Here is a 72,089-nt window from a genome sequence, read left to right as displayed (position 1 = left end):
TGGTGCAGAAACAACTCAGAATAATGAAATAGCATAAACAAAAGCATTTCTGGACATCTGCAAATATTACAATTTTAATTTGGAACAATACACTAAGGAAGGTGTAAGTTTCTTAAAGAGAATCATTACTGGTGACCACACATGGATTCATTACTATGAGCCTGAGAGTAAACAGCAGAGTATGGAACAGAAACATCCTCAATGTTTCTGTCCTCAAAATTTGTGAGTGGCACTGAAAAGGCGAGTGCGAGCAAGAAGGCTTACAAACCTGACCCAGTTACACCTTAACAATACACATTTTAATATACCGTAGTCTCAGTATATTTTCAGTGAATTTTAATTGTACTTATTCATGCATATGTTTCAGGGCACTATTGTGCATGTCAAGTGCAAAAAATATCCTGCAATAATGCAGTGAAAGCTGGTTTGTAACAAATATTTTTAATAAGGCATACATATGTGTGCACATGGCTACTCTTGTTGTTGTCATACTCTTTAATCAGTTCATAATACTCATTGTAACTGGCAGATAATCATGTTACAAAATCTTAAACCCAAGCTAAGTCAACACGTAAATCACACTTTGGTGCAAGTATAATCAGTTAAGTCAGCAGCCATCTCCTGACAAGTATATTGGTTGTTACATTCTGATTCTGAAATACAGTTCATGAAAACAAACATCCAAATATACTGTGGCAGCATACTGTACAAATAATTTTAGGATTGACTACTGAATTATGACATCACAACTGTAATCATTGTTTAAACATTGGAAAATAAAATGTTGTTTTACATTACTTGTTTTAGATACCTTATTTATAAATGTATAGGGTATAGATAATTGGATATCTCTACAAAGCTTTCCTCCGCTCTTTGTAAGCTCTTTCACAGAAGTCATTTGTGGTGGATCCAGAAGAGGTCCCATCCTCTGATGTAAAAAACATCAAGTTTAATTCAATTTTATTTATATAGCGCTTTTACAAACCGGATTCCAAAAAAGTTGGGACACTATACAAATCGTGAATAAAAACTGAATGCAATGATGTGGAGGTGCCAACTTCTAATATTTTATTCAGAATAGATCATAAATCACGGAACAATAGTTTAAACTGAGAAAATGTATAATTTTAAGGGAAAAATATGTTGATTCAAAATTTCGTGGTGTCAACAAATCCCCAAAAAGTTGGGACAAGTAGCAATAAGAGGCTGGAAAAAGTAAATTTGAGCATAACAAGGAGCTGGAAGACCAATTAACGCTAATTAGGTCAACTGGCAACATGATTGGGTATAAAAAGAGCAGTGTCTCTCAGAAGCAAGATGGGTAAAGGATCACCAATTCCCACAATGTTGCGCAGAAAGGTGTTACCCAGCGAAAAATTGCAAAGACTTTGCAGTTATCATCATCAACTGTGCATAACATCATCCAAAGATTCAGAGAATCTGGAACAATCTTAAGGGTAAGGGTCAAGGGCGTAAATCCATACTGGATGCCCGTGATCTCCAGGCCCTTAAACGACACTGCACCATTAACAGGAATGCTACTGTAAAGGAAATCACAGAATGGGCCCAGTAACCCACATCCACATTTTTCCTGAGAGCCTTTGTTTTTGTTTACAACTAAAATTTATAAACAACTTTCATAAATAAACTTCCCAATATCCTGTAATCAGAATTGCTTAACCCCCCCCCACCCCCACTCCACTGCCTACCACCATCACCAACACACCCTCCCCAAAAGGAGCTGAAATTAAGTGATTTACCTTCATATATAAAATATTTTGTGAATTCAGATTCCCAAATATCAGATTGTATATTTGTTTGTTTGTTTGTTTGTTTTATTTAACTTCTTTGGATTTTTTAACTGTTGGTTGGTGGTTTGGACAAAGCAAATCTTGCAATTAAACAAGGATTCTTTTTAACAAGGATATGTTTTCTTTTTTTCCAGACTAAACAATGTTAAATCATGACAATTATCAGAAAATTTCTCCTGTATAAAAATAATCTGTAATTTTTAGTCCTATTCAAATCAGTCATATAATATTTGACATTCACAGGATACCAGCCATCTTACCTGTTTTTGCTGGAGTCTTTTGTATTTTGTTGTTCTAGGAGTTGGTTGTGGCCATCATCATTTAAATGAATCTTATTTTTTTGTTTCGATGTCAAGGGACTGCCCCTAAAGGGCACTGTGGCTGTGATTATTTTTTGTTTGTAGTTTTGTTGGAAGACTCAGTTTCCCAAAAGGCACCTCGGTCAGGTTAGGTAGAAGCTCATTACAGACATTATAGCTAATTAGGTAGCTAATTACAGACATTATAAAAAGCTGTTAGTTCTGGGAAACTGGATCGAGCATTACCTATGTTTATTGGGCATTCCTTTGTTTGGTTTGGTTTTGTTCGGTTTTGTTGGATCATGGGCTCTAATGTTATGTTTAAGCTGTTTTGTGTATATAAGGGTAATTCTTAGAGTGCAATTATGTAGTGTATGCCCAAGTCCACTGGGTTTTATTTGGATTTCCTGATCTCAAGTGTCTCCCCGGTCATTAGTGTGTTTGTTAGCTTATAGCTTGTGTTAGCTCTTAGCCCTTGTAAGCTCCGAGTGTGTGAGGGTCGCTCGTAAGACCGCGTGTGTATGGTATGCCGCTCGTAAGAGCGCAACTGGGTGAATGGCGTCAGGCGCTCGACCCGAGAACGAGCTACTGCCTTCTTTGTCGCCCAGCTTTGAGGACAATCCAGTGCTGCATTGGCCTACACCAGCGATCCAGTGCTGCCTCAACCGCCCAGTCTGAGTAAAGGATCCAGCAAGTGTGTATTTGATTTGTAAGAGCCTGTGTTACTTGTTTACAGTATGTTCTGTTTTATTTCTGATTAAAAGACTTTATTTGGTTCAATCTGCCCTCTGCGTCTATGCCTGCCCATTTCTCAGCCCACGGCGGTAAACAACAGTCTGTACCGTCCCCATACATCACAGCGACATTTGACTTGAAAATTCCTGCTGCTAAGACCAATTGAGTATGTTCTTATTTCCTCATCAGTCAATCAGAGCTGGGGACAAAATTTATACCGTGCGCTTGCTTGTTCACTTGAGTGCAGGCATGTGGTTCTAGCAGTCGAAATGTCATTCCAGTTCACTATTTATTATATCTTTAATAAAACAGTAAAGGTGGAAAGTCTTGCTATTTGGACTATTTAAAAACTAGTGTTTTTTTATCAATTTATTAGCAATTTGTATAAAGTTTATTTGTATAAAAAGTTTGTATAAAGGTTATTTTGCTTTTTTTTCAGATTCATTCAAAGAACTCGTCACAAAGAGGAATTTGTATATTCTGGGGAAAGATATTTGGGCTGAGGAAGAAAGCAGAGGTCAACGCATGAGAAAACTAAAAAATAGACCAAGAGAAAAACAACATGGTGGAGCCTAAAAAAGCCAGACTGGTGGGTGGATATTAAAAATTTTGACAAACGCCATGTTTTCAACTTCGACAGTACAGTTTTAGACATATTTTATGTACCACATGTGTGGTACATGCTTGCATGCTAGGAAATGCAGGTAATGATAGATAGAAAAAAGTTTATGCTTTCTTGTACTCTAGACCTCTGAAGTTGGAGTTCACTATGAGTAAGGGGTTTTTCTCTATGGGACAATGACATAAGCATTTTGAATGATCACCCTATAAGGATTTCTTTTACATTGTGAATATATTCTTGTCCATGTTTTCTCTCTTTTAAATCTATAGACATTTTTCTAGCAGACAATGCAAGCCGGAATGAAAGAGGCAGCCAAGGACCAGGCGATACAAAATCTAAAAACTTCTCTTTCAAAGGAGAGGGCCATATTCACACAAGATCACCGCACCAGTTCTTATGATTTAACGGCCACAACATGATGATGGTGTAAGAATGCTTTCCTGAGTGATTGGCTAAATTTTATGTTGTATGGTGCAAAGTACTTTATAATAATGCAAATTTCAACAGTATGAGACAAGCAAACAAGGATACAAGAAAAACAGTTTTCAAATAAATTTTATTTAATTTAATTATTTTTGAATATTGCCAACAATTTCCCTCTTTTAATGTTATGAGTTTTTTTTTTCCATACAACAGCAGCTAGAAAAGTTGTGCCCATTGCATCGTCTTCTGACCACGACAGTTCTGATGATGCCACAAACATCCTGACATTGTAAGTTATATTTTTACAGAATCATAGCCATTAAATGTTTTCTTTTTGTTTTATTGTTATTTACTTTTATGTTCATTTTTTCAAGATTTCAGGGAGATAACTAGGATGAAGACCTACGTTTACCAAAACCCAGAGAATGGCAAGTACTTTTATATTGGTGACAGGCTGATAGGTCCGATAGATACAGTTCTCACATCACTATTTTGCATCCAACTCTGTGAAGGTTGTCATACAATTTCATAAAGTGTTTCCCTCAAGTCATAATACAGTACGTCCCCTACACACGAACATTCGAATTAAAAACTTTCGAAGATGCAAACATGCACTTGCACATGTTCAATTGCTGAAGTTAGATCACATGTTTGGAGTAAATTGTCAGGTGCAAGCAGCAAGTCCAAGGATGTTCGGAGGCAAGCATAAACAAATCGGCGATGAGGCTGGTAATGCTAAGAAGCAAGGTGAAAAGATGGCAAATAATGCTGATTCTTTTGTTTTTTGCTTATTCTTTTTTGTAATATACTGTGTATAGCCAGTTGTGTTAGTTTCCTAGTACAATGTTTTTTGCACTTATAAAAGAGCTCTCGGAACAGAACTCGTTCATATGTGGGGGACGTACTGTAAAATCTTATGTTGTCCATCAGTTTTTATTGTAATGCTTGTTACATTAACTTAGAACTGATGAAATTGGGTAATAAAATTAAGCCCCTCAACCCGACCTCACTATTATCTTTCTTAGTGGATTATGAAACTGAAATGGTAGGATACAATTAACTGATGTAAGAATATATTTATGCTCATTCATAGAATGCTGACTTTGCAGCACTTTGGCATCATAGCTGGGTGCTTTGCATGGTAATATAGGTCAGTAGTAAGGTTTAATGGTTTAACAGGTGATGTGTATCACATCTTGCATTCATCTTATACCTACTGTATATTCCACCATTGTGACAGTACATTGTGTTTATACACTCACCTAAAGGAATATAAGGAACACCTGTTCAATTTCTCATTAATGCAATTATCTAATCAACCAATCACATGACAGTTGCTTCAATGCATCTAGGGGTGTGGTCCTGGTCAAGACAATTTCCTGAACTCCAAACCGAATGTCGGAATGGAAAAGAAAGGTGATTTAAGCAATTTTGAGCGTGGCATGGTTGTTGGTGCCAGACGGGCCGGTCTGAGTATTTCACAATCTGCTCAGTTACTGGGATTTTCTATTGTTTACAAAGAATGGCGTAAAAAGGGAAAAACATCCAGTATGCGGCAGTCCTGTGGGCGAAAATGCCTTGTTGATTCTAGAGGTCAGAGGAGAATGGGCCGACTGATTCAAGCTGATAGAAGAGCAACTTTGACTGAAATAATTACTTGTTACTGTTCAACTGAGGTATGCAGCAAAGCATTTGTAAAGCCACAACACGCACAACCTTAAGGCGGATGGGCTACAACAACAGAAGACCCGACCGGGTACCACTCATCTCCACTACAAATAGGAAAAAGATGCTTCAATTTGCACAAGCTCACTAAAATTGGACAGTTGAAGACTGGAAAAATGTTGCCTGGTCTGATGAGTCTCAATTTCTGTTGAGACATTCAAATGGCAGAGTCAGAATTTGGCGTAAACAGAATGAGAGCATGGATCCATCATGCCTTGTTACCACTGTGCAGGCTGCTGGTGGTGGTGTAATCGTGTGGGGGATGTTTTCTTGGCACACTTTAGGCCCCTTAGTGCCAATTGGGCATCATTTAAATGCCACGGGCTACCTGAGCATTGTTTCTGACCATGTCCATCCCTTTATGATCACCTTGTACCCATCATCTGATGGCTACTTCCAGCAGGATAATGCACCCTGTCACAAAGCTCGAATAATTTCAAATTGGTTTCTTGAACATGACAATGAGTTCACTGTACTAGAATGGCCCCCACAGTCACCAGATCTCAACCCAATAGAGCATCTTTGGGATGTGGTGGAACAGGAGCTTCATGCCCTGGATGTGCATCCCACAAATCTCCATCAACTGCAAGATGCTATCCTATCAAAATGGGCCAACATTTCTAAAGAATGGTTTCAGCACCTTGTTGAATCAATGCCATGTAGAATTAAGACAGTTCTGAAGGCAAAAGGGGGTCAAACACCGTATTAGTATGGTGTTCCTAATAATCCTTTAGGTGAGTATATTTGGATAATGTCCATTTCTCATAGGTAGGTGGAAAAAAAACCCTGTCAATATAAATTTAATTGTCTCTCTCTCTCTCCTCTCTCTCTTTCATAATCAGCACCCCTTGGCTGGCAGCACAGTTACAGTTCCACAAAGTGTAGTTTTCAGCATTGTCAAGGCACACATTCAGTGAAGTAGACGGGTGCCCCTGGATCCAGCTGCTGCAGCCTTGTTCAGACAGCTGCAAAGCTCACGTAGCACTCCTTATACACCATCAGCAACACAAAAAGCATCAGTGCCAGCATCCTCTTCGGCCAACACTGCCTCAAAATCAACCTACACAGCCACAGCCACAACCCCACTGAGGCCAGCTAATTCTGAAAGAAAAAGGTGTCAAGTCTGCCCTAGCAATAAAGACAGAAAGACAAACAAACTCTGCTTATAATACACAACATATATTTGCAAAGGACACACTAAAAGTGTCACTTTTTGCCACACATGCATCTAAATGCACATGAATGTTCTTGCACACAGACATTTTTTTTTAAACTAGTGCCTCATTTTTATTGGTTTGATTAGCTTGATTGTTCGTTGTTTGTTTGACCTTGCAAATTCACATTTTTAAATTTACTTGTTTAGCTTTCCATTTATATTAAGGTTATTTTTAAAAATACTTTTTTGCCTTTTTCTTTGAAATAAATATATATGGGTCAAATTTGACCTGTAAGACCATGGATGTTACTATAGTAGTTAATAATAAAAAAAATATATATATAACAAATTTTTTTAAGGGATGTGTTCTAATACCCCTCAGTAATAGTCAGGTAACATAACCTTTTATTTATTTAAATAATCGAGGTTCTTTTTTTTTTTTTTTATTAAAAACGAGAGGTATGCTGTTAAATTAAAAGCTCATGAGGTCACAGCAAAAATATAAAAAAACATTAGTTTAATGGACAAGGAACCGTAACAAAGTAACCAAGAGATAAGGGGAAAAAAATTGGATAATAAATAAGGGTTTTGAGGGTAATATGGCTGATTCAAGATACAGGTCAATACCGACCCGTAAACATAAAGCTAACATAAAAGGAAGGTTAAAGACTCAATAAACGTAGTGTACATATTCTAACTTTGATAAAAGTGATATCCATAAAAAACCCACCAAGCACAGGGAGAATGTGCAAACTCCACGCACACAGACCTAAGGTGAGAAACAAACCCTTGACCCAATGATAACCACTATGCCACCATGCTGCCCTGAACATCCTCAATTGTTAAATGTCTCCATTCTGACATTTAACAAATGCAAAAAACATGTTAATATTTATTGATTGAAAACAGAAAAAGTTTACTCTGATTTAATGTTTGACAGTGAAGAAAAAAAAGGTTTCGTGTTTTTTCCTGAAGTGTTTGTAAATATAGGATATTGTCTAAAATTAAAGTTAGCAGTGGTAGCATAGTGGCGTTAGTGGTTAGCACTGTGGCCTCGCACCTTTAGGATAGAGGGTTTGATTTTTGTCTCGGGTCTTTGTGTATGTGTGGAGTTTGGATGTTGCATGAAGGAATAAATGCAGCAAATAAAGGAATAAAATCTATATTTATTCTTTGCATGCAAGGAATAAATATAGATGAGTTATGAAAATATATGGGAGATAATTTAAATAAAGTAGCAAGAATTATATAGTTGATTTTTATTATTATTTCTCATGTTTTGGAAGCCTTGATAATGTCTTGTTTTAATATTTCCAAATTTGGGTATATATATTTTTTCTTTATTTTTATACTAAAAATAAGTTTAACGGAACCAATTATGTGATTTACACTCCAGACCATCGAAGGAAAACGTGGGTCCGTCATGTGAATATGTTAAAGACATATTTAGAAAGATCAGTGAAAACTGAAGTTGAGGATGTGACTAAAAGTGCTACAGGTAGGGAGAAAATAGCTCTTGCGTCTACTGTGCTTACTGTCCAAGAGAATCAGGAGGATGGGTTATGGAGGCATCATGAAATGTTCTATGGAGGCTGCTTACATAACAGGATTGAGGGTTAAATTTTTGTCTCGGGTTTTTGTGTGTGTGTGGAGTTTGCATGTTGCATGAAAGAATAAATATATATATAGTTAGCAGATGTGCTATGAAAATATATGGGAGGTGATATAAATAAAGTAGAATGATGAAGTTGATTTTTTATTATTATTTCTTATGTTTGGAAGCCTTGATAATGTCTTGTTACTGTAAAATATTTTCACACTTGGGTGTACATTTTTTGCTTTATTTCTATACTATCTTTATCATATTAACATAAGCAATTGCATTAAAAGAAACTGCAGTAATGTTCCTGTTCATTATTAGTTGTTTAACTACTTGTCTTTACTTAAAATATGCTTTTTTTCCACCTAAAATTATCAGGTTTACAAGTGAAAAATGTAAGATTTTGCAAGTTCCAACACAGTTGGGGAGATAGCCGGCAAATAAATACCTGTAACTGTTTAAACATGTTTAGAGACATGCCGATGAAGATAGTTACAAAGAAGATGGAGGTACAAATATTTCAGGAAACTCTAGTTGATCTTATTCAGAATAATTAAAAAATGCTTTAGTTTTGCAGGAACTAGTGGAATGTTGGTGTAACTGTGCATGTGTGAAAGAATTCCATAAAAAGAGAAAAAAACTCTTATGTATTTAAAGATTTCCTGCAGAATTCAATGTTTCACCGGCATGCGGCTGGTAGGGAGAGAGACGTCCTTGGTGAAGCACAACCACTTGCGCCCGCCCACAAAAATAATCCAACCCAGGCTTTGTGGGTAAATCTGGTTGGGGAGGTGGTCTAAACACAAGGTCGAACATTAGGGCAGCTGGCGTTAGCTGTGATGACTCCTGCACTGCTGTGCGGTATGCCCAGAGCACGAGAGGCAAATGTTCGTCCCAGTCCTTCTGCCGATTGCTGGTAAGAACTGCGAGTTGTGTGGTGAGAGTCCGGTTAAAGCGTTCCACTAGGCCATCACTTTGAGGATGAAGGGGTGTGGTGCAGGTCTTTTTCACCCCAAGGCGCTCGCACACTGCCGCAAACACCTCCGCCCTTGAAATTTTGTCCCTAATCACTGTGTAACTGCTCCGGGGTGCCGGTAAAAACCTCATCTACCAGCACTCTGGTCAGGTACAGCAAAAGCCTCTTGCCATTTTGTGAAATAGTCCATGACTATGTGCAACGCTAAGTTAGTAAACTAAGAGTGGAGATCTTTGACTTTTAGATCCCTAGATGAGCAAATGTGGTATAATCTGGTCTCAGGCCCGCTTTAACCCAACCTAGTACCTTCTGCAGGACCAGATCTTTCTCCTGCTCGGCAATAAGCTGATCAGGGTCCAGCTGTGGCACAGGTGAAGCGACTACGGGTGATGCCCTAGACAACGCAGTAACTTGGCTGCACGCTGGCTCAGATGGCTGATCACCACCGGAGAGTCAGGGGACTGCGCGGGGAGAATGTTCTCAGTCGAGGGTTTTGGAAAGTGTTCTACATCGCCACCTTCAACCCGCTCGTGGTACCGACAACGCGCTTTGCTGCACGGCCGGCGGGATAAAGCGTCGGCGTTAGCGTGTAGTTTTCTCGCTCTGTGTTGAATGGTGAAGCTTTATTCTTGTAACTGCTCGAGCCAACACGCTAAATGCCCCTTGGGCTCTTTAAAATTGAGCAGCAAAACTAGCGAAGCGTGGTCTGCAGCAAGAAGGATTGCCCGTATAAGTACTCCCGGAAATGTTTTAAAGCCGCGACGACTGCTAACAGCTCATGCCTCGTGATGCAGTAATTCCTCTCGGGTCCAGACAACTCGTGGCTGAAGTAGGCGATAGCATGCTCTTTGCCTTCGGAAAGCCCTACATCTCTTGCGTCCGTGTCGAGGATTAATGTGCGAGATGCATCCGGATACTCGAGAACAGGAGACGTGACCAAAGCTTCATGCAACTGAGCAAAGCAGTACTGTTGTTTAGGTATTAGCAACCTGACTAACCCGAAGTTACCATGCAGAGTTCCGTCATTTATGTCTTGCACCGCACCCTATTTTTCTAAAATGTCCAACCCCAAAATGCAATCATCCTCAATAGTTTCCACAAAGAATTCATGAGAATGAGTCCGCTCACCCACTTTTACTCGAACCGTGAAACAAGCCCGTATCTTCACGTAGCTCCCAGAAAAGGTGCGAATTCTGAAGGCTGGATCAGGCAGTCTGCAAACGCGCTCACTTTGTCCCAGTAATCCACAGCGCAACAGCGAAACAGTAGAATTGTTGTCCCTGATCGCCTGTAGTAAGACGTTGTCCAGGACACAGTTCACATAAATTCCAGCGCGATTGCCTAAACGTCCTGACCGGAAGTTGAATCCACTAGTTGGAGGTATAAAGACGGTTGCGGGAGGCGGCTTCCCCTCGGAAAAATGCTTGAATTGTCTACTTTTACATTTACTAATTCAACTCGAAAACAAATAATCTGTTTTTATGTAATCTGTATGAAAGTAAGGAGTGGTACAGATTCTCCTGTATCGGCTCATTACAGTTAATGTGATTCAGTTCATTTTAATGACGTGTTTCTCCCTGCAGTTCACGCAGACCAAAGCGACAGACAGTGCACCCTGTTTGTTTTCTTTATTTTATTAATGTGCAAAGTTTAATTTTTAACATGTGTGCATACAAATAAAAGTAGACACTGTACAGATTCGATTAACATATAGATCTTGTCTGTACGATCAGAACTAAAAGTGTAATTTAAGTTCTTATTGGCGTCATCAGTGTTTTTTTTTTTGCATTCTTTATGTATTTGCATTTTATATTTTAACATGTAATTTATGTGTAATTTGTGATAAAAGCTATATTTTCTCTTATAGTGACTGCAGTAATGCTGCTAAAAAGTCAACTTTAATAGCCTAATAAACTGTTTAAAGGGGTCATACAGGCCTACATGGACTTTTTTAAGCTGTTTGGACTGAACCGTGTGTTAGGAGAGTGCATACACAACCACTCTACGATGATAAAGAGCCGCCCAGTGGTTTTCTTTTCATTTATTACAATAGCATGCCCCTTCTGAAATCAGTCCAATCGCAAATGCCTTTCGATGTGACGCCACACCAGAAGAGGCCGCTCCTACACTAGTTGATTGACACTGGTGTTTTAGCAAAGACCCGCCCCGTGTGAGAAGAAGCTGTCGGCCATTGTTTTTCGCCGCTGGAGCAAAATGGCGCCTAAGCGAGTGTGGTGTACAGTTGTTGGGTGTAATAGCGAACACAGCAGTCGTCATTCACTATCTAGGGTTAGTGACCTAGAGTACCTACCTAGGGTTAGGTATCTGAGCCACTGAGGACGCAGTGGCTGAATTTAGTTTTTAAAGCCAACGTCCCCGCCGATTTACCTAAATGCGTTCATGTTTGCGATAATCATTTTTCACCAGACTGCTTTATAAACGCGGGTCAATATAAAGCAGGTTTACTAGGAAGCTGCTTCTAAAAAATGGATCTGTACTATCTGTACTTCACAAGGCTCAGTGAGTAATTTATTTTTCTATGAATCTTTGCAGATCGCCTTTTCTAATAATCACAATGAATGCGGAGTGTAAGTTAACTTATACTCTCATAGAACATGGTTATGGCTTCTTCTCTATGTACATCCGCCTCTATATAATCCCTAATCGCCGTTTATAATAAACAATGCATTAAGGTGATTGTCTAGTTGCAAACTGTGTACGTAGTCAGAAAACTATATTCTGCTTACCTTTGTTACGTTAGATGGTTTATAACGATGTCTGTCGAAGATTAAGAAGTCATGTAAACACATCAGTAAACACATCGCGTCTGTATCTCTCTCAGTAAGCTTCTCCGCTTTTGTTGTTGTTGCTCGCGGCAGCGTAACAGCCCGTTAATTCATGCCCATGCAGTGATGAGAAAGACAAATCGAGTCGATGCATGTCCATTCTTTTAATTTCTGCATTGTCAGGCGATATTACAAACTTCCGCGTAGGTTCCGTACTTAAATCAAACCAAAAACGACTGAAGAAAACAGGCTCAGGCTCCATATTCCAGCGTTTTCCAGTTTGGACTGCATTACCCACAAAGCACTGCGTTGTGGGCAATGCTTTGTGGGTAATGCAGTCCAAAGCATTGCCCGCACTGGACTACACTTCCGTGGCTATACCCCACGTGTGTTGTGAAGACACGCCCCACAGAACTGGGGGGGGCTGGCTCAGCAGAGGTCATGAGCATTTAAATTAGCATGTACTGAAACAGGTTGCTAAGAACAGAGCTAGTTTTTACCAGGTAAAAGTAGTGTTTTTTTTACACAATCCTTTTGAATTTTTAATTAACGTATAATACAAACTTTTCATTAGGACCCTAAAGATCATATTAACATTTAATGAAAAATAGGATGTGTAGGACCTTTAACTGAACTCGCAAGTGAATCCCAAGTTTTTTTGTGTGTCAAATACATTCTCAAATAACCTAAACACTGAAAATATATACCTTATTTTGTCCTCAGATACTTTCTTGTAACTCCTCTCTCAGTCACATACCTGTCTGATGGCTCATTATGCAGATCAGTATGCAGGCCTTTGTCTTCTCAGGTGTGAATCACTGCATTAGTAATGATAGTTCACGCCTTCTCGCATAGACCCTTTACACTCAAAAAGTGACTTAAAAAATGTTAATCACTATATTGTTTTCTGTGAGCAAGTAAACAAGATCATTTTTACATCATTTTGAAGCAAAAACACTAGTTCACCAGCCCAGTTCTCAAAAAGTCTTTTGAACAAATTTTCTGTATGAGTTTCATGGCCTTATTTCAGCTACTTTTATTTTTACAAAACTTACTAACCATGCATAATATTTTTTTCCTAAAAAATGCAAACACATACATTCATTTGGTCACATATTATTGTAGAACAGTTTATGATGATTACAAGAAAAATACAGGTTGGTCAATAATATATTATAAGTAGCTTAAAAAAAGCACAAATATCAGAGCATGTCCAAACATCTTAAGGGCCCCAAAATCACCTCGGACCTCGGAGGGTTAAGACCATGGACCAGCCCGCGAAGTCGCCGGCTAGCTAAACTTGTGCAAAGAATGCATAGGGTTCGACGGCACCATTGTAGGCGGGAAGGCACAGCTGCAGCTCGCTTCATGGCGCTGAAACTCTTGATGAGCCCATTCCAGAATTTGCTCCCGTCCCGAGATTCAGTGGCGGGATCCTCATCTCACCACTCCGCTTTGCTCGCTCTGCTTTGCTCGCTCCGCTTTGCACGCGCTGGCTTCATCAAGAGATGTTCTTTCTTCCTCCTAAGTTGCTCTGCTACTTGCCGGCCTACTTGAATCTTCCATACTGTAGGTCCTCGATACTGGCTCGAACTCTTTAATCTCTATCCCAATCTTTCACCCCACCGGAAGGATCTTGGAGACACAAGTGAGCTTGATTGCTTCCCAATGCAAATGGCTGTGAGGCTGTGAGATAAAGTTTATTTATCACACAGCATACAGCATGAAAAGCACATTCACCTTGAGAACCCACACAATTCAGCCTAAGCATGAGCCAGAGCACAGTTAGCATGGAGGTAACACACACACACATGGCCGAAGCCACCAACCCAAACAACCTTCCCCAACAGGGTGAACACATAGGAAACTGAGATCACAAACAACAAAATAGTGCAATGCACATGGTCTGTGAATGGCTAAAATGTTGTGAATCAGCCTTTTAGTGAATGCAAAATGTCTATGTGATCAAAAGGCAGATGTAATATGAAAAGGCATGGCATATGAATGATCCACAAGAGATTTCTTTTGAAAAAAATACAGTTTCTATTCACATAATTCCCAGTATAATACAACAAACTGCTTACAACCGCACTCACTTTCATCTTGCAAGAGGCTGACAGGTTTATACTCGCTAAATAAATGCTGCCTTTGCGGCGCCGCCAAAGTGAGCCGCTTTGTTTCAGTCATAATATACTGTATGAAGATATTCCACAGTTTTAACAGTTTACCTGACAGTTTAACCCTGTGGGAACATTTGATTGGTCATCACAAAGGAAACTTAAAAGAATAAAAAACTAAAAAAGCTGAAAGGTGGCCTTGTAGATGGAGCATAACAAATTTTTAAAGGGGTGTGTATACATTTTATATTCTCCATATATCAACTTAAGATGGTAGTCTGTGTGAAGGTGCTTGTTTTTTCTTAAATTACCATTTTATAAGTGGTAGAAATAAAATTCTGTGAGCTCTATTCTCGAGACACTGGAGTGACACTGCTGATTCAAACACCTGTGGTAAGTTCCTCAATGTTTTTTTTTTTTGAGAATCATAATCACCTGGCAACTATGTTTCAGTAGAGATGGCAGCTTCCAGTTCTCTCTGCAGCAGGTCATCGCTTATTTTATTAAATTTTTTTATATAGTTATGTTTTTGCCATGACACACTTAAACTTTCCGTTACCAACAATGTACTTTGCAATACCTTTATTTACTTTGTCAATCTTGTCAACAAAGAACAATTTAGCATTGTACAAGCTTAATACTTAATGCTGCTGTGACCAACAACTTCTACAACCGCCAATACAATGTCTTCTAAAAACACACGGAAAACCAGGCAAGATTTTAATGCCATTTCCGTGTTACTTTGGTACAGTACATTACGTGTTAAAAAACATTGTGCCCTAAGCAGCAAATGCAGGCCGACTGCCATCCTTTGAACCTGTCCTATTTACACCCACAATCTGATGCACTCACCGCACTCCCAGCAAGCTTGCAGAAAGAGAGAGAGAGAGAGAGATGCTCACAGTCACACGATGGATAAGATTAACCTGATTTACCTGCCATGGGGAAGGCCGAAAGCCAATTCCCAAACCCCAGCCCCTGGATGCAGTGCCAGTCCCAGGCCTAGATAAAAATGGAAAGATTGCATCAGGAAGGGCATCTGGTGTAAAACCTGTGCCAAGTTCTTTGTGCAGACCGGATGGTCTTCTGTGGTGACCCTGTAACGGGAGCAGCCAAAAGACTAACAGCACAATTATTTGATTAGCCCAATTGTAAAAACAATAATTCAACCTAATCATACAACCATCCATCATTAGAGTTAAGGCCTTGTAGGACAATAGCTCACGGAAGAAATTAACAGGGCTGAAAGCATGAAAAAAAAAAAATTGTGCCTAAAAAGTTTTTGGTCGCTAAAGAAAGAAAAAATGGATGGACAGTGGGTTAATTAAATAAAAAAAATTAATTGTTGAAATTGAGAATGTTCACTTCACATCATGCTTTCTTGCTGTTTGTGTCCAGCATTGAATAATTATTTGAACAGAAATGGCTGGAATGTCATTGGCTTATGACTGAAATAAACCTGCTCACATTGCGTGTGCTTTCACTTTGAAAAGGGCAGATTTTATTCAGCGAAAATATATGTTGTTTTTTCTGGGGTACTGATTTGACATTTTGTCTGCTTTGCAAAAGTCACCCCTCTTTGTGATCTGAGTATAGTATGACTGAAATAAAGCTGCTCATATCGCCAGGGTTTTGAGCAAAGGGGAGATGAAAAGTGCAAAGTGTGCACCAAAGAGAGGAGTTTTATTTCATTTATAAAATACTCAGACCACAAACAACATAGTGCAATGCACATTGTTCAAAACAAATCAAATTCAAATTTTATTTGTCACGTACACAGTCATACACAGTATGATATGCAGTGAAATGCTTTTTTGACTACCAGTAACCTTAAAATAAAAGCTTAAACATAAGAAATAAATATGAATGAAAGGAATACTGTAGAAAATAAAGTTAACTGGTAAAATATACTGTACAAGTAAAAATAAAGATGTATTGCAGTAAAAGAAATGTGGTAGAAAAATGAAATTAACTAGTAAAATATACTGTGCACGAAGACTCTCTACTGGTGTCCCGCAGGGCTCAGTACTTGGTCCTCTTCTGTTCTCCCTCTATACCCGGTCTCTTGGTAAGGTCATATCATCGCATGAATTCTCATACCACTGTTATGCAGACGACACCCAACTTGTTCTCTCCTTTCCTCCCTTTGACACTCAGGTTTCCACCCGGATCTCAGCATGTCTGGCAGACATCTCATTTTGGATGGCTGCTCATCAGCTGAAGCTCAATCTCAGTAAAACCGAACTGTTGTTTATCCCTTGTGACACATCTCCAGGTCAAGGCCTTGTGATATCCATGGACAACAACCAATTCACTCCTTCAGCCACCGCCCGCAATCTTGGGGTAACCGTGGACAATCATTTGTCATTTTCCCCACACATCGCTAACCTTACTCGCTCTTGTCGATTTCTTCTTTACAATATCAGAAGAATTCGCCCATTTCTTTCTTCACAGGCTACTCAGGTGCTTGTTCAGTACCTTGTTATTTCAAGACTGGTCTACTGCAACTCACTTCTGGCAGGCCTGCCTCTGTCCACGATTCGTCCTCTGCAACTGATCCAGAATGCAGCAGCACGTCTCGTTTTTAACCTCCCCAAGTTCTCCCACACACCTTCCTGTAGCTGCCCGCATCAAATTCAAAACACTGATGCTTGCCTACAAAGCTAAAAATGGCCCAGCACCCACTTACCTTTCTGCGCTAATTACACCACGCACTGCACCACGTTCCCTCCGATCCTCCAGCACTGCTCGCCTCATCCCACCATCTCTCAGGGATCGAGGGCGGCATTCATCCAGGCTCTTTTCTGTTCTGGCACCTAGGTGGTGGAATGAACTTCCTCTACTCCGTACATCAGAGACTTTGACTTTCTTTAAACGACGACTTAAGACGCATCTGTTTCTCCAGTACTTGGACTAACCCCCTGCTCTGGATAAGAGCGTCTGCCAAATGCCTAAATGTAAATGTAAATGTAAAATAAAATAAAAATATACTGTACAAATAAGAAAAAAATATCAATAGACATAATATAGAAATATATATATATATATATATATATATATATATATATATATATATATATATATATATATATAAATAGAAATTTGTCCAAATAAGAAATGTAAAAATGACTGAGGTGTGCAAATATGCATAAAGTGACTTCTTAAAGTGACTTATTATTAAAGTGATTTGTGCAGTGGTCCATAAATGAAAGTATAAGTATATAGTGCAAAAAGTGTGCATGAATGTGTCCATAGTGGCCATAAATGCCCAGTCAGTAAAAGACTGGATGTAAAAGAGATAATATTAGTCCTGTATTGTGTTGTGGTTGAGAGACCTTATGGCCTGCGGGAAGAAGCTCCTCCTCAATCTCTCTGTATTGGTCTTCAGGGAGCAGAATCGCTTCCCAGACGCAACAGAGAGAACAGTCCATTGTTGGGATGGCTGAGGTCCTTCACCATCTTGCTGGCCTTAGTCCAGCACCGTTTGCTGTAGATCGAGTGCAGGTCAGGGAGCTCGGTGCGGATGATTCGTTCAGCTAAACGCACCACCCTCTGAACCAGAACTTCCTGTTTCAGCCTTTGTTTGTATTTTGGCATGAGGAAGATGGCGGCGTGGTCGGATTTACCAAACGGTGGATGAGATTGTGTCTTGTAGCCATCCTTGACTGTAGTGTAGCAGTGGTCCAGTGTCTTTTCGCCCCTTGGTGAGACAGGTGATGTGCTGATAAAAGTTCGGCGCTGCGCGTTTGAGGTTGGCACTGTTAAAGTCCCCCGCCACAAAGAGCGCAGCATCCCGGTGCTGTGTTTGGTGCTGTGTGAGTACCTCATGCAGCTCGCAAAAGGCAGTGTCCGTGTCCGCTTGTGGTGGAATATAAATGGCGCTGATTATGACCGATGTAAACTCCTGAGGTAGATAAAAAGGACGACACATGATGGACAGTAGTTCCAGATTTGGTGTGCAGGAGCGTGTAAGTGGAACAACGCTCGCGCTGTTGCACCAGCTGTTGTTCACCATTAAGCACACGCCGCCTTCCCTTGACTATCCTGGCAGGATGCTAGGCAGAGGTGTGCGGTGTGCACAAGCTCTCAGCCTGTTCCTGATGCCGGCTCGTTTCCCTCGGGGCCGCCGCTTCGCGTCGCAGCCTTTGTTCTCTCTCAGGATTTCAATCGGCCAGCTCGGATCCGAGGTTAAAAACGTTGAATTGTGAGATGCATTGTATACCAATAGAAACAAGAGTGTATCTATCATACCTAATGCACTCAATGGGGATGAATTAGCCGGTTTAAAGTTACTGAATGATAAAGTAAAATAGGTCGGAGCAGTCGTCCTCACCGGCGCCATCTTGGAGAGTTGTTTGTGAATTGCTAAAATGTTGTGAATCAGCCTTTTAGTGAATGTAAAATGTCTGTGTGATCAAGAAGCAGATGAACGTTTTCGCACTGATATGTGATAAAAAAGCAGATGTACGTTTTTGCGCTGATATGAAAAATTCACAAGAGATTTATTTAAAATAAATACAGTTTCTTTTCACATAATCCCCCAGTACAATACAAAAACTGCTTACAACAGCACTCACGTTCATCTTGCAAAAGGGTGACAAGTTTATACTCGCTGTAGCGACAACCTTTAGCCGCTGAGAGGCTAAGTAGAAGGAATTCCTCTGTGACGCGTTCCCGTTCATTTGTATTCACCTTTTTATTAACAACACAGTGTAACATATACAAGAACAATACAGCATACGGCTTACGATGGTCAACAGAAAGTGAGCGCTCCCACTACTCACCCCCTCTCTCACCTTTAGACAACAAACACAATTAGATAAATATCCACCTGCGCCACCCATGTGACCGAACATCCCGGAAATACAAATCACAATTCAAAATAAAAGACAAACATTTTTAGCACTTACATTCCAGCCCCTGATTATTACACACTAACCTGTAATAATCAACACAAGCAATTGCAAGCAATGACATTCACATAATAATTCACTCATAATACATTTAAAAAAATTAAACATATGTGTGCATGTATAAATGTCCTGAAAGTTCAAATTTTCGTATGTTCCATCCTCGTAGCTGTGTAAAGGTAATGTCTAAGTCTAGTCTAAGTCAGTTAAGTTGATCGATCATTAGTGTACAATAAAGTCCAAGTCTAAGTCAAACGGTCAAAATCAAAAAAAGTCGGTTGAGAGCTCTCAAAGGTAACTGTCAAAATTAGTCTGTAGATTCTTCAGCTTCAAGAAGACGACAAATTTTTGTAATTGGTCTGGTAAGGCAAGTACTTCTAGTTTTGATTTTAACCTGTCGTACAAGACCTTTCTTGTCTTGTGTCGTCTCAATGATCTTGCCCATGATCCAAGAATTTCTAGGTGCATTATCATCCACCACCAGTACAACATCTCCCAACTGAAAATTACGTGTCTTAACCTTCCACTTTTGCCGTTCCTGTAGTAGAGGTAAATATTCACCTATCCATCTTTTCCAAAATATATTAGACAAGTATTGAATTTGTCGCCATCTTCGACGGGTATACAAATCTTCTTTCATGAACAACCCAGGTGGCAATGCAAGTTCCGTCTTAAGTAGGAGGAGATGATTAGGTGTTAAGGCCTCCAAATCATTGGGATTCAAAGAAGTTCTGGTTATGGGTCGATTATTAAGTATAGATTCTACTTCACACAAGAATGTACAAAGGCCCTTTTCATCCAAGTTTTGTCCTCGCAAAATAGAATTCAGAATTTTCTTTATTGACCTGATGAGCCTTTCCCAGATCCCTCCATGATGAGAACCGGTTGGAGGATTGAAGATCCATTTTATCTTCTTTTGAAGAAGAACATCATTGATCTGCCTATGATTCCAATTTTGTATTGCTTCCTGTAGAACACGTTCACCTCCAACAAAATTTGTGCCATTATCTGAACGTATTTCAGTTACTTGTCCTCGTCGAGCAATGAAACGCCTTAATGCATGAATGAATGAGTCCGTGTCTAATGATGCAGTTGTTTTAATATGAACGGCTCTAATGGCCAGACATGTAAAGATGACTCCATAGCGCTTTATGATTGTTCTCCCTCGTTTGATCTCAAAGGGGCCAAAACAATCAACACCAACGCATGTAAAGGGTGGTTTGTCTGGTGAAACTCGATCTTGAGGTAAATCAGCCATTTGTTGATGGCCAGGAATTCCATGGAATCTTCTGCACACTACACATTTTGCAAGAATTCTCCTTATGGCTCCACTAGCTCCAGGGATCCAATATCGTTGTCGAAGGGCAGCCAGCATGTAATTCCGTCCATTATGTCCCACCTCTTCATGAATTTGACGCAAAATCAAATTAGAAATATGCCACTCTTTAGCCAATATAATCGGGTGTTTTGATTCTTCAGATATCAATGCTTTAGCAAGACGTCCACCAACCTTGACAATATCGGATTGTAATATAGGATTGAGGCTATAGAGCGGACTGTTTCGCTTAACTACTCCCTCCCTTCCAAGACTTGTTAGCTCCTCAGCGAATTCCTTCTTATGACAGAATCGAATGATTTCTATTTCAGCCTTTTCCAGTTCTTCCACTGAAAGCAAGTCTTTACACACAGAAGATTTAAACATCTGCATTTCCTTATCAATAGTCATCTTCTGTAGATATGGATCTATGCAATAAGCAAAAGCAGCCTGCAGCCTCTTCCTTTCCTTGCTAAGGTCCATCAAAATTTTTCTCAAACAAAGTATCCATGCTACAGCTTTCGTTAATCGGATCCAAGTGGAGAAATAATTGATAAATTGTGATATCAGATCAAGTTTTTCCTTAAGATGAACTCTATTTACCAGAGCGATCCTTTTGATCTCGGGATCGTGAGACACCGTTAAGTCTCTGTCTGTTGGATCCTTTGGCCATTCTTCTGCTGGTTGAACAAGGAACTTAGGACCAGAAATCCACAACTCGTTCTTCAAGAATGTATCCACATTTATTCCTCTAGAAGCCAAATCTGCAGGATTTTCTGAAGATATTACATATCTCCACTGTTTTTCATCTGAAACACCTAAAATTTCGGACACTCTGTTAGCCACATAGCACTTAAATCTTGAGGTCTTATTTCGAATATATTTAAGTACTGAAGTACTGTCCGTCCAAAAAACTGAATCCTGAAAAGGCATCTTAAGTTCTTTTATCCAGATTTTGTCAATGCGGCTAGCCAGTGTAGCGGCTGTAAGTTCCAGACGAGGGATTGTGATGGGCTTTAAAGGTGTAACTCTTGCCTTGCTTACCAGAAGAGTAGAGTGTGCTAGTAATTGCTCATTATAAAGCAACAAATAGGATACCACACCATATCCTTGCTCGCTAGCATCTGAGAAATGATGCATTTGAGCAGACATTACTTCTCCAAACCCATCAGGCTTCACACATCTTTTGACCTCAAAACTCTCCAAATGATGAAGATTATCCAGCCAGTTCATCCAACGTTGAACATATACAGGAGGAATAACATTGTCCCATCCTATTCCTTCTCTACAGAGATCTTGTAATATCCTTTTGGCAGACAATATCACAGGTGACAGAAATCCTAGAGGATCATAAATGGAACTAACCACTGAGAGAATCCCTCTTCTAGTAAGAGGTCTGTCTTTAACTATAACTTTAAACTGAAAGGCGTCGGATTCAGCACACCATTGCACTCCCAAAGCTCTTTCCAGAGGTAGAGCATCATAATCAAAATCCAAATCCCTTACCTTTGTCTCTCTGTCCTTTTCGGGTATAGCAGTCAAAACAACGCTTTTGTTACTCATCTATTTGGTCAATTTAAACCCTCCATTGGCACACATACTAGTTAAATCTTTGTACAACTGCACAGCATCTGATTCTGAAGGAACTGAAACAAGACAATCATCCACATAGAAATTATCAAAGACAACATCCAGTGTCTTGGAGTCAAATAGATTCCTTTGATCCGTCGCACATTTCCTCAAGGCAAAACTTGAACAACTTGGTGAGGATGTCGCACCAAACAGATGGACCAGCATTCTGTATTCTTCCAGACTGTGATTCATGTTACCTTCTGGCCACCACAAAAATCTCAAGACATCAGAGTCTTCTGGATGAACTCTGACTTGATAGAACATGGCTTCGATGTCAGCCATCATGGCAACAGGCTCAAGTCTAAATCGTACAAGGACACTTGAGAGTGAGTTGGTTAAGTCGGGACCTGGTAGGAGCATACTATTCAAGGTTACACCCTGAAAAGAAGCTCCACAATCAAACACAACTCGAATTTTCTGTTTTTTGGGATGATATACCCCATGATGGGGTATATACCACAGACGTCCATCACATCTCTCCAATTCTGCCATGGGTACCCTTTCTGCATAACCCTTTTGAATAACATCCTCCATGAAGGCTGTATAATTTGCATGAAAGGAACTATTCAACTTAAACCTCCTTTGAAGACTTAAGGCACGTTGTTCCGCAACTCTCCTATTCATTTGCATGACCACTTCAGCATTTCTAAATGGTAGACCAATGCTATAATGACCATTGATCAGTTTTGCTAAATGAGACATGAAGTCCATAAATTGATGGTCTTCCTTTGACATTGCTATCTGTTCCTCATGTACAGTCTCGGGAAAATCAGCCTTAAACTGCTGTTTCCATAATTCCTCCAACTTTAGTACAGCAGTCCTATTCACAGTCACAGAAAGCCTTTCAGCATTATCATCAGTATCTTCATTTATACTCACTCCCTTGAGAGGTCCGTTAACTGTCCAGCCGAGCATTGTCCGTATGGCGTATGGGCCATTATCTTGACTACGTATGACTTGCCAAGGCTCCAATGCTTTTGGAACATTAGTTCCAATTAAAAGCTCAATGTTGGCATTTATTGTTGGCAAGCATATGTGACTCAAATGTGGCCAACGTTCAAGATCTTTCTGGGAAGCAATGTTTGCTGTGGTCACTGGCATGTTCCTTTGAGTGTACACCTCTGGCAAGGCACAGTAATAATCTTGCTTCAGCCCAGAAACTTCCAGATCCTTCAGAACATAGCTACCAACCGATTTATCCTGACTCATAGTCCTGAGCAGAATATTCACTTTCTTTCCAGTTAGATTAAGCTTGTTCATCAAGCTCTCCGTACAAAATGAAGCAGAACTCCCAGAGTCAAGAAATTCATACGTCTTTACAACATTGGTACCCCTTTTTGATTTAACACAAACTGGAACAATAGACAATGCACAGACATCTTTACCAGCCCCAGTAACACCACTAGATTGAAGAGAGACTGCTGGTTTTAATTCATACCTTTTCTTGTCCAAAGAGTCTTCCTTCACATAAGGATGAATGTGCAAAAGACTTGGGTGTTTAAAATTACATACATTACAAATACTTCTCCTCTTGCAGTCCCTACTAATATGTTCTGTGTTCAAACAGCTAAAGCAAATTCCTTTTGTTTTCAAGAATTTCATCTTTTCTCTATGATTCCTCTTGACGAGTTTATGACATTCGTCCAACAAGTGTTCTCCATCACAAAAGAGACAAATTCTATTTGTAGATCTCCTACCATGATCCTTTACCTCTGGTGTAGCAGTAATAGTGGTTGCAAAACTGCTTCTGGGTTTTGACAAGATCGTTCTAGTATTCGCCTTTCTACCTCCAGCAGGTGAAGTTTCCTGAATGTTGCCAAACACCGGATCTGTGAGAATTTTTACTTGTCTCTCGACGAAATCCACAATATCAGAGAAGGTGATTTGATTGTGGCCTTGCTCCTTAAGATCATATGCAACAGCTTTACATTTATCCTTCAATTTATAAGGAAGCTTTGAAAGGATAACTTGCATATTAGAAGTGAGATTCAACTCATTCATATAGTGAACATCAACCATAGCATTACAACAACTCCTTAAGAAAAGACCATAATCTTGTAGAGCCCTAGCGTCTTCAGATTTTATAACCTTCCAAGAAAGAGCCTTTTCCATATATGATGAAGCTATTTTCACCTCATTGCCGAAGTTTTCCTTAAGCAAGGTCTTAGCCCTTAGACAACCTTGCGAAGGGATCATGTGCTGGCAACTTATAACAAGTTCCTTTGGTTGTCCACGTGTATATTGCTCCAAGAAGTGGAGACAATCTCTTGGACTACCTGCTCTCCTTTTTACAACTTCTTCCAATGAGCGCATGAACTCATGAAAACGCAATGGGTCTCCTTCGAAATAGGGGATTTCTCTGGGTGGAAGCGAAGACAGATTATGTTGTTTTACCAGCAAGGTAGCTATTTCATTTTGCTTATCAATAAGCTTAAGTATGTTCTGGCTACTCACATCATTTTGAACACTGGGTCCAACGCTCTGGTTAACCAATGATGGTACGTTAAGTGTTGCAGACTGTGAAACCTTTGTTTTAGATTCTGTTGACTGTTGCTGTTGTACTGACTGGGATTGAGAATGATTTGGAATCCTTAGTGTAGGCAAGGACGGTGTTGCTGCTTGCATACTAGTTGAAAGGGCACATGGTTCCACATCAGAATGGCGAGGGTTTGAAACAATATTGTTAACAGAAGCATGCGATTCTGTATCCACATCTTGATAAACCTTTACCCTGGCCATTGACTCTGCCAATTTCATTTCCAACTCCAATCTTTCCTTCCTTCTCCTCAACTGTTCCTCTTGCTCTTCCAAGGCGTGTTTCATCTGCAGCATTTGGTGAGAGGCCCTTAAGGCAGCCAGGTCTGCCTCAGCCTTAAGACGAGTAGACAAAATGGAAGATCGACTGAATCGAGATCCATGAGATGACAACAACGTTTTGGTAGATCCTTTGCTACTTATATTTGAAACACTGTCCGTTGGTTGAACCTCATCTCCAAGTTCCATTTCATTCTGTAGAATTACATCAGCAGGCTGAGAACCTTGTGTTGTGGACACAGCTTCAACAAAGGGTGCAATATCAGCGTCATAAATAACGGCACAATCAGCGCACACAGCGCCAACAATGAATGAATGAACTTAGTAGGGCAGCACACGTGAGCTCGTAACACGCAAGAGCAAGTCAAACTGCATTTCAATCTAATGCCTATTAAATATAGCGGCTATCACCGCATCTTCCTTAACAGCAATGCAGCTAGAATCCATTTAAACCGCGGACATACCTCATTCTGCCGCTATGCGTGTCGTCGTGTGTCGGCTGCTCCACTTTACTGCTCACTGCGATGAACATATGTTGTGCCAGTAAAAGCCGTTCCAAGTTGCGTCCATAATCCAAATATCCGAAGCAAAGATTTCTGTTGACTAATATGTAGCGACAACCTATAGCCGCTAAGAGGCTAAGTAGAAGGAATTCCTCTGTGACGCGTTCCCGTTCATTTGTATTCACCTTTTTGTTAACAACACAGTGTAACATATACAAGCGACATGGGTATTCCCTCTATACCCGGTCTCTTGGTAAGGTCATATTATCGCATGGATTCTCATACCACTGTTATGCAGACGACACCCAACTTGTTCTCTCCTTTCCTCCCTCTGACACTCAGGTTTCCACCCGGATCTCAGCATGTCTGGCAGACATCTCTTTTTGGATGGCTGCTCATCAGCTGAAGCTTAATCTCAGTAAAACCGAACTGTTGTTTATCCCTTGTGACTCATCTCCAGGTCAAGACCTTGTGATATCCATGGACAACAACCAAATCACTCCCTCAACCACTGCCCGCAATCTTGGGGTAACCGTGGACAATCATCTGTCATTTTCCCCACACATCACTAACCTTACTCGCTCTTGTCGATTTCTTCTTTACAATATCAGAAGAATTCGCCCATTTCTTTCTTCACAGGCTACTCAGGTGCTTGTTCAGTCCCTCGTTATTTCAAGACTGGACTACTGCAACTCGCTCCTGGCAGGCCTGCCTTTGTCCACGATTCGTCCTCTGCAACTGATCCAGAATGCAGCAGCACGACTCGTTTTTAACCTTCCCAAGTTTTCCCACACCACCCCACTCCTCCGCTCCCTGCACTGGCTTCCTGTAGCTGCCCGCATCAAATTCAAAACACTGATGCTTGCCTACAAAGCTAAAAATGGCCCAGCACCCACTTACCTCTCTGCGCTAATTACACCACGAACTGCACCACGTTCCCTCTGATCCTCCAGCACTGCTCGCCTCATCCCACCATCTCTCAGGGATCGAGGGCGGCATTCATCCAGGCTCTTTTCTGTTCTGGCACCTAGGTGGTGGAATGAACTTCCTCTAGATGTCCGTACATCAGAGACTTTGACTATCTTTAAACGACGACTCAAGACGCATCTGTTTCTCCAGTACTTGGACTAAACCCCGCCCCCCCTCCCAAAAAAAAAAAAAAAAAAAAAACTCAGTTGTGTTGGACTAATGGTACTTAGTTATTAACCTAGTTAACCCAGTGTAAGTATGTATCCAATGTTGTAAACATTAAAGCACTTTTTGTAAGTCGCTCTGGATAAGAGCGTCTGCCAAATGCCTAAATGTAAATGTAAATGATGTACAAGAACAATACAGCATACGGCTTACGACGGTCAACAGAAAGTGAGCGCTCCCACTACTCACCCCCTCTCTCACCTTTAGACAACAAACACAATTAGATAAATATCCACCTGCGCCACCCATGTGACCGAACATCCCGGAAATACAAATCACAATTCAAAATAAAAGACAAACATTTTCAGCACTTACACTCGCTAAATAAAATGCTGCCTTTGCAGCGCTGCTAACATGCGTGCCAACGTGAGCCGCTTTATTTGAGTCATAATATACTGTAACATGTATGTGTGCATTAGAATTGTATTTCAATGAATGTTTCAAAACCATTCTTTATTCTTCTCAAAAGAAGCCCTGTTTGTGTGAGAAATCTGAGTGTAAAGGTAGTAAATAGGAGTCCGGGTGAAACCTGGTGTCACCTGATCCAGGTGTGAATGGGTCTTATTTATTTATGAAAAGTTATACAGTAGATTATTCAAAGAAACAAAGGATCTGCTCAAAAAAAGTTAGGCACATCAGTCACTTTACCCCAAGTTAATGTTTTTTTTTGGTGTTATAATTTTGTTCTTTTGCTATGGACACACAACCAACACTTTCATGAACTCAGTTCTGTGTTAAAAACAATCTGCCAGGTTTGTTTATTCTCCTTTTTATCTGCTTTTTTTGCAAGAGTTTGAATTTTTTTTGTGTGTATAATTTGACAAAAGTTTAAAAGTTGCACATGAATCAAACATATTTACATTAGCCACATTATGAAAGCCCAGTTTGTTCTATGACAAGAGCATAAAAAAACACATAAAAAATGTCCCTTGTAATCCACTAAATAAAGGCTTTGTTATATGTAAAAATACTATTAAAATCAGATTTTTTAACATGTTCATGTCAGATCTTTGGCCTGATCTCTAAGGTTTTTTAGTTTTTTCTCTTGTGTTCCATGTTGTTTACATGTCTAAACTGTCTGTTCGGGCACATGGTGTTTGTTTTAATTGTTTGCCTGTTGTCCTGTGTCAGATCATTGTTCTTTGTCGGCAGCTGCTTGCTTCCTGTCCAGTCTAGTCCAGTGTATGTTATTTTTTTGTTTTGGCTCCTGATCAGTATTTCCCCTTTTTCTCGTTGTTTTTGTCTCTTTTTGCATCCAGGCCTGGTCTTATTTTGTTTTAGTTTGCGCTGATCAGCGGTTTCCTGTCTCGTGGCTTGCTCTCGCTTTTCTTTACAGCCGTGCAGTTCAGCGGATCTTGGCCATATTGCCTTACAGCTAGGCTTCCGAGTCAAGGCCTCTTGCCTCTTCGGGGTAGTTTTTGTTTTTGGGACTTGGGCGCTCGTGTGTTTTTTTGATTAAGATCAATTCTGTTTTTGTTTATTTTTGATTGAATAATTTTTACTTGAAATTTTTGGACTAATAAATTTCTGAAAGATACCAGCATTTGTGTCCATTCTGATTATGTAACAGTTCAAGGACGAAAACTGGAAATAAAGCAAACAGAATTAAAATATATTAAAAATATATATAATAGATAGATAAATAGATAGACAGATAGATAGATAGATAGATAGATAGAACAAGAGAGAGAGAGAGAGAGAGAGAGAGAGGCTGTTGACCTAAATCTTGCATGTGAATATGTGAATGGAGTGCTAAGCACGGGGGGGGTGGGGGTTGGGGGGAAGTCTGCAGTGGATGACTCCAATGCATGTGGAGACAAGAACTTTTTATGTATATATTTTTGCATTGAATGCAATCTTATATGGCAGCTTGCCAGTTTGCCTTTTATCAGTTCTTACACAATTAATTGATGTAAAGGCAAACTGGCAAGCTGCCATATCGGATTGCAATGAAAGACCAGTGCAGGAAATGAAACCAGGAACTATCACATACTATAGATTTTTTTTTTTTTTCAAGAAACAAAATGTAAAGGAGAGGGTGGGTATAAAAGGATCATATTAACAACTGAGAACTTACTTCACCTGTCGCAGGTAGATACTGCAGGTAAGAGTCTTGGTATATGTTAATTTTTTTATGTTAGTTATTAATTAATGATGTTATCTTGGTTATTAATTGACATAAATTTATTAAGTTTTATACCCTTCAAAATATAAGCATCACAAAAATAACGGGAAGTGAAAGAGTGTGGTTTGGCATTTTCATATTGGAATGGTTTGGATAAAATTAAATATACATAGGTGTCACAGTGGTGTGTTGGTAAGCAACGTGGCCGTGCACCTCCCTGATCTAGGTTTAATTTCTGCCTCAGATTTGTGTGTGTAGTATTTCCATGTTCTCCACGTGCTTGGGGGTTTCCTCCAGATATTCTGTTTTCCGTCCAAAGTTAAAAGACATGCAGATTAGGCTTATTGCCATTCCCAAATAGTTTGTAGTGTGCATGTGTCCTGCAATGGATTGGCTTCCTGTACACATGATAAGCGGTAAATAAGATAAATGAATGAATGAATGAATAAATATGCTCATTAGTGAGTAGGAAAATATAAGTAATAAATTGGGGCTGTGCTTGTTCACTGCATTTATTTTTATATACAGTAAATGTACGTTGGTGAATCTGTAGCTCCTTTGTGGGCAGTACTGTTTACTAGAACATTAAATTTACTTTGACAGCACAGCTTATAGTGGTTTATTCCATGCCAAATTATGTTTAAATGTGTTGGGCAATGACAGTTTGGGTAAATACTTAAAACATTCAACAAAATAAAATAAAATGATGAGTCTGATGTAGACTTTCATGTTGACATGCCACAGTGCAGTTGAATATCTGAAGGTTTACACTTTAACAGAACAGCTTTGGAAGTGTCAGCTGTAAGGTAATTCCCAGTTTTTGTAAATATACATGTTTTTATATATTATTATTAAAATTAGGTATAATAAGAAAAAGTAAATAAGGTCACAAGTGCATAATAATTCAATAGTTATGCCAGGGTCATTACATTTAGTTTTACTTAAGATTAATAAGAATTTTTTTTTATCTGATTGCAGGATCTTAGAATCAGTCCATCAAAGAGTGAAAGAATACAGGTAAGAATATCTGTTCATATCCGTGTGGATTGGCTGATTTTCAAGAACTTACGCAAAACAGTAATCTGCTACCATATTATGTAAAAATGCTTAGTGGTTAGCACTGTCACCCTGCACCTACAGGGCTGGGTTCAAATCCCACCTCATGCCCCAAGTATCTTAGGAGAGGCTCCAGGCCCCCTGAGACCCTATATACAGTACAGGAATAAGCAGTATAGACAAGTGAGTGAGAGAGTGTTACCATGGCAACAACAAAAAAAGTGTGGGTGGCAAATCTCATGAAGGAGATTTAGCAGCATTTAACATGCTTATAACATATTTAACAGTATAGTTAGACATAATGTTGATGATCTCAAAAAAAGTTATTTGCTGTTGAGAATTACTTTACAATCCAGAGCCCAATAGCTATTTATATTATACATTATTATACTATATTACCATATTACATAGTTATGCACACTTCATAGCACTGACATTTGTTGTTTTTCTGCTTTTTAGGAACATTCTTGTCAATATGGAAAACAAGGGCAAACAGTGGGTTCTCTTGGCAGCAGGTTCTAAAGATTGGGAAAATTACAGACACCAGGTGAGTGTATTAAATTCACTGTCTTGATTTTACTTGATTTTAATATTTTTTTGCAAGTGTAATATAATGTAATTGTTTTAATGAAATAAATAAAATTATAATAAGCATAAGTTGGTGATCTGCTGACGCTATCCACATACATGTACACATCCTTTAAATTTGTGGTTTTACAAATCTGTAAACTAACGCCAACTATACTTGCTATGGTTTTCCTGCCCATCTGAAAAGCCTTCATAATGGCTCTAATCCAAGTTGCTGTTAATCAGTGATTTCTGAGGCTGGTAACTCTAAATGAACTTCTTCTCTGCAGCATAGGTAGGTTTTGGGCTGGCCTTCCTGGGAAGGTCTTCATAGAAAGCCAGTTTCATTATGGTGCTTTGTGGTTTTTGCAAATGCACTTGACACAATACTGTTCTTGCAAAAAATATCCAATTTCATATGTGTTATTTAAAGAATTTAAAGAAATTTGCGAGTGATCCCAAACTTTTGAGCGGTAGTGAAAGTCTACTAATCAACATGAGTATTACATTTTGGCCTTTTGAACAGATTATGTGATCACTACTTCTGATTCTGTTGTGTTAATTATTATGTGTACATTATATTGCATATTTAAGTGTCATGGTTAACATGTTAGACATTGTTGTATTCCCTTATGGCCCTTACCAAATGCTTATGCTATTTTATGTATTTTCATATCATGCAACTTTCATACACCTTATAGAGAGCAGCTTATACTATTTTTCTCTACTTCATGTGTCTTATGGTACTCAACCGACTCCTGTTGATGAGGGCTCTTCTACTTCTATAGCTATGGCGGATGGTCTTATTTATTTCTAATACTAACAGCATTTTTTTATTCAATTTTATTGTCATGAAAAGCAGTCAGCATCTACAGTATGGTATATATGTGTATATATATATATATATATATATATATATATATATATATATATATATATATATATATGGGTGGAATATACAGTAGTGCAATCTTCTTGATCTTTAGAGTATCACTGGTTACACCACTGTCCACCACCTTTCCTTTCATTCTCACTCATATTCTTTTATTACACAACACACCTGACACTTTTCTTTACTCGTTCTGACCTGCCTGCACATGATTCTTTACCTCCTTCCGACATTCTCCATTGCTCTGGACCATTAATCCAAAGTACTGGACCATTGACACCAAGTACATTGACTATTAAGTCCTGCACCTTCTCTTTGTCTTGCTGCAGCTAACCTTAATTCCTCTGCTTTCCAGAGCATACCTCCACCTCTCTAGATTTTTCTCCACCTTTGCCTGATCTCTCAAAATGTCATCTGCAAACATCATAGTACATGGAGACCCCTGTCTAACCTCATCTGTCACCCTGTTCATCTCCAGAGCAAACAATAAGTGTGTTACGACCTTTGATGGAAATTTTGTCTAGGAATTTAAAAAAGAGTAACATTGAGATGACCAAGGGAAAAAGCTTAGTATGTGGCAAGAGAAACAAGGGACACTCAAATTAGCACCGCAAAAGATTTATTGCTCCCAAACCATGAATATTAACAAACATTTAAGAAAACAAAAATAATAAACAACAATAAATTATATAACCAAGACAAACGGGAGAGGGAACTAGAAGTGGCACTAGAAACTCAAAGAAATAAATATAAACAAAAAGAACCCCCACTGTCTCCTTCCGGTCCTCTAAATAAACAAACAAAAATATGAAAAAAAAGGTCTTCAGCACAAATGCGCCCTGAACTTGCTCTAACTAAAAACACAAAAATACATATTTAGCGCACTTCGCTATGCTAGTGTATCTAATACATAAAAAAACTCCTACGTGCAAGGTGTGTATGTCATGTGACTTACTAGGCTGTTCCACTTCTCCGTTGGCAGTTAGTTTAAGTGGAGCTTAAGCGGGCTAATAGTGGCAAAGGTACTCGTTCAACAAGAACACAGATGTCACCAGAGACAACTTTACACAGATCATTCTAACCAGTCCCTTGGAAGTCTCACAAGCGGTTAAAGTAGTAGCAGAAAATGGACAACACAACACAACAGTGACACGCCAAGTCAAGCAGCCCTCCATCTGCCCGTTGCCGCTTCCGTTTTAAGTGCATCAGAGCAGATCGCAATTGGCGGAGACCACACGACGTCACAAGTGACCAACGATGATTGACAGGCACATCCACCAATAGTGTCCTGAAAGTAGGCGGTACCTAGAAGCGCTAAACAGAAAATAGAACATACACAAAGAAAAACAGTGTACGGTTCGTAACAAAGTGGCTCAGAACCAATCCATAATGCAGACCCACCTCCACCTTGAACTCTTCTGTCACATCTACAGCATATCTTACCACTGTCTTTCTCTCATACATATCCTGCACCATTCTAACATACGTCTCTGAGACTCCAGACTTCCTCACACAAAACCACAGCTTCTCTCTCGGCATCCTGTCATATGCTTTCTCTAAATCTACAAAGACACATTGCAACTCCCTATTACCTTCTCCATTCTTTTCCATCAGCATCCTCAAAGCAAATACGTACTGCATCTAGTGTACTCTTTCTAGACCTGAAACCATATTGCTTCTCACAAATGCTCACCTCTTAATCTAGCTTCCACTACTTCCACAATGCCCTCCTCAGCTCACTCTTAATAATGTTTGCTACTACCTGCTCCACAACAGTCACCTCTTCTACTCTTTGTTCTCTTTCATTTTCCCCTTTCATCAACTATTCAAAGTACTCCTTCCATCTTCCCATTACCCTCCTGGCATCTGTCAGTACATTTCTGTCACAATCTTTAATTACTCTAACCTGCTGCACATCCTTCTCATATCTATCTCTTTGCCTCAACAACCTGCACAGATCCACCTCTCCCTCCCTACTGCCCAATCTAACATACAAGTCCTCACATGCTCCTCGGTTGGCCTTTGCCACCTCTCCTCTAACCTTATGCTGCATCTCCCTGTAATCATGTCTACTACCTTTGGTCCCCTCAGTGTCCCACTTCCTCTTTGCTAACCTTTTCCTCTGTATACATTTCTGTATTTCTTGTTCCACCACCAAGTCTCCTTGTCCACTTTTCCCTTTCCTGATGATACACCAAGTGCCCTCCTACCTTTTTCTCTGATCACCTTAGCTGTAGTTGCAGGCAAGTGAAAGAACCTCCTGACTACCCATAGCCTGTCTCAACTTCTTCCTGAAAACTACACAACATTCTTCCTTTTCAACTTCCACCACTTTGTCCTTTGCTCTGCCTTTGTCCTCTTAACCTTCCTCACCACCATAGACATTTTACCTGCCACCATCCTGTGTTGTCTGGGTACACTCTTCCCTACCAATACAATACAATACAGCTGCTGCTGTGCCTTCCTGATCAGGAAAGAACAGTTCAGAGACCAGTTGAGGTCCTCGGAGATATGAACTCCAAGGAACCTAAAGCTGGTTACATGCTCAACAGCAGTTCTGTTGATGTGAATGGGAGTATGAGTGTGATTGCCAACTCGTCGGAAATCCACAATGATCTCTTTTGTCTTGGTGTTTAGTTCCAGACTGTTATCTTCACACCATGATACCAGATGCTTGATCTCCCCTCTATAGGCCGACTAACCTTTTTTCTTGCTTTGTGCTAAGATCAGCAGTTCTGAGCAGACTATTTAATCTTAGTTGTACAATTTGTACCTTGAGTTTATTTGTCATCTGGATTAAAATCCTGTTTCTGTCAGCCTTATGTTTCAACTTACTTCCCAAAGAACATTTTAGGCCCAAATGTCTAATTCCTCGCATGTTGATTTGATTGAGATACTTTTGATATATGGTATACAATTGCTTAAGTTTCTGTCATTGGATAGATCCTTACACTGAGTTACTAGGTTACTAACTGTGTACCATCAGTCAAACATTGTTGGAATGTTGTTTGTTTTTTTTTTACTTGGGAATTTACCCAAGTACTAAAGAAACAGATATGTCTTAAGTCATCAATTAAAGATTAAACAAATGCAAAAAACATGTTCATATTTATTTATCTAAAACAGAAAATGTTTACTCTGAATTAAAGTTTGACAGTAAAGAAAAAAAGGGTGTGGTTCCAACTGCATGCAACAATCATTGCCCACTTCCTGATGGTGTCATGACAGTATTATCATATCGGTATGTCAATGTGTTCACACTCTAATTGTTATTGATACTGTAAAGTTTTGTCCACATTGGATGAAGGATGTGGGAGAAACAGCCAAAAATACATCCATTTCTTGTTTGTCCTGGCAGCACCACAGCCAGACCATGTGATGCAGACCAAAGCTTTTGATAACTTTTTGTCCTTGATGCTTTAAGAGCAAACTAACAAGATTTCAAATCAATTGGCTGATTCATGTAGGAGGAGTTTGTTAAAATACAACGTGTGTGAAACAAAACATCTCGCAGATTCATCAATGTACCAAATATCATGTTCGTAGGTCTTACAGGGATAAAGATTACATTGTTGGGGGCGCTGCAGAGCCATGTGGCCACACGCTAATGTAAGTGTAGATTATGAGCCAGATTGGATGAACAATTTAAGAAATACAGCAACTTTCTCCATACTGTCGAAGGATCAAATTTGCGGTTCCACCCTGGCAACACTGTGGAACTTTGATAAAAGCTTTTAAGAACATTTACTCAACAAAGCATGGGACAAAATTTCAGGTCTTTTGCATTATTTCACTAGGAGGAGTTCGTAAAAACACACAATAGTTAATGCCAATAGGTGGCATTATGACTGTATCATCATATTGGTATATCACTCTGTTTAGACTCGCATGCTCATCACCAAAGCTTTTGATAATTCTTTGTTCTTGATGCCTTAAGAGCGATCTGAGAAATTTAGAACTTTATTGGATGCTTCCACTAGGAGGAGTTTATTAAAATACATGTGCGAAACGAAACGTATGTCAGTTTTTCCCAAATGGCGGACTTCCTGTTCACTTTAGAGGATACCTCCAGTAGACTTTTTTTTCGTGTGGAGAAGATACATCAGTGTACCAAATTTCTTGTCTGTAGGACGTACTGGGACCCATATCACATTCTGGGGGCACTCTCAAGCCATTTGGCCTCACCCGCTTATGGAAAGTTTTACACCACACAAGTTTTCACAGGGGCTAAATTTTTGGGAAAATTTGGGGACCCTTAGAGCATGTTCAGGCACTCAAATTAGCAGTTTTTTAGACACGGCAAAGAATACAGGATAATAATAATAATAATGATTCCTTCAGTTACAATAGGGCCTGGCACTGGTGAGTGCTCGGGCCCTAATAATAATATTAATAATAATAATAATAATAATAATAATAATAATAATAATAATAATAATAATAATTCCTTCAGTTACAACAGGGCACAGTTTGCTCAAAGAGAACCTATTTCTCCAGAGATACATTTAAGAAGATGGGGAAAACTCCTAAAATTTACTTTAAAACAACTGCCGGAAAGATTTAAAATATGTTACAAAACCTGCAAAAGAATCTTTTAGTTTTTTAGTTTTTTTTTTTTTTTACTTTTCATAATAGTTTAACAAATGTAACAAATTTTAGGCTGAATAATTATTATTATTCAAATATACTACTACTACTACTTTTATAAGTATAATAATTATAATGATAATAAACCCCCTGACAGGCTGATGTGTGTCACGCTTACCAAGCTGTACACAGAAATGGGATTCCAGATCAACAGATTGTGGTGATGATGTATGATGATATCGCTTATAATCCACAGTGAGTATTACCTTGCTTCTTTACTTATATTCACTTATATTGTATTATTAATTTACATAAAAAAAATTTTGACTGAGGATTTACAGAGAGGAGGAGTTGTAATGACATGAACTTGTGCTGCTTTTGAGTCATGCCAAAAATATTGTAATCATTTGAGTATTTTGTAGGAAGGAAGAATATATAGGAATTTTAATGAGGGAGAGAAGAACCTCATAGAGGTTTTTGAGAGGCAGAATATTGGAAGATAGGGACAACGTGTGGTGGTGGCTAAGCTCAGTGATTTTGCTTAAAGGTGCTTTTCAATGGATTAGGATAATTATTTGCAGGTTTCTGTTATCAAGTTATTTTAAGTGTGGTCGGGAGATCAGGAACTGCTGGGGAAGCTATCTACTGCTAGTTTTGTCTCCTTGGTGGTCTCCACAAACCAGACATCTGCACATTTTTTGGCAAGGTGTGATCTGACACTTCTTTTTAGCTGGATGCAGTGGCCGGTTGTCAGACCATGATAAGACTGCACATTAACAGCAGCACAGTATGATGATTAAGATTAAAACATGCTTCTTTCCCAGTCACACATTACAGTACATAAGACGTTTAAGGTTAAACTCTCAATAAGACAACAATTAAAAAGTTACCAGTTACAAGTAATACTGTACTTAAACAAGCAAAATTTAGCTGCGATGCTTTCTGGTATATAAGTGCAAAATCTCTGAAAGTGTGTTTATAGTGTACAAATCACAGAATTTATGTATTATTATATGTATATATAAATATGTTATATGTATAATTATATTACTAAAAACTATAATGGAAGCAATCTCGACCTTTAGCCAAGATTAAAGGTATAGAATATGGGCACTGCAAAATGGAGTGAACTGTAAGGCACTTCCACTAGAGGTCACTGTTTTGTTTGTAGTTTTTTTTGTTTGCAGACTCAGTTTCCCAGAAGGCACCTCGGTCAGGTGATGCGGGAGCTCACCTGATCTGAGGTAGATCATTAAATCTCCTATAAATAGCTGATTAATCTGGAAAATTAGGTCGAGCATTGTTGGTTTACAATCACTGTCATGATATGGACATTTTGTTTTGTGTTTTTGGTTACTTTGTATTTTCATTTATATTTGAATTTTAGTTCTGTTCAATCTTTTGTCCGATAAGGCTCTAGTGTGGTCAATGTTATATGTTATATTGTGTTTTAGTGTGTGTGGAGCTGATTCGCTGTTGTGTCATGTTGTGGTGTGTATTAGAGAATAGGTAAGTAGTTAGCCTCTGTGTGTCCCTTAGCCTAGCCTCTAGTGTTGTAGCTATTTGGTAAGTGTAGCTAGTTGTATGTTAAGTTAAAGACACGTTTAGCTAATTACCATGTCTTTAGCCCTAGTCTCGTCTCCCTATGTCTCTAGTCCAGTCTCTCGTCTTGTTCCCATTTCAGCTCCATGCTTACATTTACATTTACATTTAGGCATTTGGCAGACGCTCTTATCCAGAGCGACTTACATTTTTATCTCATTACACATCTGAGCAGATGAGGGTTAAGGGCCTTGCTCAAGGGCCCAACAGTGGCAACTTGGTGGTTGTGGGGTTTGAACCTGGGATCTTCTGAACCGTAGTCCAATGCCTTAACCACTGAGCTACCCCTGACCCCCTGCTTAGTTTGTGTGTACTATGTTATGTCAGTAAGCCTGTGTTTCGCCATAGGGCTTATCTGTGTAACAGGTATTAGAGCCTGTATTTGTCCTGTATGTAATGTCTTAGAGCATGTGTGCCACCATGGAGCCTATGTTTTGTTTGTGCCGTCATAGCGCCGGTGTCTCGCCTTATCACCTGTTTTACCTTATGCCTCGTTATAGTTTAAGTTTGTTCGGTTTCGTCAGTGTGCTTGTTTTGTTATTTCATTAAAGATAAATATATTATATGTATGTACGGAAAACACCCCTCTGCCTGTTTTTGCCTATGGCAATAATATCAGCCTTTACCACCCTGAACGTGACATGAACATATGTATGTCTGACTGATTTTTGGATTTTTGTCTCATTGTCAATTTAGCTTTTTTCGTTTTTTTTTTTTTTTTTTGTTCCAATATACACACAGGGAATAAACATGTGTATAGCAAAACGTGTTAATGCAGTACTTTTTTGTGAGAAATAGCTGATTTTCTGGAAAAAAATCAGGGGTGCCAACAATTTTGCCCATGTCTGTATGTATTTGTATGTATGAAAGAAGTGTGAATATGTTCACTGTCTTATTGCCATGGAGAATTAGATTATTGCATTATTATTGGAATAATTTATTGATGGAATTGTTTGCTATTCCTACCTGTATGACTTGGGTAATTAATGATATTAGTGATTATTAGATTAAGATTGTGTGGTTTGTCATATTGTTGCAGCTATGCAAAACACATTGCTACATAATTAATGTAAAAAAAAAATAACGTTCCTAGGGATTCAATTTTGTTTTCAAGCAAGGCCACTTGAAATAAATAGTAAAACAGTGATATTTACCTTTATTGTGCCTGATAATCATACTAAATTAAATTATTTTATGAGACAAAATGTTCATTCAATCTAAATATATTACTAATGTCTATGATACTATGTCTCTCTTATTTATTTTTTAATTTTTTTTGTGCAGAAATCCTGTTCCTGGAAACATAATAAATGTCCCAGATGGCCCAAATGTTTACCTTGGGGTTCCCAAGAACTATACAGGACAAGTAAAATCTTCTGTTACATTACAAATACTCTCTTTACACTTTTCTGGTGATTGTATAATACATTTTCGAAATTATCCATTATCAGGATGTATCAGCTGACAACTTTCTGGCTATACTCAGTGGAAATGTGGCTGCTGTCAAGAAAACAGGACCAAAAAAAGTCATACGAAGGTTACTACTGTATACCTCAGCTTATCTCCTCTATTTATTAGACTTATTCACTAATATAACCTGTGTATTCCTTATTTTTTATCGACTTTCTTTTTTTGCCACATTGGAGAAACATAAAACATTCCAAGCCCTTTTGTGTTTATGATTCATATAGAGGGAAAAAACAGTTACTTTGGTGTGTTTTTAAGTGATAAATTTTTACTAAGATTCATGTTCAAAAGTTAGTAGTCCTGTTTTAATTCCATCTTTTTTTTTTTTTTTTTTGTATTAAGACAAAACATATCATAGCAGGTCTCAGTATTACGCAAATGTAACCTCAGATGGACAACAAAATAACTTTTCTTTACTGTGCCATCATGTATTTAGAAAAAAATGAGGCCAAAAAGAAGTTTCAAACAAATAAAAAATGTGGGCAATACTAAGTACCCCTTATATCTTCTACAGGATTTATAAGGGTATGTTGTGGCTATGTGCTGCTAATTATCATCCCTTGCTTAATTGATCATCGGCAGGTGTGCAGACCTCTATAAAAGCAGACGTTTTGGCAGTTGGCTGGTCTGGAGCATTCAGGTGTGTGTTAATGCAATGCCAAAAGGGAAAGACATAAGCAATGGCCTTACAGAAGCAATTGTTGCTGCCCATCAATTTGGGAAGGGTTATAAAACCATTTCCAAACAATTTCAGCAGTCTACAGTGAAAACATTATTCACAAATGGAAAGCATTCAACGTCAGACTGTGCAATGCTTAGAGAAATACAAAACCAAAAGAGCCACATCTCAGACCCTACAGGTCTCACTCAGCATGTTAAATGTTAAAGCCCATGACAGCACAATTAGAAGTAGACTGAACAAGTATGGTTTGCTTGGAAGAGTGCCAGGAGAAAGCATCTTCTGTTTAAAAAGCACTTTTGTGGAAACAATGTCTTGTGGACAGATGAGACAAAGTGGAGTTCTTTGGCCTTTATTGCCAGTGCCATGTTTAACAAAAGCAAACAGCATTTCAGCTGCACACCTTATCCCCCTCACCTCAGAACTGTGCATAAACAATTTCTTGAAAGCTTTAATGAACTGAACAATGTGATTAAAATGAATGGTACAAAATTACTTCACAACGATGTGAGAAATTGATTAAGTCATACAGAAAACTATTACATAAGTTAGTAAGTTATTTCTGCTACAAGCTATTGAATCATGGTACTGTTTTTTTCCTTTTTGCCTTTATTTTTGTTAAATAAATAATGACAGTGAGAAAAGGTTGTATTTGCCTAATACTGAGATGAGTAGATGATTTTACTGTTTTTAGTAACATACAATTAAAAAGAAACATGGAGGGTGTACTAACTTCTCAACATGTATGAACTGTACTAAATTAGACATTGCTGTTTAGATTTAATTAGTTTGAATTAAATTAGATTAGATTAAACTTTGTCATTGTGTAAAGTGCAAGTACAAAGCCAATTAACTTCTGTTTGCTACCTGGTGCTTATGTAAGCTTTGTTTGGGGATTTCTTTTCTTTGGGAGTAAACTAAAGTAGTAAACTAACGGAAAAAAATAATCTACCTACTGGAAACATTGGAACCCCTTGGGATAGATAAATGTCATGCAACTATTACAAATATCTAAACTTATCTACCCCTGTTCTCTTTCAGTGGTGAAAATGATACTATCTTCATCTACTTAGCAGACCATGGAGGTCACGGAATCTTTTGTTTTCCAAATTCTACAGTAAGTTTATTCAAACAACACCTAGCTTTCGTCCTACTTGTTTCTTTGTTAATTTGTTTGCATGTATCTTACATAATTGAAATTCTAAGACAGTAAAGTATTTGAGAAAATGCACATATTGACACATTTGTTTGGACCCTCACAAAATGAAAGAAAAATGCAGAATGGTGACTGAAATATCTTGAAACTGACAAAAGTAATAATACTGTACATAATATTTTAATTTGCGTCTCCTAATAAAAATCGGACATTGCTTTGAATTATGATTCAACAAAATACATGAAATTAAATTAAACTACTGATATTGGCCTAAATCAGTCAAGCTTTTCCATGCACAACCTTTTTTGAGGCAATCACAAGAATCAAATGATTACTGTAGGATTGATCTGATTTATGCTTCTCATGGAGACTTCTGCACATGTCAACAGTTAGTTTATCCCACTTATCACGGTGGCGATTTTGAAGAGTGCCTTCTCTAGATTGGACTGCATGTTTCAGCTTTTTCCACAGATGTTCAACAGGAATAAGATTACGCCACATAGAAGGCCACTTCAGAATACCCCAGTCTTTGTTCCTACCCAACCCTGGGTGTTTTTAGCTTTATGTTTTCAGTCGTTATCCTGTTGTAGGACCCATGACTTCTTACAGAGATAGCACTATAGGCTGTGTGTGTGTGCGCGTGCGTGCATGTGTGTGTGTATGTGTGTGTGTGCATGCATGTCTGCTGTGTGTGTCCTGAGATAGGTTGAGAGGTTGAGACCCCATCCTGGGCATACCCTGCCTTATTCCCTTAGTGATTGATATCTATGATTCCCAATTGATATATCAATTGATTAATCAATCAATGGATGAATTACACCCATTTTTTTTCTAAAATGAAAAATAAAGTATTTGTACCGTACTTCGTGATCTAGGTAGTTAATAATTTTCAGCCAAAAATCAAGAGCCATATAATGTACTCATGTCATGATATGTAGTGATCAGATGTTTTTGTTGTTGATGTGTTAATTGCAGCTGCATGCAGATGACCTCATTAAAACAGTGCATACAATGGCGATGAATCATAAGTTTTCAAAGGTATGTACTCTTTCTTTACATTTTAATACGCATCACCTTTTATACCTTTTCTACATTTATGATCTTTTTTTTCGTTGTAAAATTAGATCTACAAAAATAGGTTCATTCTGAAACATGTTTATTCCTCACTACCTATCATGTTCCTGGGAAACTGCAAGGGCTAAACTCTATAACCTTGTCACTGTTTGCAGATGGTCATCTATATTGAGGCCTGCCAGTCTGGATCAATGCTGGAGAAACTGGCTGACAGCAACGGTTAGAAAAATGGATGTTTATTAAAAAATAAATACTTCTGACATGTTTAGTTTCATGATTTATGAATGTCTGAAAGGTCTTAACCTCTTGTTTCAGTGTATGCAGTTTCAGCATGCAGACCTGATGAAAGCAGCTATGCTTTTCTCTATGATGAGAGTAGAAATACCTTTCTTGCTGACATTTTTAGCTATTACTGGTTGTGGAGCATTGACAATGTTAGCCATTTATATTACTACATTTTCTTAATTACATGAATTATTTTATGCCACAATGGTGTAGTGTGGTTTCTATTAAGGTAGTTGGTAAAGATTTCTCTTTATTCTGTATGTCACTCTAAAGGGAAAACGTACTTCGACTACATTTGGAGACCAGTTTTCCTATCTGTTGGCCAACGTCCCTAAAGCTCAAAAACACCAGACACCATGTAATTATGGGGACAAAGTACGTATGTACAAAAAAAAATAATAATAATTTATATATATATATATATATATATATATATATATTTTTTTTTTTTTTATTCAACAAAAATATTATGTTAACAACAATGTTCAAATGTTTACATTTATCTTTTTTTCCCTTACATTATTTAGAGCACACTCAAGTTGATGTTGAGTGGATTTCTTGGAGTATCTTCTGCCTCTGTCAGTCAGACCTACATGTCCCAGCCCCTAAACATGTCTGATATGTCTGCTGTAGTAGACACTACAGATGTGCCACTGATAATCCAAGAGAACATGATTAAAAATGAACAGAATCTAAAAAAAACAGGCTCTGAAAAGAGAATATGATAATCTTATAAGAGTGAGTAAGCCTCTTCTATTATATACAGTTATTCCTGAACAGATTTCTGAACAGATTCAGCAGCCGAAAGACAAACAACAGCAACTCAGAACTCCTATTAATGTTCCATAAACATCTCCTCACAAAAACTGCATTAACTGTAATGGCACGCACACACACACGCACACTCAGAAACTCTGCAGGCACTAAGACGCAGCAGGGAAGACGGTCTCCCCTGCTGGGTCTTTTTACCTGCAGAGTTTCTGAGGGTGCGTGTGTTTGTGTGCGTGTGTGTCTGTGTAAGGCAGAGAGTTTGTGTGTTTGTTTGGGAACCTGATAGGAGGGCCCCCTTTCGTCTCGGCTTTAAAACACAAACACACTGAAACTCTGCTCTGTCGCGATTGTTTTTAAAGCTAAGACGCTGGTTAATTTTTTTTGTTGTTTTTGTCGTTGTTTTACTTTACTGCAGTGATTCCGTTAGTATGCCCTCACGCGATTGTGACTAGCGATGTTCCTTGCTAATTTTTAAACAGTTTTTAAAATGGTCTCTCTGTTAGTGTGTGTGTGTGTGTGTGTGTTTGCATGCACATTACACACACACACACACACACAAAGCGCCTGCGTGCACAAACGGAAACACTTATCTGTCGGGATTTATTTTTACGTTTAAGGTAAAGTGCAGGTTAATTTGTTTTATTTTTACTTTATATTTTGTGTTAATAATTTTTATGTATTTATTTTTTGGGGCTGTAGAACAAATTATTTCAGTTTCAATTATTTACTATGGGAAAATTAAATTTGGTTTACGAGTGTTTTGGAATACAAGCCCACTTCCGGAACAAATTATGCTCGTAATCCGAGGTTCCACTGTACTGCGATTATGATCAGAATATCTCTAATGGAAAGATATTGTTGTTTTGTGATGAATTACTAGTAGCATGTAAAGTTATAAAACAACTGTAATTTAAAACAATCACTTTAGATGTCTTCAGATTAAATGTGTGTATTATGATCACATTTGTAGAAGAGGATGACAGTGGATGAAGCGCTGCAGAAGATTGCTGAGCGCACAAACACTTTAGGAGCTCTGACTGAAAAACGTGAGGTGTCTCGCACATACGAACTCAAAGTCATAGCGGAGCATTTCAGGGAAAATCTCTTCGACTGGCATAAGGAGCCGGTATGTACATATGTATATATTTACATTTGTGTTTATTTGTCTGACTAACATGACTTGAATTGTAATGACACACTAAAGACACGTTAACATTAACATTCCACTGCGCAGTTTTCTTCTAACATCAGCATTAATACATCCTTAGTAATGTTAAAAATGTTATTATAATTTTTATTTTTAGTTAAGATAAATTTTACTTGGCGGCACGGTGGTGTAGTGGTTAGCATTGTCGCCTTGCACCTCCAGGGTCCGGGTTCGATTCCCGGCCATGCTCGATTCCCGTCTCTGTGTGCATGGAGTTTGCATGTTCTCCCTGTGCTTGGTGGGTTTTCCTCGGGATATGCAGTTTAGGCTAATTGGCATTCCCAATTTGCCTGTAGTGTGTGAATTAGTGTGTGAGTGTGTGTATGTGTCGGTGCCCTGTGATGACACATACATACTGTGATCATATACTTACAATATTTTGGTTGTTTAAATCGAATACTGGTGTTTCTTCTATGCTGGTGTTTCTTCTCTCTATGTGACAACACAATAATCATGCAGTCATTGGGTCTCAGTTTCCATGCGAGGTGGTCTCAGTCTAAAAATCTGTTACGAAAGTGATTCAAGTCTAAACTGACTTACACAAAGACATTTAAACAAGATGTGTTTTCTGTTATTTTTTTTAAACTAACTAAAGATTTTCTACTCATTGTTAGAGAAGCCTACCATATGTATATAGCTAATAATATTAATTATAATCAATGTTAATAAAGTAATAAAGCAGGAGGTTTTTGTTATTTTACACTGTAAGAAATAGACAAGACAAAAACCAGGAAACAACTACTGAGGGACAGGGCTAAAAAGAGGCTGAGCTGAAAACCATCATGATTTTTTTTTTTTATTAAACAGATGTTAACACAGTCTCTCTTGGAAAAGGAAAAAAAAAAACAATATTATTTAAAAAAAAAAAGTGCATAGTTACTTTTTATGTCATAAATTGAACAAAGATAAAAATAATTTAAAACTTTCTTGTGGCACTGAGCAAAAGTTTGGGCACCCTACATAATCAGTACTTTAGGACAGTAACACCTCCTCTGGCAGATATCACAGCTTGCAAACGCTTTTTATAGTCAGCTGAAAGTGTTTCAATTCTTGTACTTGGGATTTTTTTACTCATTCTTCCTTGTAAAAGGTTACTAGTTCTGTAATATTCTTTGGTTGTCTTGCATGCACAGCTCTTTTAAGATCTACCCACAAATTTTCAATGATATCTAAATCAGGGGACTGTGATGGCCATTCCAAAACCTTCAGCTTGCATTTCTTCGAGGTATGTTTAGGATAATTGTCCTGTTGTAGAAGCCATCCTCTTTTCAACATCAGCTTTTTTACAGACGGTGTGAATTTTGCTTCCAGAATTTGGTGATATTTAGTGGAATCCATTCTTCCCTTCACCCATGCAATGTTTCCTGTGCCACTGGCTGCAACACAAACCCAAAGCATGATAGATCCACCTCCATGCTTAGTAGTTGGCAAGGTGTTCTTTTCATGAAATGGTGCTCCTTTTTTTTCTCCAAACATGCCTTTGCTGATTGTGGCCAAAGAGTTCTATTTTACCTTCATCAGTCCACAGCACTTGTTTCCAAAATGCATCAGGCTTCTGTAGATGTTCTGTTGCATACTTCTGACGTTGTATTTTATGATGGTGATGCAGGTAAGGTTTTCTTCTGCCGACTCTTTCATGAAGGTCTTGTGGAACGGTGCACCACCACTCCTCAGTCTGCTAAATCTTACTGCAGGGTTTTTTGCAGTCAAATGGGGGTTTTGATTTGTTTTTTTGACCAGCATACGAGCAGTTCTCTCCGAGTTTTCTTGGTCTTCCAGATCTCATCATGACCTCCACAGTTCCCCTGAACTGCCATGTCTTAATTACTGTACATTTGTCACTGTGGAAACTGCAAGCTGACAACACTTTGCTATCTTGTAACCTTCTCCTACATTGTGGGCATCAATAACTTTCATTTTCAGAGTTAAACAGCTGCTTAGAGAAACCAATGGTTGTTGAGTGTCTGCAAGTGTGTGCACGAGGTTTGAAAAGTCAAATTGTTTGTAAAACTTTGAAATTGGCATTTACTAATGACAGCTGTTGACATGCATCAGATCTAACGAGCTGATTAAGGTCTGAAAAATAATCTGAGAGGCCGGAACTCTTAGGGTTCCCAAACTTTTGGACAGTGCCATAATAATGTTTAAAATTTTTTTAATTTTTGTTCAATTCATGGCATAAGAAGTAACTATACTGTGCATCAATGTTTGCTTAAAACATTGTGCATTTTTTCGATTTCCAAGAGGGACTGTGTTAACATTTTTTTAATAAAAAAAATCACTAAAATCAGTTATTTATCAAGGGGTGCCCAAACCTTTGCATACGACTGTATGTGTATGATAAAAAAACTATGGGGCATTTTAAGATCTTTTCACAGTTACCACAGTACAGCTGACCCATAAGGTTTTTCTAAATTGATGATGGTTTTCAGCTCAGCCTCTTTTTAGCCCTGTCCCTTCTAACATCACCCTCAGTAACTGTTTCCTCGTTTTTAATTTTGCTTAATTTTGTGCAGTGTAAAATAACAAAAATCTCCTGCTTTATTAGTTTATTAACATTGATTATAATTATTATTATTAGTTTTACACATTTTTGTATTAGTGGTAGGCTTCTCACCTGCCATGTGGATGGCCTGTGTTTGATTCCCAACCACTACGTTAAAGGGCATTCTTTGTGACGGTCCCAAGTCATAATAAAAATGTGAGGATTATATCAGGAAAGGCTTAAAACTTGTGCAGATTAAATGGGCCACTGTGGCAAGGACAACACATTTAATCATTATTATAATTAAGGATTAAAAAAACCTTAATCTTGAAATATATCCTTAATATCATTATGCAGCTCATACACACTCTCTCTCTCTCTCTCTCTCTCTCTATGAACAGTATGTTGTCACTCGTCCACACTTCCAGATTTTAGTGAATCTTTGTGAGAGTGGGTTGGAAGTTGACAGGTATGTGATTGACTTTTTTGGTATTTAATTTGGAATTCATGATGTTATGTCATTCCTAATGTCTTTGTTAATTTCCACCAGCATCACTGAAGCCATTTCTCACGTGAGCAGCAAGATTAATTTCTGAGGAAATCACAAACTACAAAGGATATTTTAAATGGTCTTTTTTTAATCAGTAGTTTCACAATTTTTGGTGTGGGTAAATAATAGCTTGATGTAGAATAGTCTCTCACATAATTTTGGTCAATTATTCTTTAGGACATTCCTTCAGTTCATTGAGTTTTTTTTAAGGAATTCACATATGCACAGCTTTCTCAAGGGACAGGCTATTTCATACAATTAAAAGAGGGTGCACTAACTTTTACACATAACTACATATAAACCCCCAACCTTCTAAAATGCCGCAGTTGCAGTTCTTCATTACAGCTTTTTTAATTCACTAAAGCTGATTTTGGGTGAAGGTTTTAAAGCGATTACTTCTTATCATTTAACTTGGATGGTGTAAAAAAAAAAGAACAGACATTTGCTTATTTTAAATAGAGTTTTATATTTCACATGCTTATGGGGCCTGGAGCCTATCCCAAGGGACTCCAATCCATCACTGGTCACATCAGCACTACGATACTTTAAAACACTTCCTGGTTCATCTCCAGACAAACATCTATACAACTACTTTTCCTTGTTCTTCAGGTTTTCACAAGGACATGTTAACATCGTTTATGTTCTTTGTAGTAACAGATATTCATGAAACCAGGCTATTGGCCAAAAACTCTATGTTTTGCTGTTAATAAACAAAGATTTTTCTAACAGACAACATGTTTGTGTGTTTGACTGTGTGTCTCCTGGCGTCCTTCATTTGATTTCAGTTAATTGAAAGCAGTATGATAAAATGCCGCTTCTGAACACCAGAGGTCACAATCTCCTGAGTTTCAGTTAGAGACATAATACCTTAGAATAGAGTACTAATCACTTACCACAGACAAAGTATCTTATGATGTAGAGTGCATTAGCACAAGTGTTTGAACACTACTGCCATGGGTTAATAAATGCATTTTTATGACCTTTATGGCAGTTGTGTGCCATTGCTGTGAATACATACCACATCCACATCCCACCGTTCTTTTTTTTTTTTTTTCTTGAATCCAAGGGACAATTATTTCCCATGCATGGCACTTTAAAAGACAGTCATTCTAAAAATGTGAGCTATCTGCCTAAAATTGACCTGGTCTATCGCAGCTCCAACAGACTTGCCTGGGCTCATTTTAGACTGGGGCATCCTGAGGAAGATAGAAGACAAGGGACCACACCACACCAGAGTTCAGCTTAGTTCCTATGCTAGGCTGGTTGTCTCCCCATTCAACAGTTGTTTAACATTTCATCGTGTTGCTGCTCCTGAATTTTGTCCAACGACAGGGCCATTTAGCTCAGCTCAGTTACTGGCTAAGGTTTCTTTTTAAATAACTCCATGATTATTTTTCTTGCCAGGATCAAATGTGGCTTTTTTATATGAGATGTAGATCTTAATACACATTTCTGAGAAAAAAAAATCTTCTGTTTTTAAACATAATTTAAATGAAATGCCTCTTGCTGTTTGTGGGTGTTATGTAATTTTGAAAAATATGAATGCTTCTCTTAGTGAAAGGAACTTTATTAAACTTTCAGATGTTCTGAGGCAGAACGGTGGCTTAGTGGTTAGCACTGTTGCCTTGCACCTCTAGGGTCTGGGTTTGGGTCCTGCCTCGGGTGTGCTTGGTGGGTTTCCTCCATGTACTCCGGTTTCCTCCCACAGTCTATAGACATGCCGATTAGACTAATTATCATTCCCAAATTGCCCGTAGTGTTTGAATGAGTGTAAATGTTGACCAGAGGTCCTACCCTAGTTGTAAAATAGGAACAAATACAATGGTCAACACTGGCCTCCACAGTCCCTAGTTGACATATGTTCCTAGATCGATAGATTGACCAATGTTTAATAAATACAAAATTGTCACAAGGTGGAGCAGAACGAGGTAAATCCAAGCGCAGATGGATGACTGCAGAGTTAGACAGGAGCATGGTTGAAGGGTATGGCAATATATTCCATAATAACCCTGAGCGCACAGTTTTGATATTTTGAGAGCAGAAAAAGCACTCTGTGCATGTGCAGTGTCTCCCCTGCACGCTCAACAGCTCGGTTATTCACCTGCAGTGTCTCCCCTGCACGCTCAACAGCTCGGTTATTTACGTGCAGTGTCTCCCCTGCGTGCTCAGCATGTTTTTCCTGCGTGCCTACAACACCTTTTTTCTGTGTGCGCTCGACTCTACCTGTACGCTCGCTTAACTTTGTTCAGCGTTAAAAAACTGCCACAAAACTAGCCAATCACAGACTTCCACACACTACTTCTGATTGGCTGTTTCTTCTCTATGAGCTGGCACTATCGACCGCATAATGGAATTAAATTAAGTTCACTGTTATTTGTATAGTGCTTTTAAAAATGGTCATTGTCTCAAAGCAGCTTTAGAGAATCAAAAGAAAATTATAAGAAATTAAAAGTATATTGTTATTATATATAATTATATATAAATGAAAGGAAATTACATACGGGAAGCATTGTAAATAAAGTTTTATTTATTTATTATATTATAAACAAATATTATAGTTTTTATTTTTTATTGAATTAAGTATTAGTATATACTAGTTTCGTTTGTCCATTATGTGTTTTTATTTACTTATCTAATTATTCATATAGCTCATCATTAGACGTCAAGTAAAATTCAAATCGGACAACTCTGTCGCTTTACTTATAAACCTTTATTTACAACGCTTCCGTTATGCGGGCGATAGTGCCAGCTGATTAAAGAAGAAACAGCCAATCAGAAGTAATGTGTGGAAGTCTGTGATTAATCATTTTTGTGACTGGACAAATTTGAGCGAGTGTACAGACAGATCCGAGCAAAAGGTTTAATTAATCACATAGTACATCATCATAGGTCAACAAGGAGCAGCTATCGGCATAGATGAGATTTCGTAAAGAGGTGGTTCAATGTAGCAGATTCTCTTCCTCATGTAACATTATATGTAGGAAGAAGTCCAGTGGGAGTCAACCATAAACCTGTTGATTTTTCATTCTGATAAAAACTATTAAAAATATTGTGTGGTAATACCTTAATTGGTACTCTTTAGGAAGTTGTTATTAGCCACAAGTCACAAACCCAAATGACATCAGCATCTGAACTAGTAGAGACAGTGGAAGCTGAGCTATATAGGGAAATGGAGAGTCAGGTCCCATATGAATTATGGTATCAGTCAGCCCAATTCAAATACAGCTAAAGCCAAAAGTAATACTGCCCAGAATAAGACAGTATCCTATGCAACCTGAGGCAGAAGCTGGTATAAAAAACATACCAGCTTTTGTGTACCTAAAATTTAAGTCTAATTAATTTCAACTCAGAACACTGCAAACCCCACTAATCTCTGTCTCACCTGGATCGGGGCAGTGGTGCTGTGAGGATTACATTCCTGGACTTCTCCAGTGACTTTAACACCATCCAGCCGCTGCTCCACAAAGACAAGCTGACAGATATGGATGTGAACTCACAGCTGGTGGCCTGGATCACAGACTACTTGACAGACAGACCTCAGTATGTGTGGCTGGGGGACTGCAGGTCTCCAGTCCTGTTCACCCTGTACACCTCAGACTTCCAGTACAACTCAGAGTCCTGCCATGTACAAAAGTTTGCGGACAACACTGCGATCATGGGCTGTATCAGGAATGGTAAGAAGGAGGAATACAGAAAACTGATACCGGACTTTGCTGCATGGTGTAACATGAACAACCTGCACCTTAACACCACTAAGACCCGTGAGATGGTTTTGGACTTTAGAAGACCCAGGCCTCAACCAGAACCCGTAACTATAAATGGTGACTATGTGGAGCTTGTGAGTACATGCAAATATCTTGGAGTGCAGATGGATCTTCAACTTAGATGAATAATCTTTTAATTCAGTTCAATTTTACTTGTATAGCATTTTTACCAATTGTCATTGTCGCAAAGCAGCTTTACAAAATCAAAATTATGGAAGTTTGTTTGAAATGTGAATGTGTAAGAATCAAAATGATCAGATTGTCCCTGATGTGCAAGCCGAGGATGACGGTAGCAGATGGCAATATCAACAAACCATGTGAGGAACCAGATGCAACAGGGAACTTATGCTCATTTGGGTAAAACTGAGCAGGGATTGATCTGCACTCATACTGTGTGTTAGGCAACTAGAAATTCAATATACCCATATGATAAATGATTTGCCGATATCTAAGCTATATGATTCAAATCAAACAAATTTTAATATTACACAAATAACCCGAGTACAAATACAAAATACAGTTCTGCCTAACCATATCATATCAAATTCTTCCTTTCTCTTTATCATGTGAGAATTTGAGCCACAAACTGTTTAAAACACCAGTGCAAATTTTATTATTATAATTTTTTTGTAAAATGTTGGTTTTGGAACAATGGCATCAAACATCTCAAAACTATAATTTGCTAGCTAGGTGACTTTCCCATCATTTTAATTAAAGTAAATGCATTGTACTGAAGGCGGCACGGTAGTGGTTAGCACTGCTGCCTTGCACCTGCAGGGTCTGGGTTCCTTGGTGGGTTTTCTCTGGGTACTCCGGTTTCCAAAGACATGTAGGTTAGGCTAATTGGCATTCCCAAATTGTCCGTACCATGTGAATGAGCATGTGAGTGTGTGTACAGTATGTGTGCCCTTCGATGGATTGGCCCCCTGTCCAGAGTGTACCCCGCCTTGTGCCCTAAGCCTCCTGTGAATGGGCCAGGTCTCCATGACCCTGAATACAGGATAAAGCGGAATAGAAGATGAGTGAGTGAGTGAGTATTGTACTGACTGAATATATAAACAGCAGTCAACAAACAATGAAAATATTTTAAAGGCCAAAGATGCCACTTGGAAAATGAGGATTAGTACATTAAATATTTTTGTTACATTATGCAATTGGTGAGTATTTTGTTGCAAGTTTCTCATGTTTTTTTTTTTTAAAGAACAAAATCCTTAAACTCATAAAATGATACACTACCATGTTCTGTAATTGTGATAGTCTGCTTTATTAAGGTTATATCATGTAAAAACTATTCAATGAACAGAAAATTATACATAACATTATGTTTGCACATTAGTTTGTCCAACTGAAGAATATACAACATGTGTATACACCATTTCATTGCATTTATTAGCGCTCTTGTTGTTATTATTTGAAAAAAAAAGATGTATTGCAGAATAATGTACGGAATCTGCTTCAGGATCCTGCTCTTTAGGATTAGCTAAAGATTGTAATTGCTGGAAATAAAAAAAACACTATTAACATGACTACCACATATTACAGCACCCATAACACTTTATGCTCACAGTCACCTAAATTAAAAAATTCTAATCATGAATATCTGTTTAAAATTCAGTTGCCTTGGTTTTGATCTTTGCTCTTTTTTTCTTTACTTTTTGGGTTCTGTTTTTACTGATCAACTCTGCCTGAGTAATTTTAATAAAATTCTAAACCCTGTTAGAATCCATCCTGGTATCTGTTTGTAAATGACAAAATGTAACACAGTTCGAAATGCCTCCTTGAATGGAGTGTGCGGTCAATTCATTGCTTCTCTTAATGCTGCTTCAATGTTTCACAGGCCTTAATTCTCCTGTCATGTGAGCTGCCCATTGTCACACTCAGTGTGTAACGCCTGTGACACACCCACATTATAATTTTTTAGGTGGCATTTTTTTACTTTAAAACTGATGACGCTGCCTACTGTTACTTAGTTGGGGAACGCCTATGACACACTTTTAATGGAACTACCTGCAAACACCACAAACACCAGCCACGGCCTACTGGCAACCAAAGATTTCTATTTTATATAAAGGGATTGCTGCTTTAGCATCCATCCTGGCATCTGTATGTAAATGGAATAAAATGTATCTTTTGTAGTCAGATTTACCTCATTTTTTGATGTTTCATGACCTAAAGCAAAACAACAGAGAGGAAATTATCATTATTCATATTATTCATATTATTATTATTATTATTATTATTATTACTATAATAATTTTTATTATTATTACTACTACTACTATTAGTAGTAGTGTAGTAGTAGTAATAAAAGTACCGTAGTAGTTGTAAGGGACTGCCCCTACAGGGCACTGTGGCTGTGTTATGTTTGTTTGCAGTTTTGTTGGAAAGACTCAGTTTTCCAGAAGGCACCTCGGACAGGTGAGGAAGGAGCTCACCTGCGCCGAGGCAGCCAATTAGAGACACTATAAGTAGCTGTTAGTTCCGGGAAACTGGGCCGAGCATTGTTATTGTCTAGTGGGCTTTTGTTTTGATTTGTTTTGTTTTGTTTTGTTTTGTTTGTATGTTGGGGTTTGTTAGTACTGGCTCTGAGGGTTTCTTTTCTGTGTTTAAGGGTTTAAGTTCATCTTGGGTTAAACCATTTATGTGTGAGTATGTTGCGTGTGTTTATTGTCCTTTTGTTTCATGTCGCTCCTGTTAATGCCGTTTGTGTGTATTCCCCTGTGTTTGACCAAAGCTCTAGGCCTTGGTATGCTCTACGAGTGCCGCTCATAGGAGCGTGTGTGTAAGCCGTTCATAGGAACGAGTATGTGGGTATGAGCGTGGGTATGAGTGCGCCGCTCACGGGAGCGTGGAGGTGAGTGCGCCGCTCACGGGAGCGTGGAGGTGAGTGCGCCGCTCACGGGAGCGTGGAGGTGAGTGCGCCGCTCACGGGAGCGTGGAGGTGAGTGCGCCGCTCATGGGAGCGTAGGGTGTGTGTGAGTGCGCCGCTCGTAGATGCATACCAGGGGTAAGTTTACGTCAAGGAGCTTTGGTCTTACAGTATGTGTGAGTATTGTGGAGTTTGTCTAGGTTTGAGTTAATGTGATTTAAGAGGGGCCTTGGGGCCCTGGTCACGGCCCCTAGCCACAGCCGTGCGTCTAACACAGGGCATGTTTGTCGTTTGTCCAAGGTATTAGAGCCTATGTATTTGTCTAAGGTATTAGAGCCAATATGTCTGCCTGTCTTAGAAAGCAGAGGTTCCATCACTAAGCGCCAGTTAACCGTGACGGGTTCCCAGAACCCAAGTATGTCAATTCCCAGTATTCCTGTGTGTGTGTTTTGTTTCCTGAACCCTTGTCTGTTGTGTTTACTGAGCCAGTGTTTTGTTTTAGTTCAACTGTGTTTAGTTGTGTTTTGTTAATAAAAGACTCTTAATTTTGAAAAGACCTCTGCGTTTATGCCTGCCTCTTTAAGCCCACGGCTATACCATCAGCCCATAGTCCCAGACTCATGACAGTAGTAGTAATATGTCTGTAAAGATTTTTAGTCATGAAGGTAAGGTTATCTGGAAGTTGAGTTAATTCAACTGGGCTTTTTTGTTAGGTAGAAACATTTCACTACTTATCCAACCAGTTTAAAGCGAGTTGGTAAGTTTCTCATATTTGAGTCCTCCAAGGTCAAATCAAGACTCAAATGAGGAAATTATCAACTTCCCCCAGACTAAAGAAGCTACTAGTATGAGTCCTGAAATGTTTCTACCTTACAAGAAAGAATTCAGCTGACATGACTCAACTTCTAGATTAGTATTAGTAGCATACAAGTAGCAAATTAACACCGCTAAATAATTGGTTATGGGCATTGTAGTTTAAAGTCTCACTGTTAAACCTGTTAATACCCGATGAATGCAGCTTAATTGATAGTTTTTTTTTTTTTTTTTTTTTTTTTTAAGCAGGCCTTAATTTGTGCGGAAATACACTGCGGGAGCTCCTAGTTTAAGCCTAGCCACTTTTTTTGTCACTATAAAAATATGTAAATACATTTTCTAATATTTAATGTTGTCTCTTATGCTATTTGTGCACAGATGAGAAATAAAATAGACAAAAAGGGATGAACACTCGCTTTTAATTTGCCATTTGTATTATTTTTTTTTTCTTCTGAAAAGCATAAATGGTATTTAAAGAAACAGTTTAATTTGTTTTTAACAGACATTTAGTGTTAACAGCACTGAAAGCGGAGGTCATTGTAAGTGCAAACAATACTTTAACAAGGTACTTTTTTGATGGTTTATCTGTTTAAAATAAGCATTCCTGTAAGATACTTAAATGACAGGAGGCTGAGATATTTGGAAACCTTTTACTGAGCAGATGTAACAGAATATACAGTACAACTTCAAACAGCACCTTTAGTAATCTAACTAAAACTTCCCCATTTCCTAGTGGGTATCACTTAACATGACCCTCCCCGTCTTTGGTCTATTAAAAGGGGCTTAACTTTTTGCAACTAATACATTATATTAGATAAATGATCGCAATGTTAAATACGAACGTGGTCGGAATGCGGAAGTGAGGGACAAGCACGGGAGGATCAGTCAGCGTGGCATCTGAGCCAAATCGCCAAATGAGCGCCGTGGCCAAAAGGAGCAAAGCAGCGAAGTGACTTTCCGAATCGAGAGGTAAGGAAACAAAACGAACTTGCCAACGTGAAAGCATAGAAATAAAGCGCGATAGAGTTGAGGAAAAAAACACATGATAATTGACAAATGACAAAGAAAATAATGATTTTAAAAGATTTTTTATCAGCTTAATAGCATCACATACATCTTTAACATCCTTAGATTAATTTCTTAGATCCTTATTAAAAATAAGTAAATTATTACTTCAGTGATTTGAGCATGAAAGTAGTTCGAGTATATCCAAGTATATAGTACTATTAGGTGTTCTCTTTTTTAAATGATATTTTTATCTTTTATTTTTTTATGATTAAAAAAAAAACTTTAGCCCTACATAGCAAATTCCCCAGTGTAGAATTACCACCCAGCAGTATTTATGAGTGCAGCTGGACTCTAATAAGCTCTGAAAGTGTTAAATCAACAGTGGGGGTTTTACTGAGTACAACAGTCTTCTACAAAGTGTTTGTTTGTATCTTGTTTTGTATAATTCTTGAACTGTATGTATTATGGATTGATTAAGAATTAGATATTACTCATATTCATATGCATGTGAAGGCAGATCTATCTTTCTACAGTATCTATCTATCTATCTATCTATCTATAATTTACCTTTGTGCTTCAGAATGATGAAGATCAGGACACTGTGAAGAATCACAATCACTGCACCAAATCCAGCAGTCATCATGAAGGACACAGCAGGAAAGTCTGATCCTTGGATCACAAAAGAAAGAAAACCCAGAGATTTTAAATGCTATATTTTAATGTAAGAGTTACAAAAGACTTTTGGTAGAAAAAAAACCAACCATTTGCTCTGTCTGTGATCTTGGACAGTGTTTTATTTACCCCTGAAAATGAAACATTCTTTATTTATACTATATAACTTAAGTTACTACAAATATTCACTTAACTTAATGCACATAACTACTTACTTGATATTAATTTACTTTTCACTCTTAAGTAAACTGAATCACTAAATGGAATCTGATTCTTTTCCATGTGGATGCAGTAATAGAGTCCTGTATCAGAGACATTTACTGCAGTGATGGTGAGAGACGTGTTCTTGTCATGATCGGCCGTCACTATTCTCTCACTTTCACTTTCAGTAAAGGAGTAACACGTTTCTGATGGAGCTGATGTAAAAAACTGTTTACACCCAATAAGAAGTGGAACTGAATCACTTGTGTGTTTAAACCAGTAGATGTAGCCTGTTCCAGTCAGGTTATGTTGGCACCAAATAGTGACTTTATCTCCAGCATCTGCCTCCAAAGTTAAAGAGCACAGAGTCTCTGAGAGCAAACCTGCAAAACACACACGCACACACACACACACACACACACACACACACACACACACAAACATCCGTCTCAAATCAAACATGCAGTTGTAGTTTGCGGGGAGGCAAATAATGCCCATGTGATCCCACAGGTTTATTGTTGGGCAGTAACACTAAACCCCTCTCAGGTCTTTGCATTTATCAGGTCCATGAAAATAATCCTGAATCCCTTAAACAAACAAGCAAACAAATAAAACAACAAACAAACAAGCAAACAAGAAAAACAACAAACAAATAAAATCGTGGTGACATTTGCAGCATTCGACTTTCTATCGCACATTTGCAACAAACAAGGTGCTGGGTTTTACCATTTAACCAAGAATTCTGGGTTGTTCATTTAACCTAACCAGTGGGTTAAACTAACACTGTAGCTGGGTTGACAGATTCCATTTATTTTATTTTTTTTATTTTCATAAAAGACTCAAAATGTACAAAACTTTAAATAATATAGATTGTCACAGAATAAGAAACTGCAAATAACTAAACTAAATAAATAAACTAAATCTAGCAGGTCTCAACAGTTTAGACCAAGTGCAAAAGAACATGTCGAAACTGATAGACAGATCCATTGATGGCACAAACAGAGAGCGAGAGTCAAAGGCACCCGAGACATCAGATTGTCACGAGTATCTCATATTGCTGCAATAGCATCCTCTTTCCCAGATATGGCTATGACAAGACTTGCAAACACTGGTATTTTGCCACCCCCTATTCATCTTGAGAACAGATTTAAAGTGTTAATGAATGTGAGTGAGGAAAATGTGACTGAGTATGGATTGGATTAGCCAGCAACTAATGTTGCTACCAACAGGCATTCAAAGTTGAGGAGACAGTGGCATTCAGCTCAGAGCGAAACCTAGGTTAAGACTATCAGAAACATTAGCAGCAGGACAACAACATCATGCTGCTTTCCTCAAGCAACCGTCTCTGATGTGAACAGGTACCTTTGGAACATTCTGACGAAGCACAAGACTGCAAACCGAATCCTTATCTACGTGGGGAAAAATGATATTCGGAAAGAGCAGTCGGAACTCTTTAAAATGGATTTCAGTGAACTCTTTGAAACACTTCAAAGACTTAAAGTTCAATCATTCATCAGTGGACCACTCCCAGCAAGGGGAACTAACATGTTCTCACGATTACTTGGGCTGAACACATGGCTACAAAGAACCTGCAATTCAAAAGGAGTCAACTTCATCGACAACTTTATTCTTTTCTGGGGCCATAGACAACTGTTCAAACTAGATGGTCTCCACCCAAACAAACTCAATGCAAGGGTGCTAAAGAAAGAATATCTATTTTTCCCTACATCATCCTTCAGCAAAGTGGGCAAATCCTCTGGACCTGAAAGGCAGATGTACACCTGGACAAAGTATGAGTAACCACAGTTCTCGAGTCATCATGTGATTAAAGAATCCTACAAGGACACTGATAACACCACACAGCCAAAACAGCCACTGCTCATGGACATCCTGGCTCAGTCCTGCCCACAGAGCTCATCACAGACAGACTGTGACATACTACAACAGCTTCAACCCCAGAACCAGAGCCCATCTCACCAGACACAGTATCCCTCTCTCCAGCTTCTCCACTTCTAAGCTTCTCACAAAAAATGGAGGAACTGGTGTATACTGGGACCAAACTCTCCCACTCTTTTGCAGCAAACCCCCAGATGCCAACTAAAAACAGCGGGCTCCACAACCACCAAGGCCTGTTGCCCCAGCTCGTCCTCCTCCTCCCGTGAGAGCTCTCCGACCGCTGCTACAGCACCAAGGCTTGAACCCCCCGCCTCCATCTGGTCTAGGTGAAAAAAAAAAACAAGCAGCAGCTCTCAGTGATTTTTGTCGTGTCTCCGCTACGATAGCAGTAACATTTACAAATGTTTACAGAACAAGCGGGAACCCAGTGTGCCTGTAGCTTTCTCTATCTCTGTTTTAAAGCCGTACAGCTGACCCATCTAATCTCCGACCTGTTATGCATCAAACTAAGATTACTGTGGGGACAAAAAGTAATACCATCAAGTTAGCATTTTTAAATATTTACTCGCTAAAAAATAAATCATTTCTAATCAATGATTTAATCACCACAAACAAATTGGATTTTATGTTTTTAAATGAAATTAGGAGAGGCGGAGGTGTAGCTGCTCTATTTAAAGATGTCTATCAATGCAAGCAAGTGTCATTTTTTAGTCAGTATTTGTTTTTTGAATATCTAGGTATTTTGCTAAAAGGTGCCCCACTCATTTTGTTTATAATTATTTATAGACCTCCAAAATATTCTCCAGACTTAATTGAAGAGTTTACAGAACTGCTATCAATGATTTCCTCAATGATTTCCTTGACTGTTTTGCCATAGCAGGGGACTTTAATATTCACGTTGATAATGTAGAGGTCAATATTACAAAATAAATGATAAGTGTTTTAAACACTTTTGACTTGATTCAGCATGTGCACAGGCCGACACATAATCGTGGACACACTCTAGACTTACTCATCAGTAAGGGTCTAAACATCTCATCCATTATTATAAAGAACGTAGCACTATCTGATCATTTCTGTATTTTCTTTGATATAATGATCCTTGTTACCACCGAAACTAGATCTGTGTCTTTCAGAAAAAGATGCACTATTTATGAAGGCTATATCTTTAACACTAAGCATTTCTGCAGACTCTGTTGATCTTCTCCTTGATTCCTTTAACTTAAAAGTTAAGAATGTTATTGATAATATTGCCCCGGAAAAGTTTCCGAAAGGCGGGTAGACAGAAATCACCATGGAGGAAATTAACAGCAGAGAATATGAAAAGACAATGTCAAAAAAGCTGAGCGGATGTGGCGGAAGACGAAATTTGAAAGACCTTCTTCTCAAACATTATAAACAGCAACATAAACAACACTCACACTCTTTTTGCTAATGTTGAGAGACTGACAAACCCACCAAGTCAGATCATCATTGAAATGCTCTCCGACAGCAAATACAATGAGTTTGCTTCCTTTTTCTCTGAGAAAATCAGTAATATATTAGGAGGGCTAATAACACATCAAGTTGTGCAGAGATCAGAAAAACTCAAACACAACCTCACAAAACAATTACTATGTCTGTCTTTCAAGCAATTGATAGCAAAATCTTGAAAGAAACAGTACAGCACCTCAAATCATCAACCTGTGACTTTGACACACTTTCTACATCTTTTCTTAAAAGTGTGTTAAACTGTTTGAAAACAGATTTATTAGAAGTGGTGAACACCTCACTTCTTTCTGGGACTTTTTCAAACTCTGAAAACTGCAGTTGTTAAGCCACTTCCAAAAAATAATTATTTTGATAACTCCATATTAAATAACTACAGACCAATATCAAATCTTCAAGATTATTTAAAATGTTGTTTTCCATCAGGTGAACAACCACTTAAACGCAAATGGATACCTAGACAGTTTTAAATCTGGTTTCCGAGCGCATTACAGTACAGAGACAGCGCTCATCAAGATAATAAATGATATTCGTTTAAATTCTGACTCTTGCAAAATATCAGTGTTGGTACTGCTAGATCTTAGCGCTGCGTACTAACATACTAATAGAATGACTGGAAAATTGGGTCGGGTTTTCTGGGATGGTACTCAAATGGTTCAGATCATACTTAGAAGGGAGAGGTTATTATGTGGTTATATAGGAGAGCATAAGTCTAAGTGATGTCCATGACTTGCACCGCTCCTGTTTAGCCTGTATATGCTCCCTCTAAGTCAGATAATGAGAAAGAACCAAATTGCCTATCACAGCTATGCTGATGATACCCAACTTTACCTAGCTTTATCTCCAAATGATTACAGCCCCATAGACTCCCTCTGCAAATGCATTTATTAAATTAACAATCAAATTACCTCATGATTTGGATGTGCCATAATTTTCTTCAATTAAACAAGGACAAAACTGATGTCATTGCATTTGGAAACAAAGATGACGCTCTGAAGGTGAATGCATACCTTCACTCTAGAGGTCAGATAACTAAAAATCAAGTCAAGAATCTTGGGGTGATTCTGGAGACAGACCTTAGTTTCAGTAGTCACGTCAAAGCAGTAACTAAATTGGCATACTATCATCTTAAAAAAAATTGCAAAAATTAGATGTTTTGTTTCCAATCAAGACTTGAAGAAACTTGTCCATGCCTTTATCACAGGTATTTTACCAGCCTTCCCAAGAAGACCATTAGACAGCTGCAGCTCATCCAGCTCATTTTACTTGTTTATAAATCACTTAATGGCCTAGGACCTAAATACATTACAGATATGCTCACTGAATATAAATCTAACAGACCGCTCAGATCATTAGGATCGAGTCAGTTAGAAATACCAAGGGTTCACACAAAACAATGGGAGTCAGCTTTTAGCTATAATGCTGCCCGCAGTTGGAACCAGCCTTCAGAAGAGATCAGATGTGCCAAAATATTAGTCACATTTATCTAGACTCAAAACTTATCTGTTTACAGTAGCTGTGCGTTTATTCAATGAGCACTGTGCTACGTTCGAACCGACTGGTTTATTTTATGTTTATCTAATATCTTAAACTGTTTTATTTTTATTTTAAATTATGTTTTAATTAGTTTTAATTGGGTTTCTATTTTTATTTAAACGGAATTTAAAAGTTTTCATTAAAAAGTTTTATTGCTATTATCTTTTATTTCATTTTATGATTATTTTCTTTTCTTCTATGTAAAGCACTTTGAATTACCATTGTGTATGAAATGTGCTATACAAATAAATTTGCCTTGCCTTAAATTTTGACAAACTTGTTAAACAGAACAATATAATCCCAAGGTCACAATATGTTAAATATAAAATAAGTATAATATAAACACTCTTTGTAAAACAATAAAAACCAAGCGGTCCCTGTAAATCTGAAATGAGTTAAATTTAAGTTTAAACATTTAACCACTTTATAGAGAAGTTTTCAATACAAATCTTATAATGCTTACATCACATTAAACATTCCCAATCTTAATATTTGAAATATTTTTAAACTATTAGTTATTTAACTATTACCATTTCAATTCCTCCAAAATGACATTAAGAACAAAAACAATAAAACTTTTAAAAATATTGTTAATTAAATGTGGGCTGGGAAATTAGTTGTCTTTAAAAGATGTAAAAGATGATGACTCGTGTCAATCAATCAGATGCAGTATGCTGGATCTATGCACAGTATGCTGGAGAAAATCCCAGGTGAGAAGACACTGCTTTGTGGTTAACATCAAAGACAAAAAAACCCTTTAAAACAAACATCAACAGCCTCCACCAAAGAGTGGCTCTCTCACTAGCATTGCCTCCAACAATGGAAAAGGTCTGTCAGGTCCCCCTTGTCTCATCCCCAAGGCATAAAATGTAGAGCTCGAAATGTCAATGCTCCAGTCATCTCCATATTTTGCATGTTGGTCTCCACCTGTGGATTACACGCCATCACTTAGTGTTGCTATATAACTAACAGTTACGTCAAGCATTTTTGTGGTAGACATATAGCTACGTATGGATTAGATGTAACATGTGTTTTGTATTGTTTAAATAAAAAAAATACATAATGTAAACATGATTTTAGTGTATATTTCTGACTAAATTACCTCATGATTTAACATGTGAGAGATGCGGTGCTTCATTTGGATTGAATAATAAAACATTCCCGCTTTCAAATTCTTAACAAACACCAGATAAACAGGATATTTAAGTGATGAATTTACAAATTATTATAACTGTTTCATAAAGATGCAGATATAGCTTTTTTTCAACCATGTGTAGCATTTGTTCTCAGGTAATAACTTGTATAAAAAGGATAATGCCAATTTGTGGACCAGCATCTCAGAAGGATAGATTCGCTGCTGAGAGAGATGCAACAAAAACCGTGAAATGTCTGACCACACAATGTGTATTTGTAACATAAATTCAGGTGAGTTGAGATTTCTTAATATGAGGTAACAGAACGACAAATAAAATAATTAATGCACTAGTCTAATGCACTAGTTTTAGCACCTTAAGTTTGCTGTAACATGAAACTATCAAACAAAGAAAAAAAAACCTGACCTTAAACAGACAATGTAACAAAAATATCATAAATATTGTCAGTGTACATCATGCATTTTAAACAGAACTTAGATGTGCACATGCATTTCTCAAATAAAGAATATGTACTCTATATTTACTGTACCATGTCTATGATCATTTGACTACCTTCCTGTGTATATTTACTGACATAGTTAGTTATATACCTGCCCGTTCAGCTGCTCTTATTGTTTTATATTTCATTATACATTCTTCAAATATTTTCTATATTGTGTATTTTTGCTGTACAGTTATTTATTTATTTTATTTTTTTATTTTTTTTAACTTTAGTTTTTATATTTTATTTTATTCTTTTCTAGTTTTATTTACCCTATATTTTAATTCTCATATTAGTCTTTATTTTAGGTCATGAGCAGTTGCCTAAGCATTTCACTGCATATCGTACTGTGTATGACTGTGTATGTGACAAATAAAATTTGAATTTGAATTTATAGTTTTACCAATACAGTAATACACTGTTTCTTTTCTGTTTAAATCTTCCTCTTTTATTTAACTTACCAAGGAAGTCGCTAAACTTTTAGAAAACTTCAGAGAGGTTTTGATGATTTGCATCTCCATTAAACGCTTTTCTTTCCCCCTTTTAAAACAAAAATACACTTTATAACGCCTAATATCAGTGTTATTCATAATTAACATGTAATAAAGTGTGTTTTTTCACTCACATAAGCTCCTCAATGTGTCATGAAATACCGCTTGTACGGGCATGTTATTCCACAAGTTCTGACGTGTATCTTTTTTATTGAACTGAATTACTCTCGACTCGGTCTCTTCGTTTAGTTTTTAACATCAAACGTTCAACACTTCTTGCACTTTTCTTGCATAAATCCTCTATGGTTACAACAACTTATTTGCTGTATCTTATTACGTTTTTTTAATTACAGTCAAAAGCTTGTGTTCTCCACAACTTCCATATGCTAAAACCTACTAACCGTGCATAATAGACATGCAACTCCGCAATTATGGAATAACGTCACAGAACAACTTACGATTAACATAAATGAATGTTTAACTAAAATAAACTTTAAATAAACACAACAACAGAATCGTAAAAATGAAATATGGCTCTTACACTGCTCTCATTAGGAATGTGCATGCGTGAGGGAGCGAGATTTCTAACTGCATGTGCTCACCTTGTCTGAAAAGAACGGAACTCATGTTTTAAAAATGTATTTCTTCTGAAGAATTTTCAGTAGTTCTCACATCATCTTGTCACTAACAGTTTTTTTATGGTTACATATGACTTAACAGTGATGCCTTAGTCTAATTTATTGAACAATTAAAAACAGAATGAGAAAAAAACATTAACCCCACATCGTCATATTATAGCGTTTCATTTGAACAGCAGAGAATGATTGTTTCTACCACAACTTACTAAACAACGAAGTAAAAATTCACAATAACTTACCATAAAATACTGAGTGTTCTGAGCTTGATCCAGTCAGAAAAGAATCCAGAAGGTTTGCCAAAGAATAAACCAATTGCTGGGTCAAAATAACACAACCAGGGAGACAGTCATTAAACATACCCCAATTGCTTCTGACAACTATAAAATATTATAAAATATGCCCACAGACTTTAGTGAAGATTAGTTAGTAAAATTACATTTAAGATTACATTTAGCAAATTTAGGTTTTTATTTGTGTGTGCAAAAAACTCACTTTTCTCATAAAATACAGTATAGCTGACTATTCATATTAACTTACCATAAAATACTGCCAGCTATAATTGGTGTGTCCCTCGCTTTAGAAGTAAAGATTCCAGAAAGTTTGTCAAGCCGTGTTTCAATTCCATGAACACAAAGAACGGACTTGCAAGTGCACACTCGAGGGGTTTGAGACACCGAGTAAATTGCAAATGGAAACCAAAATACAGGATGCACGGCCGCGATATATTACACCATAACCTTATTATACCAAAAATTCCTAGTTAGAAATACTCAAAATAAAATACATCCATTTTAACCACTACAAAGACGTCACAGCCAGCAGAAGTTTTCATTAGTTCCTTCCAAGATGAGGCTGTGTTGGGCAGGGTACATGAGCACAGAGCGCCTGGTGGTTGCCTAAAGCGCAAATCAGTTTTTAAAATTTTATGCTAGTTTTAATAATCAATTGATGATTTGAGCTGTACACACATACATTCTCGTTTAAACAACTCTTAAAACTACACATAGAGAGTCTTTGCAGTCTGCAGAGAAACTTGGCCTTGGGCACCAGTAGACATTTCAGCATGATCCAAAACACACAGCAAAAGTGGTGAAGAAATGGTTAACAGACAAAAAAAAAAAAAATCAGTTTTTCAGTGGCCCAGACAGAGTCCTGACTTTCAATTGAGGATTTTGGAGGGAGCTTAACATCAGGTTGATGGCAAGGAGACGCTCCAACCTGAAGGAGTTGAAGTTCATCGCTAAAGATGAATGGATAAAAATACCAGTGGAGACATTTGATTACTGTAATGGCCAATAAAGGCTTTTCTATTGATTATTGAAAAGGGTATGAATAATTTTGGACATGCCAATTTTTGTTTCAATGTAAGTAAAAGATGAGTCACGAGTAGCTCATCTTATTATCTTCTGGTAGTCGTCCGTATCATTTCTAATCAAGAAAAAAACTTGCTGGTTAAGTAAAAGTAACCTAAAGTCAGAATAATTTCGGTTATTTCTCGCTTCACCAACGCCCCATGTACAAACAAAGTTTCCAAACAAATCAAATGATTTTTTTTTATTTTAATAAAAGGCTGCAATGAAAAACAGATTATATTTTTACAAACAAAATGTGTACTTTTTACTAAATAACACTTTTCTGACTAATTAAAGTGTTAAGAACTTAGAATTACAGTTTAATACACAATGAATTACAATACAGACTTTATTGTGAGAGCTTTCAGGCTTTATTAGGTGTGTTTATTTAATAAAACAATGAATTAGAGCATTACAACTTACCCATGGCACAGAGAAACACACGCAGAGATAAAAAACGAACCATTCTGTATCAGCCGAGAGACAAAGAGGAAACTGTCATCTGTTGGACAAAACTATTACTGGTGTATCTGTGTGTAGGGGGGAGGTGTGTTTAATTACACAGCTTACAGCACTTTTGTAACCTTTAAGAATTAAGAAAACTAATCTAATACAGTCCTGAGATTTTTTTTTCATATTTGTCACACTTAAATGATTGATATCATCTAACTTATTTTAATATTAACATTATACAAGACATATTACAAATACAGTATATGTGTATGTGTATATTATTAATTTTAATATTACACAATTAATTACTGAGTGAATACAAAATGCAGTTTTAAATGATTTCAATTATTATGGAGAAACAGCTGACCAAATCTACCTGGCCCATATGTAAAAGTAATTGCCCCTAAACTTATAACTGGTTGTGCCATTCAAGCATTTGTGATAACTTACACTTACTGTAGGTGGAATTTTTGCCCACTCTTCTTTGCGGAATTGTTTTATTTTAGCCACATTGAAGAACTTTTGACCATGAACGTTCTTTTAAAGGATTGGATTAAAGGCCGGACTATGACTAGGCCACTCTAAAACCTTGATTATTATTATTTTTTTTTAGCTATTTGGAGGTGGATTTGCTGGTGTGTTTTGAGGCAAAAGTAATGAACTGATGGATGGACATTCTTCATCAGGATTTTCAGGTAGAGTACAGAATTCTTGGTTCCATCAATTACGACAAGTCATCCAGGTCCTGAAGCAGCCATAGACCATCACACTACCATGACCATGTTTGACCTTTTAGTGTGATATTTTTTTATTAATTTTTTTTTTTTTGGTCTGCTGGAATTCCAAAGCCTTAGAAATTTGTAACCCTTTCTAGACTGACATATGTCAATTACCTTTTTACTTACCTGCTCTTGAATAATTTTGATAGTGTTGCTTTTCGTCTGAACTTTTAGCATGGTTCACTTTCTCAGTTTTTATTGTCTGGCAGCAATCAAATTTAATTTAGCTTTCCAAAACAACAACAACAACAACAAAAAAATCATGATTTATCACGGGGGAGTTACTGTTTCACCTAGGTTTGATAGCTGCACCCTTAATGAGTCAAATCATAATTTAATAACTGCATTTTATATTTACTTGGGTTATCTATAAATATTAAAATTTGTTTACAGTTTTTTTACGATTGCTTAGGCACAATTTTAAAAACAAGGCTCATTTTGTCAAAACCCTACACACAATTCACACATCTACACACACAAGTAGCAAAACATCTCAGATCTTTTGCAAAATGAAACACTTAATTCAAAACTGTACAATAATTTACCAAAAGCCCATTTATGTACCCTATGGCGCACACATGGTTCTTACAGTCGGATTCTGTTTGAACCAATTACACACTGCTGTGCTCAATCTTAAACACTTGTAACATTTCTACCTTTTTAATGATACAGTCTTGGTTTGATTTTTTTTCTCTTTTTTTGAGATATTGATAAAGAACATGAATATATTGACCAAACACAACACATGAGCCAAGTACTGCACCTTGATGAACATATGTATTTCTTTTTATGTACTCAAGTCAGTCAATACTGAACATTTGAACGAAACATTCCTACGTAACAAAAAATTTTTCCAGTTTCCATATGGTATTACTAAACATACCATTGTACTGTAAGCTTACAATAATACTGTAACAAATTACTTATCCAGTTCAGTACAGAATAAAAATAAAAAAATAAAACCCTAAACATCTCCCCACCTAGCTGGATCTGGCCACAGGGCCTCGTCAACATCACAGGCTATATTTTCATTTGCAAGGCAACGTGGAAAGAATCTTTTGTAGTGACGAATCCACCTTTGTATGGATGCTGCTTCAATTTGATTACATGCTTCCTCCATAGCTTGAATGAGGGCCATCTGGACATAGGGCCGGAGATCATAAACCTTCCACCACCATGCTGAAAATAACTCTTCGATGGGGTTTAGGAAAGGAAGAGTATGGTGAAAAGTAGTGAACTGTACAGTAAATTGTGGGTGTTGATGAAACCAGTTGGGCGGAACGATGGAAAGCCACATTGTCCCAGACGACAATGTATTGCATCTGGTCCCTTTGGTTTGCTGCTGTGATAATATTGTGTAACCGGTCTAAAAATGTAAGAATGAGGTCAGTGTTGTAAGGACCCAAGTTGGCATGGCGGTGGAGGACCCCATCCTGTGTAATGGCAGCACAAAGGGTAATGTTACCCCCACGTTGCCCTGGTACATTGACAATAGCCCTGTGGCCAAGGATGTTTCTTTTCCTTCTTCTCACTGTTGTCAGGTTAAATCCAGCTCCATCAATGTATATAAACTCATGCGGGACTTCTTCCGCATCCATTCGCAAAACTCTCTGAAATACAGCAAAATATCACATTGCGTTATCAATATACTGTAGGTCTGCTATACAGTAAAATTACATGTACTGTAAAAAGGTTATGTGTGCAGTACACAATACTACAGTCAGTGAACAAAACATACCGCCACATATTCATGCCGCAGGACTTTCACCCTGTCTGAATTTCTTTCAAATGGCACTTTATATAATTGTTTCATCACAACTTGATGTTTTTTAAGGATACAGCCTATTGTTGACAGAGAGACCTGTAGGACATTATTGATGATCATTGACAATATGGGCTTGAATTTCTCGAAATCTGATCTGCATTATTGGCCAAAACGAGGTTTATGATCTCTCTTTCTTGCTTCTGTGTGAATATAGGGCACCTCCCTCCTGTTTGCCTATGTTGGGCAAACAAAATACATGTAGCTTACTGTAAAATAAAACATGAATATATACCAAAACGGTTGATATAGTACATGCAGTAAACTATGGATTTTCTGTTGACAGAAGATAAGTTTCTCACCTGTGCTCTTAACGAAATGTCCGAACTATTGATGCCACTGTGTTCCTGCTTAGGTTAGGCTGTACTCTCAGTCCAGCCTCCCTCAGTGTTAGTCCATGGTTTATTACATGGTCCACAATTGTAATAAATTGAATTTCGTTACACAGATTTGGTTGTCTTCTTTGTGCATGTCCTACCCCTCCTCTAGGTCGTCCACTCCCTCTTCCTCCACCTTGTTCTCTCTGGATTCCTTATCTCATCCATACCCTTTCTCTTCTTCTAACACTGTCCATTTTTGTTGAAGACAGGTAACCTTGCCTGTTGCCTTTTTATAGTGCTTAAACACCTGATTGGTGTGTCTACAACTAAGCGAACAAGTGTTTGCACACCTGATGACTGTGTTGAACCAATTGGTTGGACGGTGCGGTAATTTGACAGTCAGTGAAAAAAGATTTTTATGTGTAATGTTGGTGGTTGATGGTGTTTTTAGTGTTTTGCAAATCACTGTGTTATGTTTTGCAAAAAGTATGAAGCTGAAAATGTGCTTACAGTTGTGCAAATCTAGGCCAGTGTTTTGCTCCTTGAGTATAAGGATTTGTTAATTGTGAGAAAGTTTTAATTTTAGTGTTTAAGCAATTGAAAAAAACTGTAATGATTTAAGTCATTTAAGTGTAATAATTATGCAAGAGATATTCTTAAATGTCTTATCTCTCATTTTTTCATTAGATTAAAAATACAGTAATCTCATGTCACCTCTTATCGTCCAGTCAAAATTTCCATTAATGTCTCAGACAGTAAATGTGAAGACAGTTCATTCCTTAAATACAATATTCATAGATTTTATTTCAGAAATGTAAGAAAAGTACATTAATATATTTAGTGTATTTAATAGGCTAGTTCATGTATTTAGGGATGAAACACTAGTACAGTATAGTTACATCAGTGTAGTTTTCATATGCTATAATTTAAAAGTAAACAGAGGAACATGAGATCCCAAATATACTATATTTAAGTACTAAGTAATTTAAGTTTTTATGTAGTAATACAATAAACTTAATGTACTATAAAGGGTATATGGGGTAGGATAGGCGTAATGCAATATGTTAATTTGAGTTTTATCAAAAATATTTTTTTCAGAATATACTGTATGGTTTGCACTATATATATATATATATATATATATATATATATATATATATATATATATAGCGCATTTTCTATTTTCTTCCTTGTTTAAAAAAAATGACAGCAGTGTGTGGAAGTAACAGGTGGTCACAAGCGATGAAAACATGGTTGTGAGAGCAAAAGAGATGCAGGAAAAAGCACCACCAGTCAGTCATGTGGTTGGAAATGAGTCAAACCAGAAAATGGGCAGCTGCTGCATGTGTCTGCAAAACCTTGTGGTTTGAGAGACAAATGGCCTCTACACAAGTCTGTTTGAAGTCATGTTGAACATTCTCAGAAATACCGTTGACTGCTGAAATCATTGTTGAAAACATTGACTGGTAAACATTTGTTGGAATCTATTAGTTTTAATCTGAGCTAAAAAAAAAAAAAAGCTGGTAGTAAAAAAAGAAGTAAAAAAAAAAAACATTGATAAAGGCAGCAGCCAGAGATTTTCTTTTGCTGGACCTATGGGGCTGTTTGACCTTTTAGGAAGGGTGCTCTGAAATTAAGGGGTTTCTCATGCTATTTCCATCCACAACAGGCTAAAGCACTGAGTTACTGATTGGAAGGTTGGCGGTTCAAGCCTTAGCTCCATCAGGTTGCCTTTGTTGGGGGCTTGAGCAAGGACCTTAACCCTATCTGCTTCAGGGCCGCTGTATCATGGCTGACCCTGCTCTCTGACCCCAGTTACGCTGAAATATGCAAAGAAAGAATTTCACGGTGCAGTAATGTACAGGTATGTGTAACAAATAAAGGCTTAACTCAAACTTAAGCATTTCACTGCATATCATACTGTGTATGACTGTGTATGTGACAACTAAAATTTTAATTTAAACTTAACTTAACACATGTGTGTATACTGTATACACACAAACACACATAAGCAAAAGATATTAATCTTATATTAGGATATGCTGCCATGAAGCAAAGTATTAAAAATAAACATTATTGAAAACACTAATATAAAACTTGACCAAACGTAAAGCCTGAAGGGGTTTCCCTTGCCAGAACACACGTGTGTACGTGTTTGTGTGTGTGTGTGTTTGTGTGTGTGTGTAAGTACACCCTTCTTATTTCAGAAAACATTTTATTATATCTACTTACAGGACAATACTATTGAAATGAAACTTGGATACTACTTTTAGAGTAGTCAATATGCAGCTTGTATAATAGTATACAAGCTAGTATAGCTAGATAGTTAGTCGGTGGCCGAGTATGTCTCCAGACATGAACCATGTGTGGCGTCCCCAAGTAGAAGGTGGCGAAGCACCGTGTGTCTAACATCCAGCAGCTCCATGATATCATTATGGACAAGTGGATGAGGATCCCAGCAACAACATGTGCAGCTCTGATGAATTTTATGCCCACGAGGATTAAGGCTGTGCTAGAAAACAACGATGCTAAGACAAACTATTGACACTTTGGACACAGTTTTAACATGTTCACTTGGGGTGTACTCAGTTTTGTTGCCAGTTATTTAGACAATAAAGTCTGCATTTAAGTTATTGTTAGAGGAGGCCTTGTGTATATATATATATATATATATATATATATATATATATATATATATATATATATATATACTGTACACACAAGGAAAGCTTGAAGTAATTTTTATTATTCATGCTTACTCTTGAATAGTCCAAGTCCATTGGAAGAGTCGAAGATAGTTCAATTGGAGAAAGTGCTCTTTTAAACCATAAACTTTACAACCATAGACAGGGAGCTCACTAAAGCCCTCTACACGGCCCTGTCACTAAAACTCTCCACTAACCTAAATCTGCATGGCTTTTTGGCACATAAACTGAGATTGAGATCATACATATTGGAACAAAGTTTTTTGTATTACTACAATGACAGTCTCTGTATCTCTATCTCTTCATCTTAATTATTACAGGCTCACAACTCTACCAAAATTTTGTATTAAAATTCAGGTTGACAAAATTCAAGTACTGAAAATTTCTGGCCTTCACATCTAAGATATCACAGAAAATGCAATGGATTGACAATTGTTGTGGTTTGTTCCGCAATGTTCTTTAAAGTGTGCTCTTCCTACTCCCTGTGCAGTCTACCTCACAGGGAACTACTTACCGACCGAATGCAGCA

General features: G+C 37.8%; 1 pseudogene; it reads left to right on the top strand.

Moving 5' to 3' along the window:
* The first annotated feature begins 29,723 nt into the window (after positions 1-29,723).
* LOC128509414 (legumain-like) lies at positions 29,724-47,192 on the top strand (annotated as a pseudogene).
* The last annotated feature ends 24,897 nt before the right edge of the window (positions 47,193-72,089 follow it).

This window comes from Clarias gariepinus, chromosome 21, assembly GCF_024256425.1.
Source record: "Clarias gariepinus isolate MV-2021 ecotype Netherlands chromosome 21, CGAR_prim_01v2, whole genome shotgun sequence".
NCBI lineage: Eukaryota > Metazoa > Chordata > Actinopteri > Siluriformes > Clariidae > Clarias > Clarias gariepinus.
Note: the sequence above shows the minus strand (reverse complement) of the source record. Positions and strands in the feature narration are given on the sequence as shown.